This window comes from Ciconia boyciana, chromosome 2 (genome assembly GCF_034638445.1).
Source record: "Ciconia boyciana chromosome 2, ASM3463844v1, whole genome shotgun sequence".
NCBI lineage: Eukaryota > Metazoa > Chordata > Aves > Ciconiiformes > Ciconiidae > Ciconia > Ciconia boyciana.
This window is the reverse complement of record NC_132935.1, coordinates 35,087,499-35,159,587: the sequence shown is the minus strand read 5'-3', so window position 1 is coordinate 35,159,587 and position 72,089 is coordinate 35,087,499. Positions and strand designations below refer to the sequence as shown.

The 72,089-nt window shown below is 39.1% G+C and overlaps 1 protein-coding gene across 3 annotated transcripts; it reads left to right on the top strand.

Annotated features, from left to right (window-relative positions):
- The first annotated feature begins 21,099 nt into the window (after positions 1-21,099).
- Positions 21,100-50,408, top strand: PI15 (peptidase inhibitor 15). Of its 3 annotated transcripts, XR_012040847.1 has the most exons (7): positions 21,100-21,245; positions 22,190-22,531; positions 40,399-40,517; positions 40,800-40,932; positions 41,082-41,197; positions 44,254-46,139; positions 47,880-50,408. XR_012040847.1 is itself a non-coding variant. In XM_072852319.1 (6 exons), the coding sequence occupies exons 2-6, from the start codon at positions 22,259-22,261 to the stop codon at positions 44,387-44,389; spliced, it is 777 nt and encodes a 258-aa protein (XP_072708420.1). In that variant the 5' UTR covers positions 21,100-21,245; positions 22,190-22,258; the 3' UTR covers positions 44,390-50,408. The 3 variants fall into 3 exon arrangements, 2 of the variants coding, with proteins under 2 accessions (XP_072708420.1, XP_072708421.1); XM_072852319.1 differs by having other exon boundaries at positions 44,254-50,408; XM_072852320.1 differs by lacking the exon at positions 21,100-21,245 and adding an exon at positions 21,456-21,625 and having other exon boundaries at positions 44,254-50,408.
- The last annotated feature ends 21,681 nt before the right edge of the window (positions 50,409-72,089 follow it).

The following is a 72,089-nucleotide window of genomic DNA, read 5'->3' as shown; positions in this document are numbered from 1 at the left end:
TGTCACATAAGAATATTCATACATATCTTAAATAACTTTTTACAGAGCAGCAATAATTAGTTACAGAATTGTATTGGTAACATTTCAGCACTGACTACTCCTGCAGTTTATCAGTTATTTAACTGTGAATGTATCAGCAATAAATAGAAAACCAAAGCCAATATTTTTTAACATACATCCTGAGTAGAATTTTATTTAGCTATTCAAATAAAATCTAAATGTTACTACTTAAAAAAAACCCAAAAACACAAACCAAAAAGGAAATACAACCAACTTGCTTCATCATATAAAAATAATTGCAAAGTACAAACGTAGTTAATTAAATAGAGTGTTTAGTTAGCTGCACATTTTTCCTGGGCCTGGTAATATTGAGAAATGGCATGTTCTTGTCCTTAGATTCTCTTTCATTTGCTTTGCTTTGAAACAACACATGAACAAAATGGTAGTGTGAGCTGATGAGGCAGGCTTTGTTTCATCAAACTAAGAAGTCATATAAGTGAACTCAAAGAAATAAGAAGGCTTCTCCCTTTGCCAGTGTTGTTGTATGCTTTCACAAGCACAAGTTTGGGAGATGTAATAAAATAAACAGATTGTTTTTAAACAGATGTTCTTATGCTGGTCTGCATGGGAACAGCTGATATATGAGGGAATAGTCTAAGACCCAGTACAAAAATAATATTTAAATTGGAACAAGTGTTCTTGTGATTTACACCTAATGTTGCTCTCACTCTGACGGACGGCCAAATGTTACAGAGAAAATATCCAATGTGTGTTCTCATTTTGAAGCAGCACAGAAGATTTGTAGAGAGAAAAGCATGAAGGGTGAAAGACACCTTACAGAGTTAGCTTTAAGATGCAGTTCAATGAGTTGTAATGGGCTTGTTGACTACAGCTTGTACAAACACCTACTCGCAAACTTTTAAAAAATCATACACATTTTTAGTAACTAGTCTGGCTACTTTAAGAGTAGGAGTTTTGAAGATGTCTAAGAGAGCTAAATATTAAATTCCTTTTGAGTTTGACTCCTGAGCTACCATTCAAAGAACCTGATCCAACAGGGCCCCTGGGAGCTAAGAACACAGAGCATGTTACTGGATCAAATTTTATGTCAGCTTCTAAATCTCTCCCATACTAACTGCTAAAGCTGCACTCCAAAGAGAGATCACCTTATCTGCTAAAAGCACTCTGAGTGTTCAAAGACAAGAATGAGAATCTACCAGATGGAAAATCAGCGCTGGAGAACAACCCGTGGAGTGGTGAATCACTGATGGGGGACATTGTGAGCGTGAGAAAAGTTTGTCTCACAGATGACAGAAGTGCAGGTGAGCGCAGGACTTGTATGGAATTTTAGAAGGAAGGTAGGATAGCTGTTCCTGTGGGTCTTCTGTTAAACTGGAGGAAGAAAATGTGCCCCAGCCAGGACCATGCTAAATGGAAGGACACACCATTTCCCCACTCGCTCCAGTCTGTAATGCAGTCAGCATGCAGAAAACCTTATTCCAGGCAGCAAGCGTGGTGCTCAGATTTGGGATAGGCTATGGACTAAATGTGATACATGACTTGGCAGAATTATTCAGACTGGTGCACAGTGCAGAGGAGTAGTAGAGAGGAGTTAAATTCCCCCAAAGAGTTTCAGTAAGGGGCAATCTATAAAATCCCATCCTACAGTTCATCATTAGCGCATTAATAAATAAATGAAGGTGTAACCATGCAAGTATCTACAGCTTTTATTTCATTTTGGAAGACCCTGCCATGTGGTATATGTACTCTGCCTGTATATAAGCTCAAAGTTTGATGTGAGGGGTGGTAGTATAAGGGCCTAGAGTGAAAAAAGAAAGAAATGGCCTGCATCACAGAATCACAGAATTGTATAAGTTAGAAAAGATCTTTAAGATCATCAAGTCCAACCATAAACCTAACACTACCAAGTCCACCACCATACCATGTCCCTAAGCACCTCATCCAAACGTCTTTTAAATACCTCCAGGGATGATGACTCAACCACTTCCCTGGGCAGCCTGTTCCAATGCTGATCAAAGCACAGGAGAAAATGTCTTAGCTTTATTTTATGAAGTCAGATATTTCTTATTGCTCCACAAGGAGCTTTTGTAGAGGTTGACTTAGAGATCAGGTCTAGTGGCAGGTCCTAGGTTAATTCTCTAGCTGCTGCCAAATCCCTCAGTGGGTCTCATCGTACAGTGACGGCTACCCTGGAGTCTAATGGAATAGTTTAATAATATTTCTGGAGTGGCTAGTGCAGTGCATGACGAACATGCCTGTGCCCCTGCCAGTATGGAGCCAAACCAAACATACATAAGTCTGGGATACCCTAGAGTTGATCTTATTACCAAACTTCCAAATAAAACTCAACATATTACAACTTCCTTTTTCTTACTTTTTTAAAAAATTGAATGAACTTTTTAGAAGAGAGAGGGGAAAATTATAAGTGGAGAGAAAATGTTGTATGATCCTTTAGCTAGACGTCTGGAAATCAGTCAGCTCTCGAGACAATCTTGGACTAGAGATCTGATTCTTTTATCTTCTTTATCCACAAGTCTAGTTCATATAAATACAGATCAAAACCCAAACTCTGCCTTTGAACACCCAGAAATATATTCCAAATATTTTCAGTTGCCTTTCTTGTTTGGCACTAGATTACAATCTTGGATGAAATTATCTTTCCAGCCTGTGATAGTCTGCAGTTTGCAACAGAACTGATTTTTTTGTTTTGTTTTTCTTTTTAAAGCAGGGATTTTTCAGGAATGTTGGTGAACGTTCCTGGAATTGTTTTCAGGAACGTTTTAAATGGCAAAGCATTTGGGCCCATTTTGTTTCCTGCTTTCCCCTTCTTAGCCTATAATTCCATAATATTGCCACCAGATGGCCAAAACATCCAAGTACTCTCTGGACACAGTTCTCCAAAGTGCTCTCAAGAATAAGAGAGAAGGTAGAATTTGCCATTTGAGCTCTGTGTCATAGGCTTTCTCATAACCTAGGGTACGGAGGTTTTTCATACTTCTAGCACTCAGGATTGAAATAATGATCCCATCTATGAACAGTGAGGGCAAAAACGTTAATAAAGAACTGTAGATCTTTCATATGGACATAAACTTTCCACAATGTTATCCAGAGGACAAAAAATGCTACCAAATTCTTATACTCATTCACAATTCTTTCTCTGGCCTAACTTGGTAATCCAAGTGTTGTATGTCATCTCAGGTCAATTCATTTTATGTTATTTAACATGTTAGGTGCCAAAAAGATATTAAATAACAGCAATACTTCAATGTAATGTCATATACCAAAATATTCATGCCTATGTTCTCATACAAAAAGTGTAAGGTCCTTTAGGTACAGTTATGAAATACAAAAGAAAGAGTGTTTGAAGCTAAATTTTATTTGTATATGCAAATACCTCATCTTTTAGTATTGGCTAAAATAAGCCCTCCAGTGAGAGTGCAGTAAGCACTGTTCTTGAAAAAGGCTCTTTTGGATTAATCTGTAATAACAAAAATGTAGAAGAGCAAAGTAGCAGACTAGGAAGAAATTTGCCAATGCAAAGAGGTCTTAGCAGGATTCAGCTCTACCAGTATTCTCAGATTGTCTTCATTCGGCGTTGTGACCAGAAGGAGTGTGAGTATATGCCACGGTTCACACTGGGGTCCAAGGTCCTGAGTCACCCCTGCTGGGTGCTGCAACTTGGGCACAGTGTGCTGCAAGTTGCTTCCAGGCCACTTGCCCAGCGGTCTTGTGGAAACAGAGGAGCAAAGGACAGGGTTAGGGAGGGTTGGTGGGCTTCTGGGTCTCACCCTCACCTGGGATCAGCAGAAGGAGAGAACATGACTGCTGGTGAAAGACCCATTAGGTGCAGTTTGAAAAATCTGTTTCTCTATTGAATATACTGGGAGACGCAGGAGACTGAGGAGATGGGGAATTTTACAAAGATTCCCTCTCAAATCACTGGTAATAAACTAGATTCCTCTTCTGAAAAGCTACTGTCTCTCCATTGACTAGCAACGGAAGCCAGGGCAAAGAGCCTCACCACACTATGTTACCTTATGTGAATCTCCTTCTAAGCTCCTAGTATAGATATATAAAGTAAACACTGAAATTGGGTGATATAACTACCCCATGTTGATATGTTGATATATGATATTCTTTCTCATTCATCCTTCCCTCACGGTTAAACAATATTTAGAGCCCTATGTTTTTAAGGTCAAAGAGATATGTCTTGTTCTCCTGGCAGAATTTATTGAGGTGCGTAAAAGACAGTGATGATAATGTTAGTTCTCAGGGTGGTTTCACTCCCATGTTTTTGGACCAGTCCCCAGGAAAACGTTGCATCCGGTGCAGATGACAAATAGCAACAAAGTAATAAAGATTCAATTAAAATACTATCTTTCTTTGAGTTTAAAAATGGTGCCTTAGTCATAGGTCTGATTCCTGTGTTTGCATTTTGAATCATTTCTACTTGGTTTATTGACAAAAATAACATTTTGCTACATTTTATTTTCTCCAGAGCCAGAAAAATATGAAAGATAGAGCTGCACACTTGGTTCTATCTTTTCCTTCCCAAATTTGAGATTGTGAGGATCCTATTTTGCGTCATTATAATAAGCATCAGTTTGGGCACTTTTTAAAGAAAATCTAAGATTTACCCCTTGCTTTCCTACAACAAAACTGAAGTGGTACAAAAGTGCCTCTGATCACTTAATTTCACATAAAATGTTTCATTACCAGTGATGATGCTGGAGGAAAACCAGCATAAATTGAAGAGTCCACCTAGAATCTAGGGAGTATCTAGACTGCCAGTTAGAGACAGTATTTCTGCTTAGGAAAGTAGTATGCTTGATTCAGAAGTCATTGATATTTAATAAGCATGGAGCCTCATACTATCTTTTGCAGCAAAGTTATACCTTAAAAACTGGGGATGGTATCATTTTTACTACAGTATTTCCTGCTAGGCTGTATAAACTCAACATTTCTGCCACATAGACTTAATTCATTACAAGTATGATCACATTTCTGTTTCTGTATGCTGTTTTCTTAAGTTTAAAGGACTTAAATCTTTAGGTACCATGTAAATAGATTTTCCTCTGAAGATAAATATTAAGAAATTAACATTAGCAGCATAAGTCCTAGGGATTTGTGAACCTTTTATTAGTTGTTGTTCCAAAAAGCTTCTCAAAGTCTGCATTTTCCTTACAATTTCAGAAAGCAATAACGTCAGAATATCTTAACTGAAAATCACTGTAAAGAGCAAACTTTTGAGGAAAGCATACGTGAAATGAAAACACAAATTGCAGAGAGACTCCTTAGAAATAGGTCTCAGGTTCCCTCAGAAGATTCATTAACTGTTTGATAAATGCAATCTCTGTTTGAGGATGCATTTCCCACAGGTTAATGATCATGCAGTGGTGGTTTTCACAGCTCTGGTTATTATTGTCTGCTACCTGTACACTCTAAGTTGTAGAATAGCGACAAAATTCACCTGAGGTGTGAACTTTGACAGTGGCAGTGGCAACCAGTAGTTTCTTTTGTACGGAGATAACATTACTTTGGTAGGATGTGGCAATTTTGTGATGAGCTCACTATAGTAAATGAACAACCAAAAAGATAGACCAGTTAAAAATACCCAGATGTTGATGGAAATGTCTCTTTCATAATAATTCTGTGGGTTTTAGTAGGTAATTTTAAATAAGGAACTTTAGCAGTCATTTAAAATATAATTCAGCAGAAAATTAAATGTCATTTGTGTCACAGGGATACCCAGCTTTGGAAATCATCATTTCAGACTACTTTTGCCATTCAGTTTCTCCTTGTGGATGGAGTTTGAATGCATCAAACCTCCTTCCAGTTGTCACTTGGCAATGTTAGTGTAGTACCATCATTTTCAAATGATTTTCTCTACTTAATGTTGATGTAATTTACACCTGAATATGTCCCCGAGTGCTGGTATAATTTTGGGATAATTGTTTTTTCAGATTTTAGTAAATACATGTGCTAAGTTCATTACAGAGTGTGTTTGAACTATCTTGTCAAGTATTTTTCACCTTTTGAAGTGTCAAAGTTGCAATTAAGTGCCAAAAGTAGAGCAAAAAGACCTGTTTCTTACTGATGCTAACCCCGGTGTGAGAGCAACATCACTGAACTTCAATAAGGTAAACTGATGAGCTTGGTGAAAGACTCAGGTTTCATCAGGTTCAGAGAGAGATGAAAACATGAAAAAACAAATAATTTTCAGTGCAAAATTTGGTGTGGCATAAATTATATTTATCTCTTTTTTCAGCTTGTTAATACCCTTGTATTATTTTAAATTACTTATTTAGAAACATTTTAGGATGAAATGACAAGGGGTATTTCCAGTTAATCTTAGTAAAAGGTTGGTGCTTCTCCTTAAGCCAGTTCATGCGTCATACTGCTTTCATTTGTCCAGCTGCTAATATAAATGATGATCTGTTGAAGTGCATCTCTCTTGGCAATATTTAAAGCTGGCGAGGATTTCTGGACAGTTGTGTGCATTTACTTGATGAACAAGTACACCATTCTGTGTACCAGCACTCACTGCATTGCATTAAACAGTCTTGCAAATACAGAGTGACTTTCTGAGAGATTTAATTAACAAATCTTTTGTTGCAGGGATCTAAGACTTGCAGTGATTGTGGCTTCTGTTTTGTCAGGGCTGATAAGTTTCTTTAAAAATTTTGAGAGGGAGAAATTAAGCTAATTTGAGAATGAACAAGGGCATGAATGGCCTCCATCTTCTTTGCCCTGTACCATATCTAGACTTACCATAAATATCTGGAATGAAACTATGGTCACATTTAACAACAGACATCCTTTGACTTCAATGTATCCCAGATGACATCGTTAACACACGGTCTTATCTGTTCTTACAGCAAAATTCTGCTACCACTGGTTACACAGAGTTAGTAACCAATTTCGGGGTAAGGACTTGTGAGTATGGCTGGGGGACAGCAGTAGTAATTTTTTGTGGAAAATCTTTTGGAACTGCTAATTTACCCTGGCTGATGATCTGCTTCGCAGGATGGATGTGGATGCAAGGTCAGATCCTGACTGATAAAGATTGAGGCCTGTACCGGGAAGACACTGTATGTGGGGTGGAGTACCATGTTTTCGCTCTCTCTTTTTAATCTTTGAGTTGATTGAAGACTATTCTGTGAAAATTGGAGCTTTTTTCATGTCTTGGAAGCTAAGATATTACAGCATATATTGCAGTAGTCTATGGTTGCTTGTACAGATTCTTTTCTTAATGGAGAACACTAAAACTGCAAAGAAAGAAAATGCAAAAACTTATTTTTGCATTCTTGCTACATAAGTTTTTGCATTGTTTCTAGCCCATCCTGTTCTGCACCTATGCTGCAGCATTTTTATTTTTATAGCTTTACAGAATCATGCTGAAAATCTAGAAATACTTTTTTGAATATGAACATAATTTCAAATGATACTTTGGAATGGAAAAGGTTGTAAGAAAAATACCCATAAAATCTCATTTTCTATGTCACTATATTTATGGCACCACAATTCACTGATGGCACAGTACAGTGATTATAAACACAGCAGTCAGGGTTTAATCATTCCCATCAGCAGTGATTTCACTCATCCTCAGACATCCTTAAATGTACCATCTTTAAGCTGACACAGCACAATCTACCAGTGTTGTGCCTATTTGTTGAGAAATAAGGCCCTTGACTCCAAAACGGGATGCTCAGCAACTTGTAACCCTAGAATTTAAAATAACTAAAGGAACCTGCATGGTTACCATATAACTCCTGGTATAATGCTTTTGCACTGCTAGAGAAAGTGCACAGGCATGAAAAAAGGTTCAAAGTAAGATTAAGTAGAACATGAAATGGTGATTTAGCTAGTTGCATTTGTTCTTATAAGTCAGTAATGAATCACTGACCCATCATCATTTTGGAGGATCAGATTTTCCTATAAAATTTGAAACTGAGTAGTTGACTAAGTATAGTCATTAAAGATCACTCTGAGCTCTGCAGAAGAGTGGAGGTATTTTCCTGGATGTTTTAGCTGTGTTCTAACTTGAATACTTGTGTTCAGCCTTCTTATATTTCCCCTCTGATTGACAGGAAATGCTCTAGTTTTAATCTATTGGGGTTTTTTTTGGTTTTGGCTTTTTTTTCTGCTGTGTTCTGCTGAAAGTATTTTGTGCTGACAGGGGCACAGCTGGCTTTGGCACACAGAGATGAAAAATCAGTTCAAGATAATGGTGGTGGATTGTCAGGTTTGTATTTGAGTTTAGCAGTCTAATGAAAATAAGATGCTCATCTTCCTATTTGTATCTGGAGTTTGCACCTGCAAGTAACTGTTGACCAATAGCTGACTTTCTGCAGATGTAGCTGCTATGATTTATACTGGTATCTGACTTACTTAGGAGTTTTAGTCTCACTAATTTTCAGAGACTCAGGTGATGTAGACACCTTTGATGCTCAGTTAACTGAAATTGCAAACAAAATCGCAAACAAAATCGCAGACAGAGTAATTTGTCTGAAGGGTTAAAATATTTCGAGCACACCCATTGAGATGACTCTTTAAGAGCAAGCAAGATGGATTATCCCTGTTCCTCTGAAAAATCTACTTCATGCCTGTTGGCCAGAACTGTTTTGTTCTATTAGGGTAAGGCAACATAGTTCAGTTTGTGACATGCTGTGTATTACTGAAAGTCCCTCTCAGTTGATGTAAAGTATGAAATTTGCTTAAATAAAGCCTCTGTCTTCTCGCTAGTGTATTGACACTGACTGTGATCCATCATTTTTGTACATTTAGAAGAACTGGTGAAGTCAAGTTGTAAAACATTTTTAAGGTGCAATTTTCTGATCTGGGGCTCTCCTTTCCAAAGACTTCTGTTGAAATACAGATTGCAGTTCTTAACATACGTTGGGATAGATCATATCATCCTACCTTCAGTGTTCCTTTCCAGTCTTAAACATCTCTTGAGGGTGAAAGTAGATGAGAAGCCAATAACATTTGGTTTATATAGGTACAAAGTAAGTTACAATTTCAGCTAGCCTTGGAGCTGTGTTAGAACATTTTGAGATCGTGAATGGTGCCTATGGTTTTAGCTTTCTCCATGAGTACAAGATGAGCAAGTAGTGTCTTTCAGCAGGTCACAGCATCACTGATTCTTTGACTTCTGCATCAGCAATTCTCAGTTATTTTTTCTAGCATTCAGGAAATATTCACTCTAATTTTTCTTTCAGAAAAGAAAAGATGTTCTGTAAGACATAACAAGTGTATAAGAGTAGCTCATTAAAGGGTTATGACTGTTGTAATCAAGGAAATTCAAGGTGTAGCCCCAGGTACAAATGGAAGTTATTGTTACATATGGATTAAACTACTTCAGTTATTTCATATGCCAACATAACTTTCAGCCTTGCTTAAGTAGCCTAGATGTGCCTTTCCATGTTTCTTTACATCACTGTGTTCTTTAACATATGCAGTGCTGGCTATTAAAAGCCTAAGGTTTCACAATCAGTAGAAGTGCCTGACTACAGGGGCCAAAAATGCCAACAGGAGGAGGACTGAAATAAGAGTGGCAGCTTTTCAATGCTGAGAGAAACTATTCCTGTATACAACTTGTAAAACACTTTATAATCTTCCTAGATTAGGGTCATTATGCAGTATAAAATAGTTATTAGCAAATTAATAAAAAGAACACACACAGTAACCATGCAAACATAGAGGCCAAATGAAACCCCAGTGTAATCAGTGGAACTTAACTGATTTCATATGAGCTGTTTCTACCTCCACTTTCATTGAATTTAGTCATTTATGTGAGTGCTTAAAATAATTTTGTGAAATCACTCTGATTAGCACTATATCAAAATGTCTGATAAAACAATGGCTTCGTTTTACTAAATTAAAGGATTTTAACATCAGAATTGATTATATTTTATGAACTTGAACTTTGATCAAGAAAGGAATGTCATTTTCTTACCAAAAGATCAGCATTGTTGTATACAGCTGGAAAAAAACTTTCAGAAGGGCATCAAAGCATAATATTGTGCTCTGTCTCTTGTTAATACAGAATGTGGAATTCCAATTTGCATTTGCATCACTTGGCAAATCTGCTGTAAAAACAAACTCAACACCACCATTCCCCTTTTTTAAAATATTTTGTCTAGTTGTATTACCAGAGATCTTTGTCAGAGATCTTTGCTTGAGGTCAAACAGGCCATTGTATTGCCTGTATTCATATAAGTGTAAATAATCTAACAGGACATAGAAGATTGACATGAGTTGAAGGTGTCTCCAGTCTTTGCCATTTTTTTCCAGATTGAATGCAGATGTGTTTAGGGGAAAACTACTGATGACAGTGATCTCAAAATGATGCAGTAAAAGAGTATTGTCACCCTTCCAGTGACAATATTTTTAATTCAGGTGATATAAATAATTGAAATGCGTCTCTCTTAAAATCTTTTGGCCCCAAGGAATAAGTGCTACAAAATTAGTTGAAACAAATCAACAATAAAAAATACACCTTTGCCCAAGTCCAAGATTTTAATTCAGGATCAAGCTTCATAAAACTATTGCCGCCATTTCTGTTCAGCCGTAGGAAATGCCTTTTACCCATCCTGTCTGCCTCATATGGTACAGTTTCCCCAGAATCCTTCCAGTCAGTGGTTCACTGACAACTAAAAAGTGCCATTTATCCTTTTTCCCTAATGAATGTTCACATCAAGATGCTGCAAACTTTCTAAAAGCCATTGAGTCCCATATGCCTTGCCTAAAATGGAGCTAGTTCATTGTTGTTTTCTACGCAGATCACAGGACTGAGCTTCATTTCTTTTATCAATTTTAATAAGAAACATAGAAACAGATGTGAAAGTTCTTTAATATGAAGGGACTCTTAGTTCAAATGCAGCACTAAACATTGTTTGCTTTCTACACAGTGTATTTTCCACCTCTTTGGTGAAAGTAAGGGCTTTTATATATTGTTTAAGACAACATTTTGTGAATCACATTTGGTTCATGGACTGCATGTTTCAGTTTATACAGAAAATATGAAACAAAAAAGTTGATTTATCCAGTATCCAAAGTGATTGGGGTCTCTGCACCAAAGATGTCAACACCCAGGAACAAATCCATGTAATGTAAAAATTCCAGAGGTAACCGATATTAAACATATGTCTGATGCTAATGGCTTTCTCTTTCTCTCCATGTTGTTAGGGTTGCACTTGCTTGAAATGCTTATAACAGCATTTCTTAACAGAAGACAACATATAACCATAAGCCGGAAAAGGAGAATATGAGACTTGTGTTTCTTCTGATGTAAATCTGATACCTTGCTGAATACTGTTATATTTTTCACTTCACAGTGACTGTTGAACCATAGGGAAGCAGATGAAATGAAAGGGGAAAAGTACATAGAGCACCAGCTGCAGACAGCTATCCTTCACACATCTACAGAGGGGGATTCCTCATCTGAAAGGCCTGTGATTGCTTATCTTATCCTTAAGCGAGAATGACTGAAGCAGGGACAATATCACCTCAGAAGTGGACAAAAAATCGAAAACTTTTTGATTACTAATCCTTCCTTGGAAAGAGGAAGAGTGAAGAAAAATTACCCAATTTCTTCAGAGTGAAGAAAAATTACCCAATTTACATGAATCTGCTCTTTATCACAAGGAATAGAGTATTTTGTAAAAGGTAAGTGTTCACATTTCTCACCATCTTTGTTGCATGCACACCAGGCCAAACTGTAGTCACAGGAGTCAAACAAAACCTGCTTTTTCCTCTAGAAAATAGTCCTTTAGATGGCAACTTCACAGAATATAACTGCAGCTAGATAAGTAGTCTATATTTTCTCACTGACAACTAGTAAATGGGAGTGGCGTTTTAAATTAAGAGTGGTTCAAATTAATGGTTTTTAATGTCATTTGACTACTTTGCATATGGACTAAACTATACCACATTGTGAACAAATAATTTTACTCAGTCTGAAGCATAGCGCTGAAAGCATAGCATAGCAGGCTCTTCAAAAGTTTTGGGAACCAAAACATGAAATCATGTTAGAAATCAGAGTAACTTGACCTAAGTACAAAGAGAGTTAACAAGTTCTTCCTAAAATGGGAAGAAGCCTTCTGTAGATAGTGGGTTCTTTCCCCTGGGTTCTAGTGTCATATATCATAGGGTTGAGATGAAGTTCAAAGTCAGACAAAGTCAGTATCTTTGACCTTCTCTTAGCAAAACAAACACTAATGGTGAGTGTTAGCAACCACTCAATAGCAATGAATGTTTTTCTTAAAGGATAGAGTCGAGTCAGGGACTCTGCTCTCCCTTCCTTTCTGAGGGTGAGCTTGCTCTATTGCTGGAAGACTGCACTTTAAGTCAGCTCAGAAATTGAAGGATGTCAATGTATTAGTGTGGTGAGAGCAGCTCCATGGACATGGAAGATGAAGAAAGAAGGATTTGGATCTCATCAGTCTTGTAGTTACTGAACACAAAAGCCAAGTTGTTGCCTTATGACTGTACATCCTGAAGGAGGAGAATGTTCCAAGAACCTATCATTCCACACTGATTCCCAGTCTACCTTTTCTTTATCATGGGCTTAAACAATATTTCTTCATTGTGAAGTTTTTTCCAAGTTTGTACAAAAATTTAACATTGACACTTGTAGAATTTCTTCTATGGCATCTGTCCTTTTGGTTTTTCACTTGCTAACTTTAATCAGTTTTACTTGCTTTTAACCACACTTTTTGCTCCCTATCTTCTTGACTTTTTATTATAAACCTTTCAGGTAGATCTTCTTAAACAATTCTAAGCCTTGCCTTTCTAAGATTTGGATTTACCTTTACATTAAGTAGGAATAATCTTCCTCACAAACGACTAAATTTTAACTGTGCTCCAGGATTTTGGATTTATTCCAACCTTTTTTTTTAATTTTATATATATAGCGGTGATCTGTGCCTGCGCATCTCACTTATAATATATACAGACTTCATCAATGGGTTGTTCCAATCTCATGAGGTAACTATCTCCACAATAATTCTTGACAGTTGCAGAAGAAATTACATTGGTTGCTGCTGCATTCAGTTCTGTCTGGTATTGTAAATGCTGTCTTCATATTTAGAGGTTTTCTAATCTTATTTCTTTACAGCTGCAGTCTAGACTTTTCCAAAATAAAACCTCTGTTCAAAAGCAAGACACACTTTAGGGCTATACTTGCTTCCATACTACATGCAGTCTCTGCTGTTTCTTGAAAACAAGAGTTGTTTCCTGCTTCACTTTGCTTTTGTCTACAGTCTCTTTGAAGCTGTCACTTTTGACTTGATGCTGGATATTCCCGTGAGGTTATGCTTTACAAGTCCAGCCTACAGTAGTATTGTCTTGCTTTTCTTCCAAGAAATTGATCTGGCTTTGTTCTGCAATCATAGAATAACTCAGGTTGGAAGGAGTCTCAAAGCAGGGTCAGCTCTGAGCTCAGGCCACGTTGCTTAGGGATTTGCCCAGTTAGGTCTTAAAAGCCCCCAAGAATGGAGACTGTCCAAACTCCCTGGGCAACCTGTTCTGTTGCTGGACAGTCCACATGAGGGAAAACCTTCTTAAGGTTTTGAAACCTCTGTTTTCAATTTATATCCATTTTCTCTTGTTCTTCTGCTGTGCACCACTGTGAAGATACTGGTTCCATCGGCTCAGTTACCTCCTCATAGCTTCTGACAAACTGCTATCAGGTCTTCTCCAAAGCCATCTCTCCTCCAGGCTGAACAAGACTTACCCTTAGCCTCTTCTCAGGGCAAATGCTCCAGCCCCTGATCATGTTGGTGGCCCTCTGCTGAAGTCACTCCATCTTATTGGTGTCTTTCTTGTATTGGGTGGGGTGTGTCTGGGGAAACTGGATGCAGTACAGTATTCTAGATGCTGTCTAAAAACTGCCAAGTAAAAGTGAATAATTTCTTCTGTTAATATATCCCGGGAAGCTGTCAGCCTTTGATGTGAGGGCACACTGCTGGCTCATATTCATTTTGTCTACCAAAGCCCCAGGTTCTTTTCCACAGAGCTGCTCCCTGCCAGTATCCCAGTAGGCCCAGCTTGTACCAAGGGCTTCTTCCCAGCTGAAGGATTTGGCATTTGTCCTTTCTGAGTTCCTGTTGGCCCATTCCTCCAGCCTGTCTATCATTTTTCCAACCTTTTTCACCTTCTCCACTTCCAATCAGTCAAACATAGTAGGGCTTCCCCTCCTTCTGTGCATTTGGGGTTCAGCCTCTCATCTCTGCTGGGTCTCTGTCATCTTCCCAGATGTTGTGTAGTCTGTTCTTTGTCTCATATCTCCTTAATGTGGTGACCTGACTCCTCAACCACTGCATGGCTCCTGCAAGTGAGGACACAGTCTCCCACCATGTCAGACTGTAGGCTAGGATGTGGATGGCCACATCCTCCCTCTAGAGCTCTGCCTGGGTCAAGGCCACTGCTGTACCAGGGGCAGATGCTCCAGACAGGGCTGGGGATGGTGCCCTATGGTTACCAGTACCACACTGTCTTCAGTTACCAGCCTCCCTCCACTCACCCAGCTGCACAAATTGCTGTTCTAGGAGCTGCAGTCAGGATCTGAGAGTTATATGGGTCTCTTCCTAGCACTAGCTGAATGGCTGCTTGTCACTCCCAAATAGGGAGGCAGCTGAAGATAAAAGATGTGTGCACCTTTTGGCCATAAATAGCTGACAGAAGCATTTAGAAACTGCTAGATTTGGTAGAAGAAAAAGTGTGGAGTAGCTACCCTTTCCCAGCAACATCAGTCAATCCAACGTTCCTAGAAGACTTCCAAGAAGTCCCCAGAGATATTAGAAGGCGGCCTCTGAAGATCTAGAAGAAGAGCTTGGAAACTACTCTGCAAACTATTGTGTCTGTTAGCTTCAGTTTGGCATATTTTAGTAGTTATCATTTATGTTAAAGTCACATTCTCCTAGCAATCTCTTTCTTCATTTTGGGTCTCTGATTCTTATTACAATTTAGTCTTGAATTAGGGATTCCATAAAACCTCAAAATTACATGTTTAACTCAACAGTCTCGAATCTGTTGTAAATGTTTGAAAAGTTTCATCCTCTCTTTGAGTTTTCATAGGAAAATGATATCTTTCAAAAGGCTCTTTCTCTCTAGGAGTTCTGTATTACCAAAATATCTGTAGGACAGTCTGATAACTGCCTTATGCCATTTCACTTCTGTGGAATAATAAATGCTCCTCATACCTCTGGCCCAACAGTATATATATATAAAAATACCTTCTGATTACCTTTTTCTATTTTTAAGTTGATTTATTCATCCTTATGAAGAGATTAAATCCATGCTCAACTTTTCTGCTGCATTTCTGAGGAATTTTTACTGCATCTAAATGTTTGGCTTATCAGCTATTCGGTGTTTAATAACTCACCACTTCATCTTTCATGTTTTGAGAAACTGTTTCTTCCTCCATTTCCTTAGATGGTGGTCTGTGGGAAACTTGTGTCAGAATGTCTGAAAATATAATGCTGAGCAAGTTAGCAACATAAAGGTAAAAATGTTGTGAAGGTGAGAAAGAGAGAGATCTAAGCAGACCTCTATCACAAGAAAAAAATTGTTAAAAATCACAATACTCACACAATACTATATTCTACCCCAGGCCTCAATAGATTATCTGTTTAGTGCAAACAGATGACATAGAAAAAAGACAGACGGGCATTTAGATACACAGATTTAGACTCTTGCCTGAAGTTGTAAGCCGTAAACTACATTGCCCAGAGTCACAAAGAGGGTCAGCAACTGATCCAGAAATTGATGTTACATTTTCTGCTTCCAATATAGTGAATTGGTCACTAAACCATACTGCCGTCAAAGTAAATATTTAGAAACTTTCTCAGGTTTAAATTTAATTTCCTTAAGCAAAGTTCATTTGAGCATATTCAGGTCAAACAACATTTAGAAGGTTCTTTTGCTCACAAAAGTTGCATAAGAAGGAAGATGAATCCTCTAAAGATCAGGAAAAATACTGCAGAATATACACACCCATTCTTCGAAACCGATGCCAAGTTGCTACATATCTTTCCATTAAAAAAAGAAATATTATAAGGGTTGAAAATGACACAATGCTGGAATCAGAACCTGATGTGCAGTTGACAGATGCTGAACACCCACCCAAATATTATTCTTTTTCATTTCAGTACTCTTCAAAGTTCTAAAAAGGATGCTTCAATCCAGCAGAAATGAAACGTGAACTTCTGCACTTGGAATGAGAAATGTTGCCTTTTTTAGTATTGGTACACACCGGATTTTTCAACTGCATTTTCAATTATAAAGATGCTTAAAGCAATGTATAAAGGCACTACATTATCAAGGAGCTATGAGAGAATACAAAAAACCTCTTGGGTTTGGTCATGATGAGCCCACAAGACAAGCACTGCAGACACTACACTGATGGTCAGGGAAATTTTGTTTTATAATTTATCTATCCAAAGAAGTTAAGCACTGATGCATTCATCTGTTTGCATTATGCTGGTTGTGATAAGATTCCTAAAAGAACACCATAGTGATGCCCAGAGTAGTGAAATGTGACACAATAACCAAAAGAAAGTCTGGAAAATGTGTGCTTAATATGACAAGTACACTTAGCCTAGTAAATTCTTAACCATTCTGCTTCTCTTCTCTGTGGCCAGTGGTTTCTGCTGATGTATTAGTGAGAAGAATACTGATTTTATCAGTGCCTCAAAGTGTGCTAATTACCTCATTTCTAAGAAATGTTATATTATGCCTGGCACAGCTCTTTAGCATCCACTCTACTCAGCAGTAATTTCTTGGCAAAGCAGAGTTCTTGCTATATGTAATTAGCTTTTCTTCCCATTATAAATAATTGTTCCTTATTTTCTACTAATTCTTTTCTAGGCTGTTGATAAATTTCCAGTAACAATAGACAAACCTGAGCAAATGGTTTCATGAGCCTTCCATATGCCAATTTTGTTACTGTTGCTACCCAATCATGTGCCATTGGCTCCACAGTATATTAAGAATATTAATGCTTGTGCTCGGTGGAAGTTATATTTTAAACTTGTTTGGAAATTTAGGAAAAATGTTTAATACTGAGAATATGTTTGTCCATATCTTACTTGTTCTATCTTCTTTGTTTAAAGCTTTCATTTCTGGGTGGAATTTGTATCTAGTACATGTTAATATATTGGATAGGATTCAGTTCAAGATGAAGACACCAAAAGTAGTGCCTATATATAAGCTGAGTGCTTAAGCCCCCAGTGTAGTCAACAAAGGTCTGGTCAATACAGTCAATGATGTTGAAAGAGTTATTCAAGCAACCTGCCAGGGTGGGTGTCTGATGCAACTTGAGATGTCCTCATCTGGTCACCTGCTGTACTTCAAAAAGGCACAGATCTTCTTAAGTCCCATGTCATATCTGTGAAGCAGACATCTCAAATGTCTGAGCACCTTAAATGAAACTAGATGTCTATGTCTGGGCAACAGAAAATCTACTTTGGTAAGCTGAAATCATTTCTAGGCTCTACTGTTCCTCAGCTGCCATTATTTTTTCAGGAGTTTACATAGCTCTTTGGACACTTATAGTTAGCTGTTATAAGATTTATATCTTAAACTCAAAACTACCTCTATAGGCCTGATTGGTTTGTGATTTCAGACTTGATCTGTGACACTCCTGTAGCTGATGACATTTCTGTCACCATACTGCCAGAAGGAGGTAGATATTGCCAAAGCATTCTTGAATGAAGAATTTGCTTCCTATCTTCTTTCCCAGGATGATCAGAAGTAGAAGTAGATCTCTAGTCTAGGACCTGGCAGAGCTCAGGTCAAGGTACTGCTCTCTACATGATTCTTGAGTAACTATAGGTATGCTACTTAGCTTCTCAGTGCTTCATTGTCTCTGTGTCCTGGTTTCAGCTGAGGTTGAGTTAATTTTCTTTAGAGTGGCTGGTATGGGGCTATGTTTTGGATTTGTGCTGAAAACAGCGTTGATAATACAGAGATGTTTTAGTTGTTGCTGCACTAGCCAAGGCTATGAGTACGATGCATATGATGGCTATGAGTACGATGAAGTATTAAAAATACAAGGAAGAAATTTGAATGTGTGAGACTTTTTGGTCTTTACTATGCCTGGAGATACAGAACAGGAAAAAATATGCACTTTGGGTTTTAATTTTATAAATTAATTGTCTGGCATTAAAGTTATAATATCGAAAGTATCTGGAATCCCAGGCAGGTACTTCTAAGGTTGTTAGAAGTAAAATAAATTATACTAAATGTTTAAGCTTAACTGTCTAATGTTAGCAACAAGCATAAAATTAATTTGCTGTAAATACACTATTCTTAAATGATGACAATTCAGCTTCTATACAGTCATAATTCATTTAATAAAATAAATGTCAGTCAAAATGATAAAGTTCATTCTATTTTGTTGATTAATGGATGATTAGAAGATCAGAATTTATATTCTTAATCCAAGGAATACACTGCAGAAGAACCATGAGTGTTGCGAGTCATCACTTTTATTGTGCAATGAAGATAAAGATGGTGTATTTCATAAACTTATATCCTGTTCTGTTTGACCCATGCCTCTGTACAGCCTATCTCCCAGAAAAAGTCTAGGTCTTGCTAATATATTGTATTGCCATTTCTGCTTTTTTCCTATGTGTGAACACTGTTTCTGTGAAAAAGCAGATATTTTCTAGTCAAACCTTAAAATCTAGTCCGTTTCCTAGAATGGAGAGAGTCTTTCAGAAGATAAACTGAGTTATTTTTCTTTCTTAGTTTCTTCTACATTCTTTTTCATTCTTGATTGTGTAACTTTCTTCATTGGTAACATTTGCCGACATTAAGTACAAGAATTATTTCCCTTTTTTTTTTCCCAGGCTGCTCAGTAACCGTGTTGTGGCCGCCTCAGCTGGCACATTCTGTTCTTAATTAGGTTTACAGATATTTTGACTCATTCCAGGGTCTCACTAATGTCTCTCTCTGGCCTGTAATCATCTTTTGTCACTGGTCTGATTGTTCTCCCTTTGTCTTTTCTGAGTGGGCTGAAGAGTTGGGAAATATTTCTTTTTGTGTATGTTGCAGATGGTTCCATCCACTTCTCATTTTTCTCCATACCAGCTTGCAGACATCTTTAATGCTTCTTTTCTTCGTTCTTCCTCATTTTATCCATTCCTCTCCTTGGCGTGGACCTTCATGAGGACTTTAGTGTGGCTTCATTGGTCTTGCTTGCTAATTTTCACTGCATGCCAGGTCAATGACTCATTTTGTTCAGAAGAAAACTGAATGCACACATGCATATGATTGTCTAAGGTATCTTAGTTGTGAAGCTTGAGTTACTATTGCTCTTTCATTATTTGCCACTGCTTCTTATTTGAGAACTTATCAGTACAACAGGCTTGGGTCAAGGCACTCTCACGCCCTTAGGCCTTTCATGTTCACAATATACTTTTTGCTGTTGTGCTTGTTAGTATTCCTCATAACGTTTTTTTCTACATTTAGAGGAATAGTTACACTGACTGCTGGTTAGACATGGAAACAAATAATTAGGCAATAACCACACGCAATGGAAATAAAAGAATCACATAAGATGGCCTGTTCTTGGGGAAGTACAGCTCAATTTTACAGCTGTGAATGTTATAGCTATTTTACAACATTTGCTTGTATACCCTAGCTGTTCTGTGTAAAGCCCTACGTCATAACAGCCTCCAAGTACTGCCACAGGGTGAGTATGAGGAAATAATTATAGCAATCTAAAATGTGACTAACTAGTAAAATCTACCCTCTGAACTTCCTGAGACATTAAGCTGGTGTCTTCCCTTTGATAACTTATTGCAGCTCAGATGAAATCAAAGGACCTGCGGCAATTCAAAGGAGCTGAGAATTCTTCCCGTTGTGTTCTAACAATGGGAGGACAGTTCTTGACATTAACATAAACAAATGTGCACTTCATTTCAGAAGAAAGAAAATTGGATGAAACGAATCATCCAACATCTAGTCCTGCAAAGACAAATGATGTGTTAAAGTTTCTTGTATAATCATGTAAAGGAATACCTGCAGCTGCATTGTAAGCAGCAGTTTTGGACAGGCTGCGTATACATATAGAAATATAACTAGTGATGATACTTTATACTTACTTAACACCTTTCATCACAAAGTACATTACCAAACACTAGTTATTTGAGCCTTACAACATGTCTGTAGAAGACTATTATACCATTGTAGAGATTGCACACAGAGATTAAATGTCTTGGGTTAGGCCACACAGCGAGCGAGTAACAGAGCCAAAAGGAGAGCGTGAGTGTTGGCTTCCAGCCCCGTGCTCTAACTACTGGACTTCTCTTCCTTAATACTTAATTCCCATATTGCTTCTCTAATAGAGCTACTGAAGCTTTTGAGCACTCGGTAAGTTTTGGTGTAATATCAAACCGGCTGTGTTTCTCTCTCCTAGCTCCTTTATGATGTCGCAAAATATTGTAATTACATTGTTAAGGGTCTCATTTTACGGGTTGCCCCAGGTCGCCTAGCCCTGGTGGGGGATCAGCCTGACATTGTGTTGCTCCCATCCCCTGTCCCCAGTACACAATTGCTGGCTGCTGCTGCTTCTCTCTGCTAGCTTTCGTCATGGCCTCGGTGTTATGCCCTTAGCTCTGCTGTGTGAGTGGCTGGACCATTCTGTGCTTAAATAATTCCAGCTATATGCTAGTTAATGTGAAACAGATGTCTCCCAGGCACTGGCGAGAGCTTTCGCTCCCGCTGCTCCCGCAGTTTCTCACGGGCAGACGTTCAGGTAACCGACACCGGCCAGCCAGAACCTGCCTTGAGTTTCGTCCTGCGTGCCTGTGCCCCGGAGGGTGAGGAGGACCAGGGGGAGCGGAGCGGGCTGCAGCCCGGTGAGGAGGGAGGAGCAGCACCCCGGGCATCCGCTGTGCTCGGCGATGAATGGAGCGGAGGCTGCTCGCCCGCCCTGCTGCTCGCCTGCCCTCCCGCTGCCCGGGGGCCACCCTCCGCCTCGCCGGGGCCGGCTGCCCCGCGGGCCGGCGCGGCGCGGCGCGGAACGGGACGGGACGGGACGGGGGGGACGGCGTTGCATAGGTTCCGTTTCCTGTGACTGGGGCAAGAGCGGTTTGCAAACTTTCTGCGCTTCATGCTGCTCCTTGGGTGCTCGAAGAGCTGCGTCAAATAACGTTTGCAAGCCAGCATGATGCTCGGGAAATGAGGAGAAAACCAACCACGGAGGAAAAAAGGTAGGACGTACCGCAAAAAGAGAGGCTTGCATGTTGCCTCTTTGTACGACAGAAACTGGGGGTGTGACTGACTGTCCAAACCACCTACACTCCAGGGATGCCACCCAATCGCTGTCTGCGTGCTCTGCAGAACTCCTCCCCTCTCGTTTTGGCTAAGCAGAGACCTTGAGAGAAACTGCCTGTTCTGGCTCATACAGACTGTAACATATAAAAGCTGTTAGCAGCTCCTGTGGCCAGAAGCTTCAAAACCAGCAGAGTTTTGTTCTTTGGGGGTTTGTAATAAGAGACACTCCTTCACAAAGGTTCTTATCATCACATAGGAGAGTGCTATATATACTGGGAGAACAATAGGCTGTATTCTTTTTTGGTATTATCCAGAGGTAAGCCATTCAGCTCAATAAGTTTGCTTTGCTTGCAGTTTTATCAACGCTCATCACATTTTGCTGAAGTTAAGATTTGAATGCTATTTCTAAGATGTCCTGCTTTCATGCTTTAAATGTTGTCTTTTGCCTACTAGTTTATCTGTGCCACACTGTGTCAAAACAATCCATGCATATGGGATAGGCATAGCCTAGGATGTATGTTTCATTTTCAGTGGAAAACATTCTGTGAGGTTTCTTGCAGTCTCCCCATGTAAGATTTATAGTGTGGTTTATGGACTGATCTGGTGGGATAGCACTGTCACTACTTCAGGAATACTGCTAGCTCTGATCATGTAATTCATGGTGTAATGATACTTCATTTGGTGTGTTTGTAGTAAGAACACATTATCTCTTAATGATAACATGGCTATTGAAAATTGCTCAGTTACACGTGTTCTGACTGGATTGTTTTTATGATTGAGCTGACAGACAGAATCATTTTTCTGATCACAGCCTGCCAATTCACTTTGTCTTGCTACCCAGATGTACAGAATCACATCTTTGACATCTTCTCTTCTACAGATCGGTTTTCTACTGCCCTGACTTAAAGCAGAGTACCTCTGTGGCCTATCTTTCTCCTTTGGCCCCAAAATGACAGTAATCGCTGCAATCAGTTGTGCTTTCTTATTTTCCATTCTCTGTGAAACAAGTGCATTAGTGTTACCCAACTCCACTGACCTACTCCTGACAAACAGTAATTTCACTGACATTGAGACGGCTTTGGCAGCTCATCTGGACTCTGCAAAAATTCCCAAAGCCAGGCGGAAGCGCTACATTTCACAGAATGACATGATTGCCATTCTTGATTATCATAATCAAGTCAGAGGCAAAGTCTTCCCACCTGCTTCCAACATGGAATATATGGTAAGTGAACTTTGTGTTTTTCAAAGTAAAACAAACTGTAAGTCCGTGATTTCATTTCCTTAAGCAAATTGTGAAGGTTTAGTTAAGTAGACAAATTATTTTTAACTATTATTGCTTACTAAAATGTTCTTTCCTTACATTTTTTAAGTTGCATTAACTTAAGCAAGCAAAAGCTAAATACTGAACTCGGAACCTCTTACTTGCTCTGTGGAATTTTCATTTCCATGAGTAGTCCCAATGAAGCTTCTGGGATGCAAGTAAATGAAGTTGTGAGTTAACTGCTTGTTGGCCTGAAGAATAGTATGTGTTTGCAACATGTGATTGCATGTGTTTAAAGTGCTAATCATTAGTAACCCCATTGCTTTTGTGGAATATACTGAAAGTCATTGCCCTGATGCATGCAAAAAGACATTTCTAATTTCTTTCACACATAGTGCTTTCGGAGACAATATGGTAAAACTGTGTTTGCAGAGTAATTCATCTGAGGCACTGTTTGTCTCATGCTCATGTGTTTTACTTACTGCATATTGTTCGTGTGCACCTAATAGTTTCATTTTTCCATCAAATACAATGCTGCTTTTAAATGTTTCTCCAGTATGTAGGATTTAAATGTGCTCAAAATGTTATGTTTGTGGCAGGCACCTTTTCCCCTTATTGGCAAATACTCATTATGTGAATTATCTGTTCCTGCAGGTATGATAGAAGTTATTCATTCACTGTGATTTCATACTTGGCACTACTAGCTAAAGCAGCGTGTTTGCTATTTTGTGTTCCAACTTTGAATGCATGCATACTGTGGACCTCTAATGTTAAACATAGGTTGGCCAAGCAAAAATTTTTACCTTCTAAGTAAGGTATTCACACTGTTTTGAAAGCACAAACCAGTTGTGTCAGCACCATAATATCTGCTTAAAGTCACAGAGTTTCTCATATGACAACAGACGGTTAACAGGTTTGAGAAACAGGACACCATCAGCTTGACATAAAAAGGGGATAATAGTAATAACAACTCCTCCTTTTTAACAGCTAATGACTAACAATTTGGACATCTTTCTATCACAGATGTTACGTAAAACTGGATTTGATGATATAATCCGCTTAGCACATCCCAGCAGCACCTCAAAATCCTGAGTGCAGTCAAAATGTTGCAGGATGAAGGCCTGTTGCCATACCATAGGCTGAGTTTGAAGTTTAGTTAAGTGGAAAGGTCAGAGACAGAAAAAACAGAGAGGTCAGAAGTCAAGCTCAGTCATCATTTTCATTGCTGTGCTCTCCACTGACGTTTCCTTTGATTCTGCATAAATAAACTTTGTTGTAATGTCTGAGGGAATGGCAGCCTACCATGCCCTTCCTTGGCTTGTGTGTTTTAGAAATGTGCTCCTGCAGTTTGCTTAAGTGAAGCCAGCACCCTGTCATATTCCCAAGAGTTTTGTAAGTGCAGTGTTCTTAGCCTGTTCAGTAAAAATAACTTCAAAAGAGAAAGCAATCTTCCTTGATTAAATCTATTTTCATGCACTCATATACATAAACTGCTAAGATTTTACCTATATTGGTTGGGTATTCTGCTGCAGCTTTGCTCTGCAATGGTACTGTGCAAGGTTTGATACAAAATCAAGACTGAAGCCATGCTCTTTACAGCTTACATGCTATTCTTTTCCTTGCCCTTCTTACTATTGCTTTTGCCGGTACCAACCAGCCATAAGATGTACCTGTGTTCCCGTCAGCATCAGCCCCATCAGTAGTCTCAAGGGCAAGGTTTAAGGCTTTCTTTTATGTTTGGTTTCTCAGTCTGAAAGTACTTTGTGACTTCATGCTGCAGAATTCAGAGCAGCTCCTCAAGCTACATAGGTAGTGATCCAGAGTGCAACTTGAACTTGGATCCCCAGGTGGCATCCAACCCCTTTGCCCCCAATTCTCTTTCAGAATTTAGTCAGTCTGTGTGTGTCCCACATAACTTTACAGAGCAAAAAAGCCCAGTGAGCAACATCACACATAGCTTGCTCTGCTGTCTGGTTTGTAGCCATGGCATCATCTATTTATCAACTTCAACAAATTTATCATCATCAACTTTTTATCTCTGTGGCTACAGAAAGGGCTTGGTAGGAAGGTCTTGAAGGTGGTGTAAGCCATACCAAGACTGGGGACCCCTGTATCAGTAATGCCCGTTTCAACTTGCTTAGTCCATTCTTTGGTCTCTGTATAATTTCAGTGTATGGCACAGCATCTGTTGTATCTTATGGGGACATAAGATTGCTGCTGTTATATATAAAAGATGTTGTGTCACTCAATACTCATTTTCCTAAATAGGATAGCAAACACATTGTCATTACCAGCAGACAACGTACACTGTGCTGAAAGAATGGTACAGAGTGTGCATTCCTGTCCTGAAAACTATGGAAAAGTGTAGTGGTAGTGATGAAAGTGTAGTTTCCCATTTCCCCTAACAATGTCTAAAAAGGATGTCACATGTCAGATTACTTACAGATGCAGTAGATTGTGGAAACCTCTTGTAAGTGTGTTGAAGCAGAGAAGGACTAACCAGTTTGGAAGCACAAGAAAATGATGTTTTCTCATCTTTTCCCTGTCCACAGTCATATTAAATTGTATTTTGTTCTATTTTCCTAATTCTGTTAGGAACTCTGTTCTTCTCATGAATGGCTGTATCACATTCTGACTTCTGTACAGTTCCATTTGCTTTTTCTCTTCCACTGATAAGAGATTAGGGTTTAGCAGTACGGGTTGGTTCTTGTGATTCCAGTTTTCCACACCCAACCATTTTTTGTATTATTGATATATAATTGATATATATCAATATATTCTTGATATATTCTGCTCCTTCCCTGATGCAGTCTGCTTCTCACACGTTCAGCGCATTTATAGATACCTTGAACTCCCTGGGCATTATTCTGTCTGCCCCTACTGTCTTGAAAGTTTGTGTGCTGTAGGACTTTGGATGAGAGGTCTCAAAGAATGACTTTGAATGCACATGCATTAGGCAGGGGAGGTTCAGATGAACACTGCAGTAACAGAGCTGGCGGAGTGTTTTAATTCTGTTTGCGAGAAGTGGGTCTGAGTGCTGCTCCAGGCTGTTGTTGTATGCAGTCCCCAATGTAAGTGAACAGCTGGGGAGTCAAAAGCAAGATGGGAGGCACTGTTCTATTATCAATACCTAGCAAAAGAAACAGGTGTGTTTTATGCCAATGAGACTTTGGGAAAGCTTTCTCTTGGGATATTAGCACCGTATGAGTCAGACTTTAAAGTAGTCCTTTTGGTTCTGGTTCTGGTATTGCCGATGCCTTCAGTTGGAAGTTTTTCTGCAAGTACAAATCCAGAGTCAGTGCATATGTGAAGGAAAGTGAAAGAGAAAAGAAACAAGAACTTTCAGGCCTATAACATAGAAGTAATGACCTCTTCTTTTAATGGGGGTCTTCTTATGATATCCTTCATTCTTCCTCATCCTAAGACTGTCATTCTCCAGTCTTTGCTTGTGCTCCAAAAGCTGATGCCATACCTGCAGAAAGAAAGATGACACCATCCTTTTGACCTGGCAAAGGGTGAAAATCATCCACTTGGCTTTGCATACTTTTTCTGGAGAAAGCAGAAAGGTTCCATAAAATTCATGATTCAGAAGAAGGGAGGTTAGAATTGCCTGCAGCTCTCTAGTGTGAAAGGTATGTAAATCTGTAAATACAGGGGGATTCAGTGAACAAGCAAATCCCTTTCTCTGAATGCTAATTATGTACTACAGAAGCCTGTGTTGCCTTTCTGGAACATCTCAGCTACTTGGTACGCCAGTAAAGATTTGCAATATGTTGTCAGCTGAAATTTGAGTCTCATAAAACATGTCATTTAGTATGCATTGGTACTATCTTTAGGCTCCCAAAATATTCATTAATGAAATATCTGTTCCAATGATAATCAAATGTTATTTTTACCTTCTCTACAATTATCCCTACTTGAGGCCAGTTTTTTAAAAGTCCATGTGGTCTCTGTTGTAACCCACGTCACCATGTGCATGCAAAACCTGGTGCTTACATACAGGCATGCTCTTTACAGTTTCACATGCGCCAAGCAGAAGCAGTAAATCTGATATAGCTGGGCCTTAATGGGCATTGAACACTGTCCTCCATGGCATTCCCGTAGGCAAAGTGGGAAAATCTGTTCTAGTTAAGAGTACTCTAAGGTGATCTGAATAACTTGTTAAAGAGCCATACCAAAAGACAAGGTGTGAGAGTAGTTTACTGCTGGCTTGCAGAGGGGGTTCTGCAAGGGTGAGTCCTGAGCCCAGTACTGATCAACATAGTCATTAGTAGACTGGCAGCAGCATGTCTGAAGTATGACAGATGGAGCAGGATTGCACGCTCAAAAACGTGAAGCTGAATATTTGTGGAATGCTGTCTGAAGTCTTTTTTTAAGAGCAGAAAAATGCTCTAGATAAACTTGAGCCTGCCAACTTCTATACATAAGAAGATCTTCTGATATAGTTTCAGTTCCTTTTTGTTCAGTGATTGCATGAATGCACTTTTATATTTGTGAAAATCTGCCCCTCGGTGAACATGTCACTTTGTAGGACTCAAAATAGTAAAAGGTTCCCAGACTAGCCTGAAATGAGTTAGTTTGGATACCCAGGAGTTATTTCATGGCAACATAGCATAAAGATAGTTTCTCATGAGCTGGTGGTAGAGGAGCTGGAAGGGAATGGAGAATCTGAGCCTGTTAATCTTCTAGTGAATCCACATGAAAGAGTATGATAAAGTGGGCAAAGGAAACGAACTATTGTTCTAAAAGAAAAGTAGTTGTGTTCCAAAATAAATTCCTATAGTCATGTGAGGGAGTCCATGTGAGTCATGGGGGAAATCTGTGCACGCTGTATGGCCCAGGAGTGACGCTCTTTGCTGAGGTGATGAATTTGGAGACTTTGATTCCTGTCCACAAAGATCTGCAGACAACTTACAAAGTCAGGTCAGAGAAGCAAGAAAATAGCCCACTTAATCATCACAAATGTAAATAACTGCATTATTATTTCACTCCTAAATTCGAAAGTCTTGATAAAATTTTCTTGCTGTCAAGGTAATCTTAAAAATGCTGTGTGAATATGCAATAGGTGATGGGTAAGGCAAAATGAAAAAAAAAACCAAAAACAAACCTACTTCAAGTTTTCCAAAGTCCTATTTAATACCTAAAGCCTTTCATATGGACATGGAAAAAGTGAGTTAATTTGGTTTTCTCTCCAATTCAAAAGCATTTCTGATAAATAAGCTTCTCAAGTTGTTTACCTATTTTTTGCTGTTGCCAGTGTGGTTTCTTACAAACCATTCTAAATCTTGGAGGACATTTTGTTCTTGAGTTGTTTGCCCTGGCTCATCTACATGGTCCCACTGAAATCATCCATGTCTGTAAGTAAGGATTGCAGGGCTAGTTCCTTCAAGATTTATGTCTAATGAGTTGGATAGGATCTCTTAATTCATATAGTTTATCCCTGCCCTGTTGCAGGACTTCCTTCTGCATTAAATACATATGGTTTTCATCTTGTCTACTCCTGAACACATATAGGGATGCTGTCTCAGTCACATCTCTTGGCAAATATTTTACCTTAGGAATAGAAATGATTTCCAAATGTCTAACCTAAATATTTCCCTCTAAAACTCAGATAATTAATCTTTATATGCACTTTTTAACTGCCCAGTAGAATTTCTTTTTAATTTCAAACATTACATTTTACATATTTACTGACAGTTTTCTTGGCATTAAGATGCATGCATGCATATAATGATTCCTTAATTTCCATGTGCATGTCTTACAGTACTTCTGCATATTGGAGCAAATTACAGTTGCACTCCATTTACAGCTCCTTTGTTAAATCAGTGAACAGCACCCTTAAATGTCAAAGCAGATTAGGCCCATCATTTTAACTATGCATGTTTAAAGACACAAGTGCCATAATGCAATGGAGAATTTACTCAAGAAGTTACTGGCAGCCTACTTTTTCCATTGAATAGCCCTGTTCTCTTAAATCCTATATAGACGGTGAAGGTTGAAATAAGTAATCAGACGATGAGTCAGGGTACAAAGATCTTAATCTGCTTTTCATTATGCCAGAGCACAAAGTAAATCTAAGTATAGTCCATTCCAGTCTTCTGGGAGGAGAGATATCAAGGAGCTTGGAGCTTCCCCATGTAGTCCACCTATCCCAGTTTACCATGGCTTTTAGCTTGCTCTACGCTGGGAATTCACAAGTGAGGTGAGAGCAAATGAGAAGGGGTGTTATGGTAAAATGTGTTCACTTGTTCCAGTTTTTCCCTCCTACCACTTGTGTTTCTGTTTAGCCAACTGAGTATGTCCCTTCTGCCTGGTGCCATAACCCAGCACCAGGAGTGTCTGAAGATCATGGGCTAATGAATTCTGGAATATCATTCCTCTCAGAAAATTAGAAGAAAAAGAAAGAACTGATGTGGTTTACATGCTTACAGTTAGGGGTGTCTGTCTGCACAACAACTTTGAAAGGAAGCAGTCATTATGCAGCATACTCAGCCTTTTTCTGCAGCAGAGGCAAAACATGGCAACTGACAGTAAGCTGAAAGAGAGCAAGAGTAGATGGAGCTTACTTTCTGCTAGTTTTGGCACAATAGTTACCTAGCTCTCTTTTGCCTCACAGGTGACTTTATCCACTTCTCTATTTCTTACTGCACCATTGTCAATAATGCAGCACTGTACTACTCATTGGATGCTGCCCATTTGTCTAGCAGAGTTTCGTCTACAAAAGGCTAGGAAACCCCTATCAGTCTCAGTAACTAGACTGGTGTTCGTCTAGGGTCAAATCAAAGTGGATGCTAGCTATAAGAAGTACAAAAGCCATCAGCTGTGTTCAGAGTGAATGACAGAAGACCTGTTTAAGAGTTGAACAGAAAGGACCTTTCCTGAAAAGCGCTCCTTGAAAAAATCTGAAGAACTTCCCCAAAAATGCTATTGTTGATAAATATTGTGATAAAGTATGACTGTGTTAAACTTGCTTTGGTATTAGAGCTCTTTTCCAATGTTTTATGCATAAGAATTTTAAAACATCCATCTTGATGGTGTTTTAGAAGAGAATATTTACATTATTTAAATTTAGTATTAGCAGAAAGCCTTCTAGGAGTTTAAGCAAACAAAAAACAACCTAGTAAAGTCTCAGATAGAAAAGCAGCCTGCCCAGAGCCCTCAGAATTAGACATTCCTTTATTATTAAATGTAGCACCTCTTGAACTTCTTGGCTAAAAACAGAGACAGGGCATTTTTCACAAGAATCTTGATCCAAAGTACACAGGACTTCGTTTCATACATGAATGGAGATGATAGTAACCTTAAACCTCTCAACATTTTTATCCTCATTTCCATACCTGAAAAGAAAATCTGAAAAGAAGAATAGCCTATCCAGGTCTGTGGAAATGAGTATCCAAAAGACAGCAAAAGATGGAAACGCCAGGGTAACCACTTGTTTGCTTTTTGTACACAGAACACTGTCTTCAGCACAGGTACCTCCATGTATGAATGCATCTGCAGGTGCCCTGGGATGGAGTTTGAGGTCTATTTTAACTCAGCTGAAAATGAACTGTTTTTGCATCTCTGTCTGCACAGTGATATCCGTTAATCTGTATCAAGAGAAAGAATCTTAAATTGAGCTTTCTTCTTCTGAGAATAAAGAACTATTGTTCTTGTTCTTTATCCTGCAGAAAGAAGAAGCTGCTATGTGCTCTCTTGTGTCATGCTGCCATATCTTTCAGTTAGAGCTACTTAGGAAATAATAAGTATTTTCTTTGAAAACTTTTAAAGAAATTAAGAACATTTTTTTGTTTTAATGAAAAATTCAGTGGTTAGTAACAAAAAAAGTAAAAAATATGGATATTTTGCTTATAGAAGAGAAACAAAACACCACAAATGAAATACATTTTTCATTCACATTTTGTCATTCTGAGAAAATGCAATTTGCTCTGATCATATTTAAAATGATAGAGGTCAGACACCTTCCTCTTCAGACTTATGACCAATTGTCAGGGTGACATGGAGCTAGACAAAGTTTGGTCCGTTTTGTTACCACTTCTGAGATAAGCTCTTGCCAACTAAAATATGCCTTGCAGTAGGTTAGGAAAGCACTGAATATTTTAAGATATGTAGCTCTGATATTTAACTTTTCCAAAAGCTAAACAAATAATAGCACATCAAGGAAGCTTATTGTTATTAAATCTGACAGCCTACCAATTTTCTTTGTTTCTTACTGTTTAAAAGCCTGGTGCCAAACATGAAAAGAAATGCGGACAACCTTTAGAAGAAACAAATTGACTATTAGCAGTGGTCAAGCTTCAAATGATAGCACTTTGAATTTGGACCAAATAGACACCCAGGAATATAAACCTCTGTATAAAATGTAGACTTGAATTTTCATACAAAAAGAATTTCTGGCAATAAGGTTTCTTGGACATCTGTCTGGTGATGCCCTGATTACTGTAAGACAGACCTTCTAATACTGAGCCCTTCAGAAGTGTGAATCAGACGTTTGGAGGTTTGGTTATATGAGAGTAAATTGACTATAAAACCTTGCACAATTTTACTTTGAGTTGCAGTGGACTATTGGACAAGCAGCTTGATGTATTAACCCTCTATTTATTTGCAAAAGAATGAAGTACAGAACTGTGATTCCCATCAAGATTTTGTTCTCTAGAGGGTAGACTTTGGCAATTTTCTGTGTAAACTTTCTAATTAGTACCTAATGCTTTTGGGAAAGGACTTGCACATGCGGTAGGCACCAATTACAGTATGCACAGTAAAACTTCTAACAGGTGGCAGTTGAGAGCAAAAAGTATTCGTATTCTTAGAGAGAGAGACAGCCTAGAGTCCAAATGATCTCAGAGCCCAAATAAATATATAAAGTTTGCCAAATCTGTCTATAAATTCCAATGAGCTCATATGTTTTCATCACACAGTATGTATTGAAAAAAGCGAAGGCAAAGAGATGAGGCTCTTTCAGTCACTGCTGAAAAAGCATGCAGGCAGAAGGGCTGGTGGGTTGTTTTATTAAGGTTTGTGCCAGATTTGGGGTACTGGATGTGGTGGGGGGTCCTACATAAAGTCTCTGAACCTGAAAATGCTACAGGTTTGACTGTACAAAAGAGAAGGGGAGAAGTTGTGCAAGGGAATCCTGTGTGCCCTGCATGCTGCTGTGGGATTTCTGAGAAATGGCCACCGCACGTGCAAGCAGTACGGCCAGTGCAAGGCCGCACGGCTGAATGACCATGAGGACAAGACCTGCATGTTGGAGGGTAGCAGCCTACATCTGCTAATCTGCTCTGGGATTTGCACTAGCAGCTGTGGAGTGCAGCTGCACAGATGGGCTGGAGATGTCGGATTTCATCCCTCAGCTTCCCAGTGTTTTTCTCACAGGAAGAAATCGCTTGAATTGAGGTTTTATTCTTTCCCACTTGCTGCCATTCTGGAAGTGAGAGCTTCTGATCTTCAGGTGGGCAAACAAGCAGAAGCACAGGGCTAATGGAGAATAAAATCAGAAGTCTGAGGTAGACAGGTTAAATTTTTGACTGATCACTGCTAAAAGAAGGTCCTACTGGCCATCCTTCTGAGGTGCATAGGAGCCACTGTAGATTTGTTTGTGCCAAATAACAATCTGAAGATGCTAATATGAGTCCACAGTAAACATATGGTTATGACAAATACGGTGCCAGAACTGGCAAACAAATTGCCACTTTCTATCACTGCAAAATGTGACAGTGTTGCCATGCAACTGTATTCAAAGTGCATATCCCAACATTTCATGTGCAATCTTGTCACGTAACTGCAGTCGTGTAAAGAAGCCGTTGAAGAGGAGAGTGATTAAAACAGCGTACTTCACCTTTTCACTCTGGATTTGTGCTCAAACCTGTACCTGGTGCTTGTCACTCCCGCTGAACAGTCGGTGGCAGCCAGCTGAGGGGCTAGTCACACCGTGGCTGTCGTGGCTTTACAGGCAGCAGCCCTCGCCCGATGGACACACAGGGAATTTGTAGGAGGGTAGTGAGTGACTGGGTGGTGTATGTTTTGCTTAAAGTACTTGTTTTACCCCTAAGAAATATGCAGAATATTATCGTAGCTGATATGCCATATTAAAAAAACCAAACCAAACAACAAAACCAAACAGTAAAGTAGTGAGGGCTGCTGCTGGTATTTAATATTCAGAGCAATGCTCTGCTGAGGTTCTCTTGTACTCTTGTGCAAGTGAGGGGAGCTTCCTTGCTACTGGCAATAAAACTGAGCCAGGAAAGATTAAGGATTATGATGGCAAAAGGAAGAATGGAAGCACAGTTCTGTATTGCTTGAAAATGATCATTAGCAGACCCCAGGTGATCATTAGCAGACCCCAGGTGAAAATGATCATTAGCAGCTACCAGGTTAAAAACATATCTTTATGGATTCAGTAGTTACCCTGTATCTTCTCTCTAGCAATCTGTCTGCTGGCAATCTCAGGGAAGGAGCACTCCTACTGCTCACATTTTTTTCATCTTTTCTTTGCAACAATGAGGGCTGTAAAGTTAAATGCTTCTAAAAACATCCAGTTTACACACAGATATCCACACAGGACGAGAAAAGCATTTATACAGTGTATCACTGTGTATTCTGCTCCCTTTGTTTTTAGATCACAAATTCTTGCTACGTGTTGCCATTAATAACCGTTTCAGAGTACTTACAGAGAAGAGGAGAGTTCGTTGCCATTTGCTTCGGTAATGATGTCTCTCTCTCAATACAAGGCATACATAAAGATATAACAATACTAAGGCAGGTATTTTGTCACTGGAAATCTGAATTCTGAACTTCAGTGAAGGTATCTGATTAATCTGAAAACAGATTAATTATTGTCTCTGAAAATCAGGAAAAAAAGTAAATTAAAAATGTTTCAGCTTTCTCATGGAAAGTCATCCTTGGCTAAATGGTCATCCCCATCTGAATAATACTCCTTCTTTCTCCACACATTCCATAATGACGAACCAGACTACCAAAGGGTAGCTTGATACTTTTTTCTCACTCTCCATATTTTCCAGGAAAAATGGATCTTAACTACCTCTTCTTCCAAATTCTGAACTTTAAGAACAACTTACAAATGGGTGTGATTCCAGGTGACGGTATCAGTCATTCTTTCTCAGGTGGCATCTCTAGTGGGGGCAACTAAAATATTAGTTTTCAATTTACCTTTTCAGATCTAAAGATATTACTGGTTTAAGTAAATGTTTTACTTGGGAGGTATTCTACTGCTTGAATCAGTCCTTTTTGTCTACCTGTAAGAAAGATGAAATAAACATTTTACCTGCATGTACTTTATTTTTACTTTTGAAGTAGTGAGTCATCAGAAAAAGACAATGTAACATCACTCTTAAGGAAAGTAAGTGCAGTAAAGTGTTGACAGATCTTACTGATGACTTTGGAAGAAGCCAGTAATTGCTGTCTGTGGGGAAAAAAAAATCATGGCATGTTTTGCAGAATTTACCAATCAGATCATAAATCTGAGGATAGGTATCAGCAACATGGAAAGTGAAAATTATGAATTGTATTTCTTTTTTTCTTTGACAGTGTGTTGAAGAGATGTAATAGAAATGGATGTCCATTTTGATATTTATAGAGCAGACAGATTTTTCTTCCATTTTAAAATTATGAAATGTTGAAATTCTGCTTATTTTTCAAATAGTGAGGAGATATCCTCTTGCAGAAATGGGAAACAAGTCATTAACATATTCTGGTATACATAAAAGCAATTTAGGAATACAACAGTTTTACACTTGCAGGGGTAGGGATTGTCTGTTTTTAAGAAAAGCGTCCATCAAGGGTCTATGTGAGGTTCCAAGACATTCGTCCTTTCCTTTCTTGACTTTTGTTTGCCAGTTTTGGCTGGTGATACTGCGGATGATTTATAACATCCCAGAACTCATTTGTGTCACTCAAAATATGAGAGAAAGCCTTGACAGACAAAGGAAACCTTCACTCTCCTCTCTTTTTGCTAAATGTTTAAAAAGTTCTCTAAGGCAATGAGAAACCTTAAGGCATGTGATCAAGAAGCTAAAGTAATAGACATACATGGCCACTTCTGTGATTGACCTTTTTCTCCTATTTCAGCAAATTATGAAATTAATATTCATTACATACACTTATATTATATATTATGTTTCTAGCTCTTCCAGCTATGGAAAAATCTCAGAAAATGACCTGATGTAGCGTTTTCTCCAGGTGTTGGCATCCTTTGGGTGGCCAAGCTGAGCTCTGGGAGACACGGACTGCTTCCTAGAGCCCTGTGGACTGCAAACTGACATCTCACAAAGTCAGCTTGAAACCCGGTGTTTTAATACTGGTTCCAGGCAGAAACGTTGTGGTGCCTGTGTTCGGACCATCTTACTGAGACAGGTTAATTTAAGGAAAAAACACAGTCATATCATGAGCTTCACTGATATCCAGAGGTCCTGAATCAGACCTTACACAAGAAAAAGATTTAGTTTCCTAACCTTTATGTAATTACACAGTACAAATATTATGAAGCCAGACTAAAAGGACTCCAACCTGTTATGCAGTGAAACTGAGAGGTGCACCAATGAAAATGGAAGGTCCTTAAGGAGGGTCTGACATTAACTATTTCACCTAGTCACACTGAAGGCCTATAGTGAATTTATGTCCCCTGCTTTAATAAAGGTACAAATCCCAAATGACACTGTTCCTTGATACCATCAAAATCCGAAGGCCTGATGTTTCTTTAGCACCAGTGATGGGCTCCAGACCCTGAGAACACTGCTTTGAATCCCTCCTCTGTTTTAGTCAGTGTAATTTAACCATGACTTCATATATCCATCATTGACAGATGTTGTGAGCAAAGTTTGCATGTTCAGGCTGTGCTAATAGATGTTGCAGCAGTGCATTTAAAACTAGGAATATGAAAATTCTTACTTTTCAAGTAAAATTACCACAGGGTAAATGTATCCAGAGTAGCAGTATGTTTGCAGTAATACATCAGTCCTTTAGAAAGTTTGCAGTAAGAACAAGTGATTCGGATTAAAAGCGCTCCATTTAATTTGTTTTGGTAAACTTGTTCAATGGTTCAAAGTAGTGAGGTTGCTGTCTGAAGTACCTTGTTGCTTTCAGCTTTATCTCCTGTTCTGCAACAGGGTTTGCCCCTTAAGATGTGTGTTGAGCAGGGTGTCAAGAGAAAGCTACTCCATTTGAATGATTGATATTAGGAGTACAATTTTGACTGTAATGAGAATGAGCAGAACTGTGTTTCTAAGTTCAAATTATAGTTAAAAATGGTTATGTACATCATTCCTCAAATTAAAGCATAGCTATCAATGTAGGAAGGGAACAGCCAATTATTTTTCAATGAATGTTGTGGACAGATCTTTGTAATATTGTAGTTGCTTCTCTTTTTCTTCATCGTAATGTTTGTTCAGCTTCACCATCATTTTAATACCTAAGAGTATAGTTGTGACCAGGACCTCCTGTTCCAACAAAGCTGTTCCAACAAAGAACAAAAGGGCAACTTCATCCTTTCTACATATACATTACCTAAGAACAACTGAGAGACAGCTATAGAAAGGAAGGGTATGAGGCAACTGTGACCCACAACATTATAAGGCTTCCCTTGGGGAAGGAAGCTCGCTTTTTGGGCTTCAAGGAATTTCATTCAACATTAAAGAGATTTCATTTTACACTCCATTGCTTATTATACATTATAGGAATAAAAGAATTTATTTTACTATTTGTTTACAGAGTGAAACAAACAAACAAAAAACATCTTGGGGGAAATTCTGGCCTCACTGGCAAAATTCCCACTGACTTTATTAATGCTAAGATTTTAGTCCTAACTCAACCAGCATGTGCTGTGTGAGCGCAGAGAACACCCCAGAGCTCCTCATAAAGCCTCATAAAGTGGTCTCTGGTGTTGAAACTCCCCACGTAGAAGCACTGGCCTGTTCCCTGTGTTCAGTCCGCTTGACAATTTTCAAGTGAAGTGTAGTTTTGAAGTGTAGTTTTGCAGGGAGCGGTGCAGAGAGCACAGTCAGACAGCTTTCTAGGAAAATAATCTTTGGCTGAGGAAAGAAAAATAAATTGGCCAAAAGGATATTCACTTCAAGTTGCCAGTGGAAGTGTGGTGAGACGCTTTAACTCTATCGCAGCTCAGTTAGACCCAGTTGAGGAGTGGGGAGGGTTTCCATGCTGGATCAAATCAGTGATCTGGAGAGTTTGGGGAGGGATCTTTGTACTGGGTGGGAGGAAGGTGACTGCTTCCCCAACTACTAACGACCTAGTAAATGAAGATTTGCTATCCCCAGGGAGAGAATAAGCACAGTTTGGCACTGGGAGTTTGCATGATTAGCATTTGAGGATGAGTCACGTCCTCAGATCTTGACCCACTGAGTATGCAAGTCTTTGTCCTTTTTCCCTTTTGCAATTTTGTGTTCATGTCAGGCAGCTTTCTCTAACATGTTTAATAGAAACACTGGATTGGCCATCATTTCAGAGTTTATAGTTTTGTTTATCATAAACAATAATTTGGTTTTTTACTCTTTGCTAATTACCTTGAGCTTTTTAATTCCTCCTCATACAGAAACTGTCCCTCTGGCTTTCAAGTTACTTCAGTTTCTCTTTTTAGGATATTTTTCTATTTCTTTATGTGTTATTTATCTATGTACAACAATGAAGCCTCGTGGGTTCAAAAATCTAAATGTCTTTGCCCTGTTCTCTTACATGCCCAAAACAGGGGACTGAACTGAGATACAAATTAATACAAGTGTGGACTCAGGATCAGACTTCTTTTGAAAGGGGTGAACTAACAGTACAGTCTCTTACAGTTTAAAAGATTTTAGGTAATTATGAGATAATAATTTTTCCGCTTCAGCCTATGTTAATTATTTGCCTTTTCTCATGGAGATGATCTAGAGCTAGTCCTAGAGGGACTGAGACCACCTTTTCTTCTAGGAAAATAAAATAAAATAAAATAAGGAAGGTGAAGCATTTCATCTTCTCCCATGAAATACAAAAGATTTACATAGCAGGAGGGGAGCCTCTAAAAAGGCTTTTCACCAGCCTGCTAATGAAGGAAAGGAGGAAATTAAAAGATGCTGCATATGCTCCCCTTCCCTTTATTTCTTATTCAGTGGTTATTTTCTTTCTCTTTCTCCTTCTCTCTTTTTTTATGTTTGCAAAAAATTTCGTATGTCCAGAGAGTGGTCAAGAGTGAATAGGTAATGGAAAGCAGAGCACACTGTATATCACAGTAATGCTTACCTGCCAAACCCACAACTTTTTAACTGAGTTTGAAGCAACCCCCTGAAACTTTACCAATCAATGCTGCAGATGATTCCTGAGAACCAGAAAATGAAGCTGAGGAGAAATTAAAGTGGACTGGCAATGCGTTCACTGTCCAAGGCAGGGGCCGTGCCTTGTTTAGAGAGGGCATTAATAGTGAAAACCTAATCCAGTCTCCACATTTCTTTCAAACACCTAACATACTATTTTGTGAGGCAACGAAAATATGCTGGGTGGAAATCAGGAGCTCGGTGCTATTTGTGCAAATACAGTACACATTTAGATTATTGTGGGACTGCAGCCAGGTCACTTGGGAGCAAGCACGCAAACCTCATGTTCAGCCTCCTGGCAGGGAGCGCTCGTGCCAGAAGCATGATTAATCCCAGCAAAGGAGGGTGTTTATGGGGTGTCACAGTCCTGGCGGAGCTGCCCCTTATGGATGCACACCAGGCAGCTGTGTCTGGACCCAGCCGCTGGATCCATGTGCTCCTCCGTTCCCCTGGGCTTGGGCAGGCTCCAAACGCCGACTGTGGCCCTGGCCTCTCAGGCACACTTCCCCAGCGCACTTTTATGCTTGTACCTACGGTTGCCCCCTCTTTAAGCCCTCTTTTTCGGACCACTGATGTACCACAGAGATTATAAAGGGTTATTTTTATGCTGGCCACACACAGCTAACATCAGAGATACAAAGCAGAACAAATGTCTGTACACAGTTTTCTTCCTCCTTGGCCCTGGAGCATTTCCTGGGTTTTGGATGGTGCCATAGCAGCCCCAGGTCCTCTCTCGTACCCTAGTGCTCCAACTTAGCCTTCTCTTCCTAAGTTATAGACTTATCTCTAACTCCTCTGAGAAACTACCTTCATTTTTCAGAGCTGAAGTCAAAGTATTCCCTAGCTTGAAGACCATTCCTTCTTGGCATGCTTCTTCCTAACACTTCTCTGCTTTGTCCTTTTACTGGCAATTTGCTTTGACTTTGTTCTGGGACTTTTTACAAACAGGTGTAAAGTAAATCTGCTCTGCTTTAAGTACCATCCATCTTACTTTCCCTAAGGTGGTTGCACTTGAATGGAAGATCATTTGCGTTAAGGGTTCATATTGATCTCTGTTGCACTTCTTCAGCTTTAATCTAGGAGGTACCTCACCCACTCCATATTAGCAAAAGCTTGATTCAATGATACAGCAATTTCATACAAATTAATAAATTTCGTCCTTTTCACTTAGAGAAATTTCACAAACTACCAGACAGAGTCACGGCGTGAATTACTGTCCTAGTCCATGATCTGTGGTTAGTCTTTTCACTCCGTAGGTTTGCAAAATTAAAACTATGAATTCAGTGTTAGAAATCACTATTAGCTCATAGAACAGAAAATATTTGTGATGTGGGCCACCTTATCCTTTGATAAGTTTATTTCTGACTTTGCCTCTTATTTTATACCTCAGAGAGCATACTCTTTGTTTCGTAGCCACTCAAGATTGATGAGTTTGGGTTTGTGTTTAAAAAGCTGCGATGGGCTGGGTAGGCAATTTTACCACATTCTGCTCCTGACTTTCTACCTGCAATTGACTAAAACTGTCCTGCAGCAAAACACTCCACCCGGGGTATTCAAAATGCACATCTAGTTCCAGGATCTAGAGCCTACTTGGGTATCAGTCAAACACTAAGATATACTAGGATTTGTGTGTACTTGTAATATAACAGTGAGATATTCTTTATCTGGAGCTCCAGTGGTGCAGTAGGTTCTATTGCTGATATCTTCATTATTGCTGAGGCAAGCCCATTTGCTGTGGAGAACACAGTGGCATTACAAATCAAGCATGTAAGTGAGCAGGGAAAGAATATAAAGGAGACAGTGTTTAAGTTCACTTGTCATGTTCCTGCCATTAGAATAGAACTTAAGAAGTCAAATTGTCTCTTCTTACAGAGCTGTTATCTTTTGATTCCAGGCAGGGAGCAATGTCAGCTCCCATGAAGAATAAAATGGTGAAACTCACACCACACCTGGAAACTATCCATAGTCTTTGCCTTTGTGGAATCCTTTTCCTTGACCTTGTGGCCTCAAATATGAAAAGCTACCACACACACTCTCTCTGGCTATAGATACTTCTGAGATCCTATTTCAAATGTGTTGGGGTTTTGTGGGGTATGTAATACCTGTGCTGAATTATTCTTCCCTGTGTGCCTCTACTTCGCTTTAACTTCCATCTGAGTCCCATCCAATGTTTCACTCCTCTCCACACATGGATCTCATCAACAGAGAAGGAAAAATGGTAGGGGAATGCCTGTTCAGGGAAGGGCTTTTCCAGAAAAAAGGGAGAGATCTGAATACTTGGCTTCCTCTGATGATGTGGGCGGGAATTCTCTCCAGCGTTAGGGCAAATCCTGTTAGATCCTGGACATGCTGCCCCACAGTTTTCTGAATTCAAGAGCTCTCTGCCTAGGTTACAGATCTGATGTATTATGACAGTATATTTGTGACTTAAGATACTTGCTTCTTGTGTTGTTGCACTGTGATCGCTATTTGGGTTTTTTCTGTTCTACTGCTAAGGATATTTTATTTTGTCAGGTTTGGGATGAAACTCTTGCCAGATCTGCAGAGGCTTGGGCTGCTACATGCATTTGGGACCATGGACCTTCCTACTTACTGAGATTCTTGGGCCAGAACCTGTCTGTAAGAACGGGAAGGTAGGCAGATACCCTACAAAACAGTTATTTTGTCAGCCTTCGAATAGCCTTTGGGATCCAGTTCTTAGACTGATGCAAGTGTCATCCAGTATTCTAGCAATAATTGATATCCATCTATGTTCATTTGGTTTAAGAGTATTATTGTTTAATACTGTGCCCCTAGTGATGCATGGAGAAATGTGTATTTAGGTGACTTGCATCAGAGGGATGAGCAGCAGAGAGTTCCAAAATACCTAAATCTAAAATGATGTGTTTTTCTTTCTGTCTTTTAAACAAACCCAGGTATCGATCTATTCTCCAGCTGGTAAAGCCATGGTATGATGAGGTGAAGGATTATGCTTTCCCTTATCCTCAAGATTGCAACCCCAGGTGCCCCATGCGATGTTATGGACCCATGTGCACCCATTACACACAGGTTATATAAATTACATTCTTCTATTCAAAATCTACTGTCCAAAGCTGGACTTTTCTGTGATGTATTTATAGCTCTCTCTCAAATAAATGTATATATATATATATATTTCTTTTCAAATTGGACTTCACCAATAATAAATATTTATTCAGATGGTTTGGGCCACTTCCAATCGTATAGGCTGCGCAATCCACACATGCCACAATATGAACGTCTGGGGATCTGTTTGGCGACGAGCTGTTTACTTGGTATGCAACTATGCCCCAAAGTGAGTTGCTTTCTTTTAATATTGTTTATTTTTATACTTCATGCATGTTTTGGTCCTCTCATAGGATTGCTTACTCCTTTTTCTGCAGCTTGACCTCTATTTGTGCTTTTTCTGTGGGCTGCTCCTTCATTCTAACTTTACAAATGAACCTACAGAAAATGCATGACTTTGGTATACAAGAAAGAATGGGAAATAAATAACTTGATGTGTATGGAACAAAACCAAAAACTTGTTTTCTGTTATTGTTGTTATTATTATTATAATTCTTTTTGTCTTCCTGCTTTGTGCTGACTCCACTTTACTTTCAGTTCCTTATTTCTTTACTCTGTTATATATATTCATGGTGAGCTAGACTTCTTCAGGTAAGCAATCCCACTGTAGATCGGACCCTTCATTTAGTGTGAACACACGTTGTTGCCCACAAGATACCTTAGCTGCATGCATGCATAAGGGACCATGCTGCGTAAGGGCATCCATAGCATAGGTTTCCTACGAAGTCCATCTACCTAAGCTCAGCGTCTACAAATCTCATCTTGCCTTCCATATTAGGGTCCTTCAAAGCATAGGTCATAGACACCCATAGGTGGCCCTATATCAGGTAGCTGTGCAGAGATCTGTGTTAGGTTGAAATGAAGAAATGAATTTTCTCCCAGCGTTTCCTAGACGTGATCCCAAGCTTACATCTGGGTGCAGAATGAATCAATAAAATGTGGCTCTGGAAGAGCTTCGATTTGAGGTCTGGTTTGGACCAGTGCTTCAAAAGCAGCATGGACAGTGTAAATGGCTGGTTTTTCTGACTGTATAATATTAGGCAAAGCCATAGTTCTGTACTTAGGAATCTAAGTATAATTAATTGAGCATGTTTTCCACAAACTCTCAGTGGCACAGGTCCATTTATGGTAAAGGATATGCAAGAATATGTCATTATTCTAGTTGTTACATGAGTAAAAGAATTTTTAAAGATTTTGCAACTTAAAAAAAGATAAGCTTTAGTAAGAAAACTTACTTGGAAAAAAAACACCTTTGGAAATCAAGGAGATTTCTCTGTCCTTTTGCCTTTCATATCTACTAGAAAAGCATGGTAAGAAATGAATGTGAGGGAGCAAAAATCAGGCAGCAAAAATTGTATCTGACTTTTAGCTCCACAACATGGACAAGGTGAAATCAAAGTTTATATGAGAAACCCAAATATTATTTTTATATATCTCCATTTGAAAAAAATATTAAAACTTACAAACCTCCTAGAATACATCTCTCATGTTCATACATAGGAAAAGAATGTTTTTATACATTAGGCATTGTTGAAAACTGATGCTTTGTTTGTGTATCAGTTAACAATGAATTAACGACATTTTATATTTTCTCAGTCTAAAAATCCCACTGTTTCTCAAACAGCAAAGCAAAGCCTGGAGTTACAAGCTTCTTTGCTGGATGAGATTTTTGAGTAGACCTTTGATTCATAGGTGGTAGAATCGGGTTTTTCACATTTACTTCTTGCACAGTCACAAAAAGGATATTGAGTGGTCTTGCCTGGCTTAAGTTTATATTCCTAAGAACTAATTTAGTTGAGTTAAGGACATTGGGCTTAGAGTCCTTGGGCATACATGTAGAAGTTTTTTTGCCAGTTAATAAAGGCTGTGTCCTTCTGAGTAACCAGCACATCAGAAACTCCTCTGAAGAAGAAGGGAGTGAATATTACAGCCCCGACTCGAGTTATTAAGATTGGAATTTGGCAAAGATTTAGGATTTAGAACTCCAATAATTTTCACTGATGCCAGCTGAAAAATATCTATGCTTCTGAAATCAGGAAAAAAAAAGTTAAGGAGGATAATTCCAAAGTTTAGAAAGGCCCTGCACCTGGTTATCTAATGGACTCACACAACTCAGCCATGCATTGCATGGAAAATGAAGCAGAAATCAGCTTTCAGCAAACTCTTTCTGGATTTCCATATCTGTTATCAAACTAAATATATTTCCTGAGCACTCAGTCTGCTGTACCCATTTGGAAGAGAAGTAGGAATGAGCAAATTATTTGAGAGATTCCTACTTTCTTCCAAGGCACAACCCAGACCAGGGCTTTTGATCCAATCTTATTGGCTGGGAGGTGGGGGATGAGAAAATGTTTCATAAATAATTGCATTACTCACTGCTATACCACGTCACATGCAAACTAGAGGAAAGTTCTCTGCTCAGTGAGACATAACATTTAAATAAAAATCTAATTTTAACTTACTTTCTGCATACATCATGAGTGTTACATGAATCACTAAAAGCCTGGGGTTTATATAAGCATTTAAAAGTCTGGATGCATTTTTCAGATGTTCCTAGATCTTTCAGAGTTACCTCTTTTCACATGACCACTCTCCAGACTTGTACCCCTTTCCCCCCGGGCTCTGTTACACAGCTCTATTCACCAGATGGGAGCCCTCCTCCTCTTCCCATTAGCACCTATGAGACCCCTACAAATGCCAAAATACAGTTCTTTTTAATGCATTACTGGTGCAAATAGTTTTCATCTTCCCTTTTCCCTAACTATGAATTCAGCCTCAGAGCTTCACAATGTGGACCTAGGGTAGTGCAACCTAAGAATAAGATTTTGCTCAGTTTGTTTTTCCACCTTCCAAAAACATGCTTTTAAGATAACTGCCAGACAAAAAAGTGCTCAAGAAAAACCTTGCACCAATGCTTATGTTGCTAATTTCTCATAAATATAGCCCTCTGGTAAAAAATACTCTGTCCCAGGCTTGGAGAGTCAAAAATTACTTGGCTGTAGCAAAAGCAAGAAGACTGGGACTTTACCGTAGAGACTAAAGGATATGGAATGGACCACTGGCCTGAGGTGACATGGTCATTCTCCTCCTGGTTTTGGGGAATCAGTAGATCAACGTTTGTCAGTAACCTACAGAAATATATTAACGTATATTTTCAGTAACAGGGCATTTACAGGATATCACTGAAGACATTAACTTTAATCACTCAAAACAAGTATGGTTAATGATTTTTTTTTTCTTTCTTTCTGAAATTACTAAGCATTCTTTTTCCTTTTCTATTTTCAGGGGCAACTGGATTGGAGAAGCACCATATAAAGTAGGAGTCCCATGTTCGGCTTGTCCTCCAAGCTATGGAGGTTCTTGTACCGACAATCTTTGTTTCCCAGGAGTGACATCAAACTACTTATACTGGTTTAAATAAGTTAAGGTTTACACTATTTTAAAAAAAACATGGATGAGTAACAAGAAGCTTGTATATTGAATTTTGCACATATTATATATAGAGAGATATTGTAATAATACTCTGAAGTTTTCTTTTTGTATGCTTTTGTATAATTAGCTTTCAAAATATAGTATAATTTGGTTTTAACACTTTGGGATTTAAGACTCACATTAACCCTTTTAGATTAACATTTTGTTAAAGGAGAGCAAACTAATTTTCACCTTAGCAAGTGTAGCTTCCTGAAGATTAGGTTCTATTAAAAGCTCATTAAAAGATAGAATATGTCTTCCTTTTAAAAATAATAGCTCCAGAAAGAGAAGGGTCATTGTTTAATACTGTGCTTTAAAAATGGAGTGTGACGTGCAAAGCAACAAATTGTCCTCATGCTCCCAATGGTTCCTCCCATTTACACCTGTGCTTTCACCTGCAAAGTCAATGGGACTCTGAGCAGAGGAAAACATATGTGCAAGAGAAACTGCAGGATATTACCTACCTCATGCACAACATCAATTCATTTATGGCGTTCCAAGAGTTCAGCACACGGCTGCTGCTATCATCAACGATGCCTGTGTGCAGACAGGAAAATTAGAGAGAATGAGGAACCACACTGGCCAAGATGCAGTGGCTGTTAACTCACATGCCTAAAGTCTTAACTAGATAGAAAGCTACATCACTTTAAATATACTGGTATAATAACACAGCCTAACTCTACCTTCCTGTGTTTCTGAACACAGTCATAATGGTATAATGGTGCTTTGCAGCAACATTATATTTATTCTTGTATTATTCAGTATATTTATTCTTGTACAGGAAGGTAAAGAAATATATTGCTACAAAGCAACATATATCAATGCATGACATCCATAGTGTCTTTTACACTATAAGTTTGCCAGTATATGTGCTATCCCCCTGACTGAAACTCAGCCATGTGAAACTTTCAAGGAGAGATCAGATGTAAAAGTAGATAAGAGGATTTCCAAATAAAAGACATGAGGCGACTTTAAAATTTCATAAAGATTTGTGACAAAAATTTCAAACTTCTAAAGCAATTGGCAGTGTCCTTTAAAATATATTGCGCTATTTCCTGAAAATATCTGAATGAATTAAGAAAAAAAATATCTGTTTATTCATACCTTTCCTGCCAAAAACTGAACGCCTTATGGGTGCTTATTAGAACATTTATAAAGAGGACCTACACTTTAAGCTAGACTATTATACAAGTAGTTTTCTTGAAAAACAGATTATAAAAAGGAGGAAATCGAATGTCTGCCATAACTACTGTGTCATTGAAATAGCCTCGAGTTTTGGCTTTATATTACAGGGCAGAATGTACTCCACTTTAAATATATGTGTTTAGTCTGCTTGCACTGCTACATTTAGACCTCTGAAATTTATGAACTTTGAAAAGCAATACTGAGTAGAGCAAGCAGAACAACAGAGGATAATTTCACTAGTGCTACATATGTATGTGTCTTTAAGTCACTAACTCAGTCCTTTCGAGGGTGTTTGAGAGAGTCTGTCACCAGAATATGAAGTATCACATGGTGATAAAAAAAGAAAGATCAGAGTTTGAATTCTTCATGTTAGTTATTCTTTTTCTCCAGCAAGATAGCTGTGTGGGGGGAATGGGCTCTACAGTGTATGAAACGTAACAGCCCCCTTCCATGTATCCATCATCTGCTCCCTCGGAAATGTCAGCAACTGATCTGTGGCTCTTCAGACATTTCTGGTTAGTGACACTTCTGTATCTGACAGGACAATAACTAGACAAGTATATTGTCTTAAAATGTGTCTATGTTTTAAAAGAACAACACTTGTAATACTGTACTAACTTTTATTCTAACAGTTACAATATAAATGGTTTTCCTTTTGGTTTGAAAGGGGCTTGGACTTGGACAGTGCTCAATCAGTCAAACACTTGTCTGAGTAAAATCCAGTCCTGTTTTGGGAGTGAAACACAACCTCTTTGCATCATCTATGTACACACTGAAAGAATTCAGTGAGACAAAACTACTAGGTGGGTCACTAGCCCTCAGCTAGCCCAGTTTTTGACAAAGATGCATGGGACAAACACATTTTTGTCCTGCATAAGAAATCTTCTTTAGAGGTAAAGACAGCACGGTTAAAACAGTGCATCTAGCAATTTTCAGAATTTTTATTCTTTTTTTAAATACAAGATAGGAAGCAGAGCATAAGCAAAAGTTCAGGTTAAGCCGTGGAGCCTACAACAGTAGGTCTAACAATAAATGACTATGCACTTTGGAACTTGCAACTTGTATGTTGTATGGTACACTTTCCAAACAGGACTAGACATTGTAAATTAATTTATAATTCTGTAATTCAGCTGAAATTACTATAACGGGTATATATGTTATCGTATCTGTTACTTTTTAAGTTGCTACAAATACCTTGATTTTGTGGAATATTTTGTTTTCTGTGGATATAGGAAACTTTGCTTTTAACAAATAGGTATGCAGGTTTTTTCACAACATCCCATAATGGTGCTAGGGATTAACTATTGTAATCACACTGTAATTGACAGCAGCAAAAAATTATCTGGGTATAAGCTATTTCATACAAGCAGCTCCTGATAAAACCAGCCACAAGCACTCAAGCATTAGCTGAATATTTTTCATTGAACAGAGAGGATTACAGCTCATCAGATATTTGGTTACCACACAAAATTTGCCCTTCCACTCTATTTAATAAGTAGTTTACTGAAGGCCTTTCTGTATTACCTATTTGAATCGCCCCTATTTCTGTCATCTTTTTTCTTTTGGGTTGGGTAATGACAATACCAGTAAAGCTCTACTTTGATTGCCAGTGTCAGTGCTGCCTGATTGTTTACCTGACACCAAGTGCTGCTAGAACAAAAGTACTGAAACTTGCGGAAGACTTCAGATGTCTTTGGCAGTATATCTGCTCTGACACATGCTGACAAAAATTCTTGATGAGTTCAAGGTTATGCTGAGGCAAACTACCCCCAGCTGCTGTTCTTGCTAGCCTTGAAGATTTGTACTAATTCCTTCTGAGCAGAGTGGTGTGCCTTTAAAGACAGAGAAATTAGCTCAGACTTTTGTTCTGTTCTAAATATAAAATTATGAAAGTATACATACACTAAAATATGGCTAAAATATTTTTGTTAAAAATACTGCGAGAGGCATAAGAGTAAAAATGAAGTAATTGATATCATTAATTATTGAGTGCAGTTGTTTAGAATATCTGCTTGTGATTTTTTGCCTCATTTAAACATCTAAGATGTGGGTAGCAATTGATACCTTTTGGTGCTAACCTGGTGCTGAAGTTATATGTTATTTTTGTGGAAGATGAGGTTTACTTCCAATATTACCATATACACTCCAGTGTTTGTGAGATCTTTTTCAGCTAAGTATACTGTAGTATACTGAAGTATCATTTACTATCGCTAGGCCAGATTTGCTTTCAAAGTTCCTTTTTATGGTTGTTTCAGGCTTTAATGAGACTTACGTGCATCAGAGAGGAAAATGTATTCCTGTTCAAAACCAAAACAAACAGCACCCTCCCCTCATCACAACAGTGAAGTGCCTGTGGAACAAATTATGGGGAGAGTAAGACCTCTGACAGTCATGACTTCAGACTGATGCTGAGCAGGTTTTAGCGATCCCAAATCCTCTCTCTGGGGTAATAAATGACTTTAGAAAATCTGGACTTGACCTTGCACACTTATCCTTGGGAAGCTGTGTGTTCCTCTTCTCTGAGATCAGTTTGTTCCCCTCTGAATTCAAGATGAGTTGGATCGGGCCTCAGTGAAAACCATGGGAGGTTTAACATAACTTTTGCAGGAGTGAGAAAGTTGGATTCCATGAGAGCTTTACGGACAGCAAACTTAGACATCATGTGCTATCCCCTACTAACACTGGGAAATACCACGGGACTCTGAAAGAGGAAACCTCCCAGAGCAAATGTGTTCTATACCACAGCTGGGACCCAACAGAAATAAATACATCTGTATCTATATCCATATCTATGTCTGTAGATAGATGGATAGATAGGTAGATAGATATATCTGTTTATATGATCTTCAAGGATCAGGTTGCAAGCATGGATGCCCTCTTGTGGTTGAGAATGCCAATATATTTGTTTGATGTCATAGGAATCCAAAAGGTTTTAGGATTTTTTAAAAACAAGCACATGCAAATTTAGTTTGTTTCCTTTAAAATTTTTGGCCTTAATTTTAAAGACACATGACTTTGTCCGTTTTCTCTGAGAAATGAGGTCCATTGCATAACTCCACCATTTCTTAGTTTTATGTGATTTGTAAGTACAGAACTCAATCACAATTGTATTGGCTGTCGGTAACCTATCATACAAAGTTTTATGAGTATGAGGTAAAACAGAACTATTCAGATGTCAGAAGAATTTTTAGACGCATTAAATCAGATATAGTTATTGAAAAGCAGGGGGTGCGATGCCTCATTACTCAGATACTAAATTCTAACAACTCCTAATAAAATAAGAGTTTTAAAGGCCCAAATTGCTGTTGAAATTTGCCCATTATTGCTACGTTTTCAAGACAAAACTGTTGCTTTCCTCATCCATAATGAAATGATCTCATAGAATCCAAACACACAGCATTTTTATGGTGCTTTTTATAAATGTGCAAAATAGAAAATTTGTATGTTTTGGTTGTCAGATCATAATTGGTCTGATGGTCTCAAGGTGCACAAACCTTCCCATTTGGATTCATAAGGAGAACATTAAACTTCTGTCAATAGTAACTTGAAATAATCACAGCCTTCTCAAACTGCTTTCTTTCAACAGAAAATAAATTGAAAATCAAGAAAAAAGACAGCAAGAATCCATCTGGTTAATTCAACAGATGGGCAACAGCCCATATGGTTAATTCAAGAAAAAAAAAAATCATTACTAATGATAATTTCAAGACTTTCTTGCTGCTTAACCTTCATTTACTGAGTTTCCCTCAGGATATTTTTATTTTCTGTGAGAGAAGAAGCTTTGGCTCATATTACAAGGCAATGCATTTTTAAATTCACACAAGTTAATGGAACAGACATAAACTTTTGATAGTTACCCCCACTCTGCTGAGCTCCCCTGAGTGTGAAGTGTGAGAAAACCAGACTGAAATGGTTGCAATTCAGTATTATCTCCTTGTCTTCTGCCAAAAACCAAAATTCAGAATGGAAAAAGATTTTATGATTCCTCCAGCTTTTGGCACCTTATCATTTGGCAACCAGGTTGTAAATTATTTAAAAATCACTTATACTGACAAGCCATATAATTATGCTTGGGGTATTTTTGGCCAGCAGGAGAAGAGAGGGAATATCCCTCAGGTTATATATGTTTAGCTCACAACAGCAATTGTTATTCAAATCACTGGGCTCTTCATCATGCTGCAAACTCACTACAGCTTTGATACATCGTCATGTAAGTCAGGAAGCATCTTAGATACAATATTTAAGGTAATAAACTTGTTCCTTAAGAGTGAATGGTAATATTGGAATCTAATAGCTCTGAGGAGTTAAACATCTTTCTTTGTTTCATGTAGGGTGCTCTTACATAATTGAAATGGTGCTTAAAGGCAGGGTTCATTTAAGAAGCAAACTATCTACAGTTGCTTTTTTCCATATGCGATAAGGAAAGTTTTTTCTGAAGATTGAAGATATTGAGGATTGAAAATAATGACATTTCTATGCTTTCTATCTGAACCCAAGCCAAAAAAATGTTCCGTGTTTATACAGTGAAATGTCCTTCCCCCCTCTCATTATATATTTTCATAATTTCTTGTTTAGATTGTGTTATAATTGTGTGGGTGGGGTTGTATCTGGTTTTTCAGAGAAGAAAGCTTGTTGTGTAACACATCTTGCAGTTAACTTATCAATATAACATTTCTTTCATATTGTCATATGATACTATATATGTTATACCTGAGATATAAATTTGTATCCGTTTCAACTTCTAATGCTATGAAACTATAAAGAAATGTACATCATTTTGATCTATTTTGTAACATCTATGCATTTAAATAAATAAGTAAAATTATCGGTATTTACACTTGATGTTCTTTTGGGGCATCTTTTGTTGTTTCTTTTGTTGGTTTGTTCCCTGAAGAAGAAAAGTTTTCAGGGAGATAGTAAAGGGCATATCTACACTGAATTTAAATTCAGTTTTAATATATTTATATAAGTGCATATGCTTTACACCTGAGCTCCATTATATACTTGTAATCTGTCTTTATGTATCCACCTATATAGATAGGAGCCTATCTTTTGGTATTGAGAGCCTGAACTCTTCATCAGAATTAGTGGTCAGGGAATGTTCTTTTATGTGCCTCTGGCCAAGAAGAAAAATCTGAACTGTGACCAAAAGAGATACCCACAGAAAATCAGAGAGGTACCATTGTCCATTTGGCCAAGTTCTCTTCCATGGAGGGAACCGTGCTACAGTCAGAAAAAGAGTAATTCTTCAGAACCTGAGTAATTCTTCTTCCTCCCAAGGTGGTACCAAAGCTGTAAAAGCTACATTTGAAAACAAAAAGACAGAAATACATATTTAAAAGAAAAAAGGAAGCTATATCATGACGACAAGGGAGAACAGAGGGAAAAAAAGAAGGCAATTTTAAAATATTAAGAATTGGCATCACAAAAGCTATTCAAACTCTGTGAAAATCCTTGGTTCTCTTTGGTTCGTCTTTCACAACAAAACCCACTTTTCTTATAATTCAGCATGACACAAAGTCATTTTATACATCATTAATTTAGAGATTCAGCTGGGAGGACAATCTCACAGAAAATGGGAAAGAATAGAAGGAAGAGCAGATTCTTTCAGAATGCCACAATGTATTTTCTCTAGCATGTTTTATTTTTGTTTAATGACCTTGTACGCTTTTCATCACACCTGTTTGTGACACAGAAGTTCACTGAAGTTAATTTGGGATTAATATTATGTGTAATTATGAATAAATACAGCCCAAGCTGTTGGCACTCTCTGGGCAATTGTAATAGGATTATGTCAAATGTCAGTAGCTGACCAACAATATTCAGTGTTGCTTGTCTCTCCCTGATCTGAGCCCAGTACTGTTTGCACTACAACAAAAAGAACAGTGGTTTTGCCTAATTTCTTACTTCTGGATGGACTTGATTTGGTTTCTTTTCCTGTCTTCCTGTCTTGCTTCTCTCTGATCTTTCTCTTGACCTATGAATTGGTCTGCAGTTTTTGGAAAGACAATGCTAAGGCACATCAGTCCACTATATTCTTTTTCATTTTTTCTCTGTTGCCCTTTTATCTGGATCTGAGACTGAACAGAACTGACCACTGAAGATTCCCACTGATGCCGTGTCTCAGTCTCCTAGTTTTCTAATCATGGTTTCCATCAGGCCTTCACACCTTGATTTTTCACCTACAGGAACCAGAACATGGAGGAGCTGATGTGTGTGTAACTCTCACCCCGATATGGAGAGTGAATGTGGTTGGGGTGTGTGATCGCAGGTGTGGGAACTTGAAATCAGTTGCAGAGTCCATAGTTCAGACAGCATGAGGTGCTCTAAACTGTGACTTCAACAGGAGGAACTGTTGTCAGGAAGCAGCAAGTCCACATGTTATAGTGGTGCCATAGTTTGGAGTGCCTTTATGTTATTGCACAGTGGTTATTGTCAGTCTAAGAACCTCTCATATAAACTAGGAAATTCCGTTTTCTTTTTTTTTTTGAGAAAATATCTACCATGCCACCAGGGTGTATGTCCACAGGGTGGTAACCCCATATATCCACAGGTAGTCAATGTGGCATCCCAGCCATTTACAACCTAGGAGAGAGGCAGACAGCTTCCTTCTCAGGAAATCACACAGTGCCTGAGAGCCCAGTTATACCAAGTTTTTGGATTTGTCTTAGCCTCTAATTCTCCAAGTCCCCAGTAACTTTGACATCAGAGACATTAATTTGATATTCTTTTTTTCCCCCCTTTTTTTCTGTTTCTTTTATTTCATGTTAGTAACACAATAACCTGAAAATTACTCAGCCAACCAGGCAAATTTTTCCTATGTCTTTAACATAGTCCCTTAGTGTTTGACTGGGGGACCATTGTAGTAGTTGCATTCCTTACACATATGACAGGCCTTTACAGCAACATCAGGAAAATATGTAATGGAAAATAACATAAAGATTTCTCCTTAATAGATAATAGAGATTGAGAATGTATTTTCTCAACTTGGCAATGCTTATAGCTTTTTTTTGCTTTCTGTGCGATTTCATCCTGAGCTCTAGCTCCATCGTTTTGAATCCCCTTTTCATCTGAGGCAAGACAGGTTTATTTTATTTTGTCTGTGAAATCTAGCACTTGGCTTGCTCTACTGCATTTTTTGTCAAAAAAGTTTGAAAGTATGTCTGTAAGCCCAAACCTCTCCGAGGTCTTCCTCAATTTGCAGTCCATACATCTGCAGCTATGGCCTTAGAGTGCTGTTTTGCAGTCTGTTGTAGACATTGGCAACAGTGAGGTGACAGTAGTTTCAACCAACAAGGACCTTGCCTAATGATGGAAGATTTTTCCACCCAGATCACATCCAAAGTCTCCTCTGTAACTGAATGTATTGAAATTCACTTTTATTAGCAGCCATGGCATCTGAGTCTACACTTGACCATACTGCTGTACTGTAATGTAGAACAGAGCACAGAGAGGGATGTGCTAATATCCATGTAAGAGGTGAAGTATATTTGCATTATTTAAGTACCATTTTGTCTTCTCTAAACTTTTAATATCCCTGTGTCCGTTTAGGCACTGTAGGCCCCTTGGCTTGCTGCTTTAAGTCAGATTTAATTTTGGCACCATCTTTTCTGCTTCATTCTTCAAAGAGTCTTCATATCTCCTCCTTGTTTGCTAGATCAGATGTCTTGATAAATTCTTCATATTTACTGTGATCTACCTGCAGGTACTGTCATATAAACTTCTTCCCGTGTTTGCTATTTTCATTACACAGAATCTGTGTTTTTACTTTTTTAGCTTTTCTCAAAATCTCCAGCTCTTCCCATAGCTGCATTCTAGTCATCCTCTTCTTCACTCCTTCCCAGTAGAAAGTGTCACTCCTGTGTAGTATGCTGTATACCACCAGAAATTTTGTATTTCCCAGTGCAAAACGTATGTGCCAAAGAGAACTGAGATGGCAGTCTGCAAAAAAACCAGTGTCTCCCTATGGGTGTGTTGAATGTGCACAGACATGTGGTCTTTTTTCCTATGAGCAGTGCCAGAATCCTGCTGATATATCAGACATGGAAAAATATTTGGCATTAGCCATCTCCTGAAGGATTTTTCCCCTCGCAAGTAGTGGAAAATATTCCTCTTTTACATATCTATTTGATTATTTTGGGTATGTCCATAAGCAAAAATAAGCACACTATTTTCTAGTGATTATATCTATTTTATCCATTCTTCTAACCCCAGTGTAGTCACCCGGAGCTGTGTAATGTAATGCCTGGGAACAGTATAGGTCAGTGAACTGGGGGCAAGGGATGCTCCAAGAGTGGCTCAAAGAAGATGTCTTTGGCAGTCCCCGAATACTTTTATTTCCTTGCTGAACAAGGCCACATGGGCCCTGCAGCTGGACCTCATGATGATGTTGCGATGTTTACATCTCCAGAGTCTGTTTCACTTCCTTTCACAACCATATCATGAAATCTTCACACCAAAGTAGCCTTGATGGTTGTATGACAAAGCTCTAGCAAAAGGTCTGAACATAATACCTTTCGAACTGTATTGCAGCTCAAGAGCCATATGTTTCATTGCTGGTACCCTCTCTAGTACCTTTGGAATCTCAGTTTATGGTGAAGGCACTTGTTATGGGTACTCAGTTGTGGTACATCCTGGCTGGGTGATGCACAGTAGTGGAAGATCCTCCACTCCTTGAAAACAGTGTCAAATTCCTCACCTGTTTTGGACCTGCATGACCTGCTTTGTCATGCTTCCAAAGCATGAACTTTCTTCATAAGACCAGTGGAGTGACATGCTTTTAATTAAAAAATAGATGCTCTTTACCCAGGTTCTATTAAAGTTTCTATAATTACCATTATATATGCACCGCGGCATGTAATTCATCTACTCTTTTGTGGGAATAAACTCAACCCGAATTATATTCACTTATCTTCTATTACTCGTAGCTTCTCTGACAAAGTTGTGAGGAATGTTTCAGGAAAAATCGAAGCTAACTTTTTTGACTATCTTTCCTTTTATTTGTATCCATTTATTATCTTTCCATGTCAAAAAAATGTTTTAATGACAGTCTGCAATCTTTGATATATACATAGATTTTCAGCTTTGCTGGCTCTTTTCAGGTTTTTATTCCTCCATATAAGTTATTTTAATTTCTTTTTACCTTTATGCCACTCTTTTCTTCAGGTGTTTCCCAGAGGTTTATGGTGGTCAATACAGCTTTTGACACAGATAATTCCCCTCCCTCCCAACCAGGTTACCTACTTGCATTCAGACATCATCCCTCTTTTGCGTCATCTTTACAGCCTGTCACTCATGCGCTATGGATGCTGATGTCATTGGATCATCTTCGTATTTGATAACTTTGTCCCTACTGCTTTCAAGAGATCACTTTTTCTTTTTCTTTTTTTTTTTGTCTTTTTATTTTTCTTCTCCTGAGTTGGTATCTTAGTGTCTGTGGATGCTAATAACAGCTTCACAGAGCCCCGCAGAGTGGTACTTTCTGGGAAACTCTCCTCTTAAATACTGCCATTTAGGTGTGTGTACTGCTATATAAATATATAGCTATGGAGTTAAACAGCAACCCTTTGAAGTCAATGAAAGTTTTGTTCATTCCATTGGAGCTAGAATTTCTCCTCCACTAAGCTGAGGACTTCTGATTTTCCAGACCTTTTTAAATAGTATCACTTTACCTCAGCTAAAGAGAGAAGGAACTTTAAAGATACCTGCAAGCTCTATCCACTTCTCCAAAAGGTGTGTAAGCATACAATAGAGAGAGAGGGGTTACAAAAAGGAGAAAATACATCAGAAAGAGCAAAATGACAGCTGAATGAAACTAAGCAAATGAAAAATATAATTTTAATTTTGAGTCTTTGGAAATGTCTACTTCAGCATATTCAAGTTTTTGTGCAATGAAGACATCATAATGTGGAGCTCACTCTAAATGTAAAGACTTTTATTTCTGACAGCTGCATTTACCAAAGATACAGAGCCAATAAAAGTCTTTAAACTGAAAAGGCAAAATAAGAAAAATATCTGATTTGGGTAAAAAATTAACTGCGTTAAAGGTCCTTATTTTCTAAACATAAACAATGCTGTTTGTGTACTGAAAACCTTTTGCTCCTGACTGGTGGTATCAGAAATTAGTTTCTACTCTAAATTCCTACAATCATATTTTATTTGTTCAACATATTTTCTCCAAGCACATTTTAACTTTTATCACTTTTAAAATATTTTCTTCCACTTAACTAGTGTTATGGTATATCTTTGTCAATGGTATCCTTGTCAATGTTAAAACAGTCTTTTGGAGTCTTTGCCAATCAGAAAATAATGGTTCTTAAAATGGCAACACATGTTTTACTATTTATTGTTATATAAATTTTGTGTTTTCAAAACAATATGAATTAAAGTAGTTTTAACTGGTAGTTAAAAATGTTATTTATATGATATGTATTTTCAAAATTGCTCACCATTATGTTAATGAAAATTGTATTCCTCCTCACAAAGAATGAGAGCTATTAAAATCATAGTCCATGCATCACATGGTAGAGCACCTGAGTAAAAAAGGCAAGATCCCAAAAAGCCACTTGTTTATTTAAAGAGCTACTTAGACAGAATATAAGTTCCTAAATCCAAGAAAGTGATAAATAATCCTTTCTTCCCACCAACAATGTCTCCATATGCTAGTGGAGACATTTCTCCATATGGTGAAAGTAAAACTGAATGCTGACATTCGAAGCATGAAGGGCAGAAGCCTTCTTTCCATGAAGAAACAGAGGGCTCAGAAGAGCTACAGAGCATGGAGTTTGCTCCTTCTGCTGGCTGGGAAGAAGAAAAGAGGCTAAAATGGTGACAGCAAGTGCTGCTTCTATAAATGTTTATTTTTTTTCCATACTGTCTGTTAGTTAGGTAACCCATACGTGAAGCAAGAACCTTAGAGTTACTTTCTTCCTCATTGTGAGGGGATTCAACCCCTCTCTCACACTTTCAGTAGACTCCCAAATAAAACAGTTTACACTCCCAAATAAAACAGTTTACATGTGCAGAAGAGCTTTGTTAAAAGGTAGGTAGGCAAGCAATAAGAAGCCACTGCTGCAGAGCCAAGTATTCAAGAGTCATGCAAGAGGCCCAAGGGAAAACAAAAGTGGTGGTTTGGACACCTAACTTCTTAGAAGAGTTACAAATCCCAGCCCCTGCTCTCAGGGCTGTGGCTGCTGTAGACAGTGATTTTGGCATGCAAAATGTGTTACATTATGCATTTAAACATAGAATGTAAAATGCAACATTCCTGGGAACACAGACTAGAACCCACCACCTGCTATGGAAGAGTATGCATGTCATCTGAGAGGAGGGATATCACTTTCTCTCTAACCCTTAGGCTGGGCGAGCCCCCAAGAGAGCTAGGTAGAAGCTAGCTCTGAAGTGTGTGTTCACCTTATTCATTCATACAGAAAAATTCAAAAAAGGAAATAGAAATAAACCCGAATGCTTGTTAAACATTATAATGAGTATGCTTTATTGGGTGTTTTGTAAATTTAAAATGAAGGAATGCCTCATAAGATAAGCATGGGTCTTACTCTACATATAAGGTGGGGGTAGGAGGGAAGTGGGCTTTCTAGTGCTAGGGTCACTGAAGGCCAGATTTTGTTACTTTTATTCCAGCTGTGTAGTTGAAAGGGTTACTGACTGTATTTAATGGAATTAATGGCAAAGTAAGATAATACAATGGTAAAGTCATGGTGGCAAAACAAAGACTGTGCTATTTATCTGTGCGTGTAAAAGTATATGTAGATCTGCATATATTCCTAAGCTTTCACATTCCTCATCCATGAGAAGTTTGGCAAATCTTAACATTACTACAAAGAGTATATATCAATCCATAGAATTTACTTCATAACTTTTTTCCCCTGCGCCTTAGCCAAGCCTCACCATGTGTGTGCATTCGAAACCCTTGACAAAAGCCAGCTGAGGGCTGAAATGTTGGGAATTTGCCCTCTTCACCCTTACGAATAAATCTTTCTTTAAAAGCAAGGAAAAAATCCTCTTGGCTTGGAATATCTCAGCATGCTGACTGTGCACAAACCAAGGCTGGAATAATCATGCATTACTGTGATTTGTTTTTGTATTGCCTCCTTGTCATGGTTTAAAAAAAGAATACAAGTATTATAATTTCTTATTGCTGTGCACCAGGTGCTTGCCAGATAGTTAAGGAGGGCCAGCTGTTAGCTTTCAGGAGATGCCAGTGGAAGGACTGATAGACTTTTTTAACCAATGCATTCAGAAACCTGTAACATTCCCACAAGTAGTAGAGCATTTGCTTGCCTTGAGAAGGAGTGCTAGGAAGCCACTGAATGCAGTTTTAGAGAAGAGGAGAAAGGCAGTGAAATATGTACTATGTGATGAGCTAATTCTTCACCAGTGAGTGCTCCGCAAGCTACACTTTGAGAGCCATTTCTGTAAATGATGCCAAATGAAAGCATGGTCTGATAAAACCAAAGAAAATAATTCTGTCTGCCTCTACTTTCCCATAACCTGTGCAATGAAAGCACCGATGCTTGTTCCACTGCTACTCTTGCCACCGAGGTTTATGAAAGCTGCAGGTCCATGAAGAGAGTTTAGAGCAGAAAGAGCCTGCCATCAGAAAATCTAAGTGCAAGTGGTGTTGTTAAAGCAACTATTGCAACAGGATGATTTTAATTTTCCTGCAGTTAAAACACTAATTCTCATTATTTGCCACTTGATTTATAACACCAGCCAAGCTTTCTCCTGTTCATGCAGATGTTTTAATAACCAGAGGTGTTCTTTCTTGTTCCATCCCATCCCTTAAATTAAAAGGCTTTCAATTAGGCACAACTCCATTGATCTGATCTGGCACTAGCCCAAACAGCAAAGTTTGCCAGTGACTCCAGTGGAAGCTAGTTCAGCTCTGCCCATCTGTGTGTGTCGTGGGAGCAGCACTGCAGGTTTCTCCTTTCCTGTCATGCCACGCCACCATGGCTAGGGTCTATGAGAACTGATCAGAAGGGGGAACATGGATGGAGAAGGCCACAACTTCATTAACAAAACACTTGTCATATCTGAGGAGGTCCAGAGCAAGACTACAGTGCTTCCACTGTGTAATCACAAAGTAGCTTTTCCACAGTCTCTAACACCCTCTTCTTCTGTAGAAAAGGTAGCGGAATAGGGACCTCACAAGGCAACACCTCAGGACTTGTGCTTCTTTAGGTTTAAGGTCCACTAGCAAGATCCCAGTACTCTTTTGCTCCTGGTACTTGGATCTTTTATTTTTCTGTACAAGCTGCCACTTGGAATGGCCTAAAATGTTCCTACAGAAATGACCAGCATTCAGGTCTAAGTCCTCCACCAATCTGGCTTTTCCTGACATTGTGAAGAAGATGCAAAATTTGCCAGTTTATCTCCAACAACAAAGCCAACTGCTGGCCACCAAAATTAATCACTAGGTGGAATCAAAGTTTTTTTAAATTATATTGTACAAAAAGTCAGAGAGTCTAAACCCTGAGGAAACAATTTTATTAAGGGGGTAATGAAGAAAGAAACAGTTGCTCTCTGTCTGAACTGTGGGAGGCAGAGACATGCTAGAAGAGATGGGATCCAAACTAAGTTCTCTGTCTTGTGCTCTCTCTGTTCCTTCTAGACATAGCCATGGGATGGTACATTCGTTCCACTTAAAAATCAAGTCTGTAGCAGTCATTTCATTTTGAATTAGGAGGTAAGCTGACTGTGAGTATAGTCAACAACATAATGGCAGTATTAGCAGCTGAATACTTAGCAAAGATGCACATTCATAAACAAAGCGTCAGAAAAAACTTGCTTAAATACAGCTGGATAAATAGCTTACGTAGATAAAGAGGAAAGAGATTACAGATCCTACCATCTGGCCAGTCTCATTCTTGACATGGTCCAATGAAAATTAAATAGACAAATCTATACCAAATAACCTTCAGATCCCTCTTTTTCCTGAATAGTTTCCTGCTCCTTCAGCAAGGTAGAAATGTCTTTTTTGAGACATACATTTTTTGAGAAGAGAAGCTAGTTCAGTTATTAGAAGGAATCTTATTGTTCATATTTTTTGAATCAGTTCTGAGACTCCACATGCGCAGGCTCAGATATGTTTAAAAAAACCCACCTGTCACTTCCTTCAGCAAGTAGCTTCCCCTTATATTTCAGAAGTTTAAGATTTGCATACATCTGAACTGTGCACCTAGACTCTATATATTCTAAAAAGGGGAAAGTAAGATCCTACTGATTTTTTCTGTGATTTATCTCACTCACTCCCAGAACCAGAAAGTGATTTTAAAGACAAAGGAAAAGATATAAACCTGACTGGATATAGGGGTTGGAACTTGAGGAAGAAATAAAAAATACATTTTGGGAACCATTTGCACATAGATAAACGTGCTGATAGATTTTGCATAAAAAATGAATCTGGTAGATCAATAAGAGTAAGGAGGAGTAAGAAGTAAGGACACAACTGCAGGATTTGATCAACAAAGCAGGATGAGAATGCAGCAGACATATAGCCTGGAAGCCAAGAGAAGGCAGAAATCAGAGAAAGTGAGAGAAAGAGGAATTGCATAAAAGGTGGGAGGCAGAATAAACACAAAGATGATAGAAACATGCCCATTAGATGTAACTGAAGTGACAGTTAAAAGAAACCTCTAGCTTAGATTATCTGCTGGCAAAGAGAAACCATTTTTGGTAAAATCATTTTTAATCCCTGTAATTTGTAATTCTATGGCCACTTTTACATACCAAAATAAACTTTCTCCCACATTCTCTATCACTCTATCATTAGGACTGTTATTTCAACTTTTTGTTTTGAAAAGTATTCAGCCCTCTAATAGCCAGTCAGGGACAGAAGATTTATTTTATCCCTTTTTTTAAAGAAAATGGTCTTAGAAGCCAAAATTTACAGAAAAAAGTGCAGCAGAGTAGTTCCAATACACACCACTTTTTCCAAATGCAATGAAGGTACAAGATAAGTCAGTCACATGAAGCACAAGACAGTACCGAACAAAAGAAAAAAGTGATATATTGTTGAGACCAGTCCTGCCTTGGCTGGGAGACAGTTTAATGATCTCATGGGTCTTTTCCAGTTCTAACTTCTACTGTGTGATAGCTCTTCTGACAGTGAGCAAGTGAAGAAAAAAACTAAGGGTAAAAATGAAGCCAACGTTAGACTGAAATGTGTCCCCCAGAGGGGCAACGGGTAGGGCATGGCTTCTCCTTCCTCCAATATGCATGTTGGACAACTTGCATTGCTGCTTAATTTCATCTTTAAGACATCTCACCTTTTTCCTGGGCAGTTGGCTTGCTTCCTTCCCCTAAAACCAGGTCCTGTTAAAAGGAACATAGGAGAATTTTAGTATTCTCATTTCAGGTTTTCACCATCTTGCACCAGTTTTATACCACTGAGCTTTACTCCATTCCTTTCATCACAGAGGCCCCTGGTTTCCACATGTGTAGGAGAAGAAAACTAGAGTATCTAGATATTTTGTCAGTCTCTCTGCTTACTGATCTTATTTCTGTTCTGCTGCAGAATTCATAGCCAGCACCTATTTCTGGTGGCTGAGGATATTCAGCATCTTCGTCAAGCCGCATACACTCACTTTCCCTTCTACAGGAAGCAGTTGCCATTCATTCCCGCAGCTAGAACATTACCTCAAGTACGCATGTGTCCTGCCACTGGTCCTGATTGATTCTGCCGTGCCCCACTCACAGGCATGGAGAATGCCTCTCGTCCCTTACTCATTATTGAAATATTAAGTACCTTACAATAACCAAACCCACTATTTTTTACTAGTTTGGGCTATCTTGATCATCCCAATACTTCTCATCATTATCTTGTTACCTTTTATATTTCTCACTTGTTTATCAGTACTGGAGTGGGCTTTGTCACTGGCCTCGGTGGGACAAAGAGACCCCTTATGGCCAACCTTCAGAAACTGAGAATGACAAATAGGAACCAGTTCCAGCTTGTATTCAACATTGTATGTGAATTATAGCAATTTGCTGCTAATGGAGTTTTATTGAAGAGATGATTCATTCACTCTCTCAAGCACTAATTCAATCAATCAGTCCTTATTTTGGAAAGCAAAATATGGGTCAGACTTGAACTTTCAGATGTTTATCCTACCAGGGAAGATTTTTGGGGAAGGAGGAAGAGTCATAATCCTCCAGTTTCACCATACAGTGTTCCTGTGCTTTGTAGAGGGAAGAGTGTAGAGTAGAGGGAAGAAGCTGACAGCTTTGTCATCAATATTATAGTGACATCCAGACATGGTCTGCCACGTATAACCTTCCCTCCACTGTCTGCATTCATGTATAGAAAAGGGAAAGGGATATGATGCATTTTGTATAGACAGAAGGAGTTATCTTTAGAAAGGGGAGAGTTAGTATCTGTAGACCACTTGTCGCGGATGGAGTGAGAGTGCACTTCACTCGTAAGAGAGAAGTAAAAATATAGTTTATTGATACAGAATAGGGAGTTAACAAAGTTCAATGCGACAGTGTTTTAACAAGATTCGATGGCGAGGCACACTTGATTATTTACTGCATAGAGGACAGGGTCAGACAAAACTGTCAGGGAGACCCTCCCGTTGAGTCATGAGGTTCGGAAAGGATCCCCTTGCTTTCTAAACTCCTTCTCAGAGAGGAGTCTAGGTGCGGCTAGATCCAGTCCTAGTCCCAGACTTGGTCAACGGTTTATATCTAAAGGATTATATGTGCGCAATCAATCCTTTATATCACTTAGCTAAGATTTCAAAGTTTAGCATGCTGTTAGTCACTTACCGAGGATCTGTTGCGGCAAGGAATCTCTCAACCTCGAGGAGTAACCTTGAGAGGCGTCCCTGCTCAAGGGAGATCCTGGCGTGCAGCCCGCTGCCGTGCAGAAGAGCTCAAAGGGCCCTGGGCTGTCCACTATTTAAGGAGTAAGATGATTGACTTATGGTCATATTTGCATATCAGCAAGAGGTTTAGATCCTTGCTTCAAAGCAGCCAATGGCTACTTTGTTGCCATTTGTCCTCAAGGTCCAGGATAACTGGATGCAGCTATCAGGATGACTCCCACTGATGGTTACTGCTTGTGCAGGGAGCTGGGGGGGGGGGGAGCACACCGCCACACTCCACCCCGTGACTATAGTCAATTCATCTTACCTTCACAGAGTGGTGGTACGGTCACCTCTTGCCTCTGTGCCATAAATAGTATACTGATGGTTTGTGCGCTTATAGATCCATGGTAAGTAGACAGTGAAGCACTGCTATTTGTTATGCGTTAATTTGTATGTTTTGGGTGGTTGAAGTTGGGTTATCTGTTTTATCATGTGCCAAACCTTTATATACAATATAATTATAAGCAATAGACACACTAATGTTAGAGTTAGTAAAATGACAACTGGGTGAAGCATAAGATTGAACACTCCCGTTGCTGTCGGTGACCATCCAAGAAGAGTTTCCCACCAATGGTGTTCTCCATCCTTCTTCACTCTTTCCAAGACATGGTGTATTTCTTCTGCATCATGATGAACGGTGATTAGAGTTTTGTGTCCATTGTTTCGTATGCGTTCTAGCAGTTGACACAGGTCATCATGTTGTAGTAGTTTCTTCACCAATGTAAGATTCATTCCGATGGGGGTAGACAATAAATCTCGACTCAATGTGTAGTTAGATTGTAACAATTGATAAGACGTAACAGGAGCTGAATAATTGAAGTCACATCCCACAATTTTAGTAAAGTTACAAACACAAATATTTGAGCGATTGCTTGTATCTACAGTAACGTTATCTACAAATATAACATCACAAAGGGTTCTCATACAAACACATCCTTTTCCAGTATACACAAGTACAGTTTCAGGGGCTTCATCAGGTCGTATTTCAAAATGACAAACATTTTGTTCAGTGTCAAGACAAATGTCTTGGGCTTTGAGGGTGTTACTCTCACAAATAAATCCTTGTTGTTCCCGTACAACGCATGCATTAACATCAACAGTTTGCCATTTGTTTCCATTTCGGTGGGCCCATACTCTATGTTCTAATGGATAGAGTACAGTTCCATTGTGATTCAATCCCAAGCGCAATGATTGGGTATATGGTGTATACGAAGCATTGTGAATTGTTAAGACAAAAGCTGTGGCCTTATTGCTAATGGGGTCATAAGTGAAATTGACTAAATACCACCAGGACTGGAATTCTTTCTCAAATTTAGTTGCATTATCCCAAATTACCTTTCGAATTTCAGTGGGTAAAGGTGCCCTCTTCACCTTCTCTTATAATTGCTGCTACCATAGATTGCATCCACAGTTGAGCTTGGATACAACTAAGAGCTAAGAGAAACATTGGTTTGGGCTACACCAAGTGCATCCACAATCAGTTGGTGGTCCCTTTCATTAATTCTTTTCCACTGAGGTAATATATCAGATAAGAGCCATTGGTTAGTTCCCAATGCTAATAGAGAAGACCGTAATGGGTGTTCTAATTTGTTCAAATCACTTGTTGTTGTGCTCAGTTTGTTTACGAGTACTTCGGCATCGATACTATTTAAGACTCCCAATCCTGTCCCTATGATACCGGTCACATCTCTCCTTGTTCGTCTTGGAGAGGTGAGGGTTCGCCCATGTAACCATGCTAACCATCCTGCATAGGACGTACCTAGGAATGAGTGAACAGGTCGGTTTGATTGCAGAGATATTAATTTGCATTAGTAGTTGTACTCGTTTAAGAGACCATGATGGATTAAATAACACATGTTGTTGGCCTGTATTTTGATCACATATGGTCCAACTTCAGAAACCTGTGGGGATAGAATTGTCTCATCCTTTACAGTCAGGGCGGATGTTGTGCTAGGCTTAATAATGTCTATTTTAAATTTAAAGGATAATCCCACACGATGGTGAGCCCAGAGGCAGACTACAAAAACAGGTCGGTACTAAGGTAAAATTGTACCAACAGTCCAGTTTTCAAAGGCGCAAAGTTTCGTATCTTTGGCTATTGGCCTTGATGTAATGTTGTACACAGAAATCTGAGATGCCTTCTCATGGGTAGACCCATTGATCATCCGGCATCCTATTTTAATTTCTTTCCCTGCTGTTCCTCAGGCAGGGAACTTTATCATCAGCTTCATCTTTATCCCAACTCCATTCGTTTTCTAAGTATGTTTCAGTTCCGTGCATGACCACGGTGGAAAGCTTTAAATCTCCCTTACTAGAATGTATTCCCATACTTCCAGTGTACTTAACACGAGCTTGGGACCATGGCCATTCTAGGGTTCTTTGACCACAGGCTAAGAAGAGCAGCATTGTTAGGGTTTGGAATAGTAACATGAACACAGCATTTCGGTCTGCCATCCTGTGGGGTGCTGTAAGAGAAAATAGAGACTTGTTTCGGTGGGGAGAGTCCGAACAGGTTACCCCATTAAGAAGAAGGAAAAATCCATCGTGAACTAATTCTGTGTTTTGCACCACTGCTATCAGTAGCTTCCCAGGCAAGTGGGCCACGAGGTTTAGTTAAAGTCATAGGCACAGTACCGATAGATGGCAAATTGACCATCACAGGCTGTCCTGGCTGTAATGTCATTGGATATTCTCTTTTCCTAGTAGGTGGAGCGCTAAGCTCAGTTTTTGCAAAGAATGCTCGGCTTACAGGGCTTCCAGTAGGCCCATACCGGTTGTTTAATTGATGGAGTACTTTGGGAAGTCTCGTATCCCATTGAGCTTCCTGTGGTTTGAGACTCCTTTTCAACAAGCCATTAGCTCTTTCTACCATCCCATTTGATTGAGGGTAGTATGGGGTGTGGAAAACCCATCTAATTCCCTCTTGTTTTGCCCAATCTTGCACTTCCTTACAAGAAAAGTGTGAGCCATTATCACTCTGGATAACATCAGGAGTAGGTAGATTTGAGAACCAAAATGACAGCCCTCGCACTGTGTTTCGCCCATCGGCTTTCCGACATTTAGTCGCCATAAGCAAACCAGGAGACTACTTCCACTCCTGTAAGGATGTATCGATATCTTGCAGAGGATTTGAATGGTCCGATATAATCAATTTGCCATGTAGACCATAAAGTTTTCCCTTCATTGATATGTAAAGGTGGTGCTTTGGCAGGATGATCTGCTTGTAATTTCAGTCTACACTGAGGACATTCTGTAAGAATAGTTTCACAAGTTTTTTTTCTATTTATAGGCCAGCCTTTACTCTGTGCAGCAAAGTAAAGTGCTTCTTTACCTGTGTGGCCTAGGTTTTGATGTAACCATTCTCCCAGTCGATACCACTCAGGATTTAAGGCGATTTTCCTAATTTTAGTTAGCTCATCTACCTTTTGATTCCACTTTGTGTGGCTGGTTGATTATCTTTAGCATGAGCTTTTACCCATCCCATCTTGAAAGGTGTTTTCCTGGCTATATCTAGTAATAATTGCCAATCTTTGTTTCTCCAAACTGGGGATCTATTTACTTCCCAATTCAAGGTTTCCCATTGACAGAGCCACTGTGTGGCACCGGCCCCACAGCATAGGAGTCTACATATATGATTTTTGCTCCATTCTGTGCTGCCAAAACAACTGCTCTTATTTCTCCTACTTGTGCACTGCCTTCACCTTCTTCTACTACTTGTTTGCCGGTGGTAATGTCTAATGCAACAGCCTTATATTGCCATTTACCATTTACCCTTTTTGCTGAAGCATCTGTAAACCAAATGTTTTCTGTTGGTGTACCCTCAGTGAGGGGTGGTGCCACCAGAATGGGTGAAGGTTTAAAAGGTTGTTGTAATGCTAAAGGGTCTGTGTTTATGGGCATCTGCAATTTGGAAACCTTAGTGTGTCCTTCAGTTAGTTGCATATTTTCTGCAACTCCTGTTAGGTAGGCATACCATTTTCGGACAGTGGGTTTTGTGCAACTCCTTCTGGGGGAGCAGTCCCCTTTAGGATTGCTTCTAGTAAATTAAATGGTCCTCTAGTTTGCACAGGTTGTCCCTGATGTATTTTCTCAACTTGTTTAACTGCTCGGACTAAAGATAAAAGTCCCTTTTCCCATTCAGAGTATCGTTGTTCTGTTTCTTTAAATGCAGTTGAGCTAAACAATAAAGGTCTTTTTGGCCCATCAGGTCCAGTTTGGAACAGGTTACAGTAAGTAGCATGTTAGTAAACCTCATTCGGCTATAATAGGGTCGCGGGGGTGCACTGGTCCCAGTGACTGATATGTTTTTAACTCTTCAGTTAGAGTTTTGACTGCCTCTTTATGTTCTAATTTCCACTCCCAGGGTTTGCCTTTCCGTAAGAGTGAGTATAAGGGACGGGAAATGATAGAAAATCCAGGCACATGTTTCCTCCAATATCCTAAAGTTCCCATTAATTGTTGTAACTCCTTCCTTGATTGGGGCATTTGCAGCTCTTCAATTTTTCTTAAGGTATCTGGAGGAATCACTGCACTGCCTGCTATCCACCAAGTACCTAAAAATTTTACTTCTTTACTTGGTCCCTGACATTTTCCGGGTGGAATCTCAATTTCTGCTTTATTTAGTGCTTGCCATACTGCTGCTGCTGCTTCCCCAACCTTTTCAGGGCAAGTTCCTCCAATCAGAATATCATCTATATATTGGTACAGTTTCACTTCTTGGGGGAGTGAGACTGTCTGTAAAAGTTCAGCAAGCGCAGCTGTGAGCAATCGTGGGTGAATGTTTATACCCCTGTGGAGTCTGTTAAAGGTGTATTGTATTCCCTCCCAAGTGAAAGCAAACTTCTCTTTATCCTCCTCCTTTAAGGGAACCATAAAGAACATATCCTTTACATCTAGCGCTGCCATCCACGGGTGTGCAGCTGCTTGCAAAGTAGCTGTTAAGTTGGCAATGTTTGGCACAGCAGCTGTGAGTGGGGCTGTATTGGCGTTCAGGCGCCGATAATCGACAGTTAAACGCCACCTCCCCGTCTGGTTTCCGGACGGGCCAGACAAGTGAGTTATATGGGGAGTGCGTTCTGGAGATAATTTGTCGTTTCTCCAAATCAGCTATGACTTCAGAAATTCCATTTCGTGCCGCAGCAGAAATGGGATATTGCGGTACGTTAGTGATTTTTGACTCTGGGAGCGCAGGGGCTGCGGCGCGGTGCCTCGCACTGCAGCCTCCCGGCTTCTGCTGGGGGTTGGGATCGATGTTCGAGCCGAAGGACCTACGCTGCCATTTGGCAGGCGCCAGGTTCGTCCGTTTAAAACATCGAAACCTAAAATATTTTCATGGTGATCTTTAATTGCAAAGCGAGTACTCGACATGCGCTTCTCGCCGGGAGCCATAAATTGACCTTGGCAGTTTGGCACTGAACACTCACTCCGTTCACGCGGTAATTTTAACTCTTTGCCGTCTGGGTGTTACACACCCAGCTTCTCGGCATCTTGTTGTGTTAATAGTGAAATTTGTGCTCCGTATCTATTAAAAACTTTACCAATTGTCTTTGAGGACCAACTGGAATTAGAATGTATGGGCCGTTATCATTTATCCACTGATAAGCCTCCACTTTCCGGACAGGCAGGCCCAATTGCCTTCCGGACACTACCCGTTTTTTGACTTCATGTCCTGCAGTTCCTCCCTAAGGGGGAGGAAGGGGTTATCTCCCCTTCTGGGGTCTGGTGCAGGAGGAGTTGAAATATGGTCCTTCCTTTCACCATTATCTCGTTTCTGGAATGCTTCAATTAGACTTAAAATAATGCCAGTAGGTTGACCTTGAATCGCAGCTCTGGGAATGCCTAAAGCTAATGCATTCCTCCACAACTCATTCCTCTGTTCTCGAGATTCTGTTTGGGGTTTTTAAATTTGTTTCCCTTCGATCTAGTTTCTGTTCCCTGTTTTATGGGTCTTACTTTGTGATCTCCTCCCCAGGGCTTCAGGTTTTGTTTTTCAGCTGGTGCATCGTCCCAGCCCATCTCACGGCTGTAGTTAACAATGCCGTGCATCAATTCTGCCCAGGTAGGGAGCTGCTTGTAGGCATTTTGAGCGTTATCACCTAGTCCCTCATTGTGCTCTGTGTCTTTCTTGATCTCATCTCGTTTTGCAACTAAATGGGATTTAAGAATTGCAGGGCTCCTCTAATCAGTGGTTTTAACATTGCAAAATCTACTGTAGCAGACAGTGGGACATCATGGGACCCTCGTTTGTGCATGGCTTGTATACAGGCGGCTTTTGTGATGGCTGTAGAGAGCTCACTTAAAGATTTAATGGGAATTATGGAGGTACCACCTCGCTCCATGCTGTCTATTCCTCCAGCCCAATAAGCTACTCGGCTGGTGATAGAATGAGGTGTATTTGTCGGGTCAGGCCCTAAATTTAAGAAAACTCCCGGACCCCAATAGCCGCTTGCTTCGTCCTCACTCAACATTATTCGGTCACCGCCACTGAGGCATACTCGCCACAAGTATTCCGTTTCAGTTTCACCTGGTTTTCTGCTATATCTCTCTTGCAAATTTGTCAATTGCAACGGATCCCAGGGGATGGTTACAGCGTAGTATGTCGCGGATGACCACCCGAGGACCCACAGTTCTTTCTGTTTTAACAATGGGTCTGGCTTCATACTCAGGAGGATTTGTGGGGAACAAAGGGTCGTCGTCTTCTGGCTCGCTGTCATCGGGATCACCCCAGATGTCTCCATCCCAATCTTCAGGGGATACTATTAGTTTCCTAATCTGTACAATGTCGGGGGGGCGGGGAGCCTGTATAAGCATCATCTCGACCTTTTCTCCCAACTTTTGTCTTTTTCCTTTTCCTCCTGCAACTGTTTCTGCAGTTGTTCAATTTTAAAAAGATAGTAACAACTCAGTTGCCTTTCTACCTTCTATTTCCTTCTCTAGGTCCTGCTCCTTTTTATTTCTGTTGTCTCTTTCCTGATGTGCAGCTTCTAAACAGGCACCTAGCATCTTGCAGATAATTCCTTTCCCTTTTTCCATCTTTTGTGTGGCCTCTAGTTACTTTTAGGTGTTCTTCAATGGCTTCCCAATTATGCCAATTGTCACGAGTCCATTCTGCTGAGAATTTGGGACTCGGATTCACTCCATGCCTCCGTAAATAATCAGTGATACTACTTGCCATCCTGCCGACTACGCCAATTTGTCGCGGATGGAGTGAGAATGCACTTCACTCGTAAGAGAGAAGTAAAAATATAGTTTATTGATACAGAATAGGGAGTTAACAAAGTTCAATGCGACAGTGTTTTAACAAGATTCGATGGCGAGGCACACTTGATTATTTACTGCATAGAGGACAGGGTCAGACAAAACTGTCCAGGGAGACCCTCCCGTTGAGTCATGAGGTTCGGAAAGGATCCCCTTGCTTTCTAAACTCCTTCTCAGAGAGGAGTCTAGGTGCGGCTAGATCCAGTCCTAGTCCCAGACTTGGTCAACGGTTTATATCTAAAGGATTATATATGTGCGCAATCAATCCTTTATATCACTTAGCTAAGATTTCAAAGTTTAGCATGCTGTTAGTCACTTACCGAGGATCTGTTGCGGCAAGGAATCTCTCAACCTCGAGGAGTAACCTTGAGAGGCGTCCCTGCTCAAGGGGAGATCCTGGCGTGCAGCCCGCTGCCGTGCAGAAGAGCTCAAAGGGCCCTGGGCTGTCCACTATTTAAGGAGTAAGATGATTGACTTATGGTCATATTTGCATATCAGCAAGAGGTTTAGATCCTTGCTTCAAAGCAGCCAATGGCTACTTTGTTGCCATTTGTCCTCAAGGTCCAGGATAACTGGATGCAGCTATCAGGATGACTCCCACTGATGGTTACTGCTTGTGCAGGGAGCTGGGGAGCTGGGGGGGGGGGGGAGCACACCGCCACACCACTGTAATCTGTATTCAGTCAGTTAATAAAAAAAACAGATTAAAATATTTTGGGCAACTATAGGCATGAGAAAAAGAGCCGTAATGTTGGATAAAGGCACATGGACACATTTGAGACAAGTGTCATTAAAGTCTGTGTGGCACATGATAATATCTTTTTTTTATATACATATGCTGCTTTTAAACAAAAGAGCTATTTATTAAATGGCTTAAATTTGAGAGGTTATTCAAGTTGATTTGGTATGTTCTGGCTGTGGTCTCATGCCCTATTACTAACATGAGTCCATCTGTAGGAGCTTTAATGCTGCACCTTTAATGGAGAGAGCATATCACATTCATATGAGTTGAAAGTGTAAAGAAAAAATTCCCAAAGTGTCTAACCTAAGATTTCACCACATAATGAGCCTTCTTGTTCTCCATCTACTTAATGAGGTGTGAGTATCTTGAAGATCATGTGAAAATCAACATGACTAAACAAAGGTAATTTCACCACCCACTCTTTTTCCCTAAAACAAAGTGTTCTAGGCAACTATGTGTAAATCCATGGGATATGGTACTACAGCTGTCATCACATCAAGTCAGACAATATAAGAATCATCTTTTCAGAAGCTGTATTAGCCAAGATATATGTTATATGTTTTTTATTGTGCGATATTTGTGTTGGATTAACAGTACAAAGTGTTGAGATTATGCAATGCGTATTACTTGACACTACTCCTGGAGTGTTAATAATTGAGTTTCTTCCAATTATGTCATTCTAGTTGTGCAATCTTCAAATTTCACCAATTTTACATTTCCTCTCATTATGTATTAACATATAATCAGATATTACAAAATCCTATAAAACAGCAGACTCTACAAAACCTAATACTTATTCTGTAAGTAGAACATAATTCTTCACAAAATAAACCCAGAATTAGTGTTAATATAGCAGAAGAGTAGACAGCTATGATAGTAGCTTTAGCAGTCCAGCTTGAGCTTCCCTGCCAACGCCTTATAACAATAATTTGTCTGATGGCCCTTTCTGAAAGCCCAGGTGATCCTTCTGACAGATGCAGTGAACATAATATGTTTCATAAGGTATAGAGGAAAAAGAGTTAGAGCTTAATTTTGCAAAATTTTCATCCATAAGTTTGATACTCCTGAAAAAAGAATTTCTGTTGGAGCATCTCAGTCTAATTTTTTCTTCCTTTTGGAAAATAAAGGCATTTTGGGAATTTCAACATAAGGTTTTTCTTATGGTTTTATTTTGTAAAATAAATATATTGTCATAATATATGAAGTCAAAATCAGAACAAAGTATTTTGGCTCATTCAAAGATAATTACTTTTTTAAAAGCATCTTTTCTTTTAAAAATGTTTTCATTTTATTGAAAGTTGTAAAATATCATTTCAATTTAATCTCTATTAGCATAAAAGTGTCCTGAAAATAGTCTAAAAATCACATTTTGTAATCTTTACGTGCAGCATGTGTGAATTGCCATTCTGTTTGAAATTACAGATGACACTGAATTTCTTTTAATGTAAATTGCCTTTTTCAAGATCCTTGGTAGAAGAGAATTTTATTAAAAAGTGGACTTTTTTCAGTTTCTATTTCTATAGCACTATTTTTACTAGGATGAAAGGTGACAGGAACAACTGTTAGCTTATCAA

Bases quoted from the DNA above. Each gene is read 5' to 3' on its own strand.
- PI15 (XM_072852319.1), top strand. From the start codon at position 22,259: ATGACAGTAATCGCTGCAATCAGTTGTGCTTTCTTATTTTCCATTCTC. The intron at 40,518-40,799 runs GTAGGCAGATAC...AAACAAACCCAG, and splicing joins CTGTCTGTAAGAACGGGAAG to GTATCGATCTATTCTCCAGC. The intron at 41,198-44,253 runs GTGAGTTGCTTT...TTCTATTTTCAG, and splicing joins GTATGCAACTATGCCCCAAA to GGGCAACTGGATTGGAGAAG.